The sequence below is a fragment of the Oncorhynchus clarkii genome, chromosome 11 (assembly GCF_045791955.1).
Source record: "Oncorhynchus clarkii lewisi isolate Uvic-CL-2024 chromosome 11, UVic_Ocla_1.0, whole genome shotgun sequence".
In the NCBI taxonomy this organism is placed as follows: domain Eukaryota; kingdom Metazoa; phylum Chordata; class Actinopteri; order Salmoniformes; family Salmonidae; genus Oncorhynchus; species Oncorhynchus clarkii.
The window spans coordinates 8,506,703-8,578,791 of NC_092157.1; the positions used below are offsets into that span (position 1 = coordinate 8,506,703).

The following is a 72,089-nucleotide window of genomic DNA, read 5'->3' on the forward strand; positions in this document are numbered from 1 at the left end:
TTCTGTTCCGTCACTGTACTCTGTTCCGTCACTGTATTCTGTTCCGTCACTGTACTCTGTTCCGTCACTGTATTCTGTTCCGTCACTGTATTATGTTTCATCACTGTGTTCTGTTCCATCACTGTATTATGTTTCATCACTGTATTCTGTTCCATCACTGTATTATGTTTCATCACTGTATTCTGTTGCATCACTGTACTCTGTTCCGTCACTGTATTCTGTTCCATCACTGTATTATGTTCCATCACTGTATTCTGTTCCGTCACTGTACTCTGTTCCGTCACTGTATTCTGTTCCGTCACTGTATTATGTTCCATCACTGTATTCTGTTCCGTCACTGTACTCTGTTCCGTCACTGTATTCTGTTCCGTCACTGTACTCTGTTCCGTCACTGTATTCTGTTCCGTCACTGTACTCTGTTCCGTCACTGTATTCTGTTCCGTCACTGTATTCTGTTCCGTCACTGTACTCTGTTCCATCACTGTATTATGTTTCATCACTGTGTTCTGTTCCATCACTGCATTGAACATCTTTAAGGGTTACTAGTAATAAGAACCATCATAATTACACATGGTATTTAATAGAGAGCTTTTCAAGGACCCAAAGTAGCTTTACAAATGTATAAAAAGTGATGTAACAGCGACACTACAACAGCCCAAAAACTGCAACAAACCCTCCTGGAGCACAACATCAACCATTTCTTAAAGGAAAAGTCTGCTTTGTACAGTTTTACAGCCAAGCCACTCCACCATGTGATGTCATACAGTAGAGCCATCCCACCATGTGATGTCATACAGTAGAGCCACCCCACCATGTGATGTCATACAGTAGAGCCATCCCACCATGTGATGTCATACAGTAGAGCCACCCCACCATGTGATGTCATACAGTAGAGCCACCCCACCATGTGATGTCATACAGTAGAGCCACCACACCATGTGTTGTCATACAGTAGAGCCAAGCCATCCCACCATGTGTTGTCATACAGTAGAGCCATCCCACCATGTGATGTCATACAGTAGAGCCACCCCACCATGTGATGTCATACAGTAGAGCCACCCCACCATGTGATGTCATACAGTAGAGCCAACCCATCCACCATGTGATGTCATACAGTAGAGCCAACCCATCCACCATGTGATGTCATACAGTATAGCCAAGCCATCCCACCATGTGATGTCATACAGTAGATCCAACCCATCCACCATGTGATGTCATACAGTATAGCCAAGCCATCTCACCATGTGATGTCATACAGTAGAGCCAAGCCATCCCACCATGTGATGTCATACAGTAGAGCCAAGCCATCCCACCATGTGATGTCATACAGTAGAGCCAAGCCATCCCACCATGTGATGTCATACAGTAGAGCCAAGCCATCCCACCATGTGTTGTCATACAGTAGAGCCAAGCCATCCCACCATGTGTTGTCATACAGTAGAGCCATCCCACCATGTGATGTCAAACAGTAGAGCCACGCCATCCACAATGTGATGTCATACAGTAGAGCCATCCCACCATGTGATGTCATACAGTAGAGCTTTTCTTTCCTTTTTCCATGTTGTGTACCTTCACATTGTTTCTATTGGGTCCTTCATCATCACAGAACTACGTCGTGTCTATATATACCATCTACAATAGTCTTTAAGGACATTCCCACCATTTTAGAATGCAATGTTTGCTCATCCCGTTCTATTGACTCTTTCGCACTCTGCAAAATCACCATCCTAATGTAGACTGACTGAGTGTTTAGGTTTAGGTATAGATCTAGGGGACTAAGTAATCTATCTTAAAACATAGATACAAAATACTGTACTGTCTCCAATGTGGTAATAGACAGCTCAAACAAGGAAATGCAATCCCTCCCAGTGAAATCTGTTAACGAGGATGTGTCATGGTGGCTTAGGGTCTCACATTTTGCAACCTACACCTACACACACACCTCTCGCACCTCTCACATTTGGGCCAAGCACTTTTCAGCTCTTTTCAACTTTATAATATACTATATAAATATAATGCTGCATCATTGGCACAGGGCCTAAATGTGTAGATATTTTGAGTAGTGGGGAATCAGTTCTTGGCACTCATATAGCCAGCACTATGCAGAAAAGGAGCATTTATTTGGCATGCTTTGAAATGCATAAAACTGTAGAGGAACAAAAAAAAAAGGAGTCTGTTCAAAATGTTTAAAATAATCCTGTGAGTAAAGATAATAATGAATAATATAATAGTTCATAATATTTATAACGATAATGATGCTGATGATTATAATGATGATGGAAGCAACTTTAATATTGTGCACATTTTATTTGCATGCTGCATTGAGAATCTTTACAGGAACGAGAGGGCAGATGTGTGGCTTGCCACTGTGTAAAGTAATACACTGTATACTTCCGGGGTCACGAGAGAGTAACGTATGCTGTACTTCCGGGTTATGGGTGAAATGGACACTGAAAGTTGCTATATACTGTAACATTATGGAAGATGCATGTGCGGAGCTATGGCCAGCTCCGGCAACACTATTATTTAGACATGGAAATATAAGTAAAAATACCATTATGTCTGGACCATATTGGGGTGCATAGCCTATATCATCCTATTCGTATCAGACACTACAGCAAGCTAGAAAATAGAAGCATCACCAGGTCTTGATTGTGTACTAGCGTTATACATGGTTGACTTTATACAACATTTCAAATGTTTCTATCAATAAACCTCTTTGGAAACAAACCGGGTGTCTACCATGTGTGTTTTTCCGAGCTTTGTAGATAACATGGACAGAAGTTTTACACAGACTTCACGGGCTCTGATGAGCGATATCCTCTAACACAGGTATCAGATCAATGTTAACTCTAACGGTGACGTCAGAGCCATTTAGATAGTTTTTTTTTCTATGTAATTGAAATTATATTAAATGGAATGTATAGTAATTATGTATGAAATGTATGGAAACTATTATTTGGAATATGTGTATAGAAATCACTTTTTATTTGTCTATTGTGACACCTGGTGGTTACCTGTATTGCACCGGCAGGGGTCAATGGCAACATGGCGCCTGTCACTAATTAAAGAGATTGAATGGGATCTTTAAGGGCAATCCTGCCACTTTTCAACAGTAGCAGTGTGTGGGTAAAATCACTGGAGAGGCCAAGCCAAGCCAGGGGGAAAAAATGCCTTTTTACAACCTATGTGTTGTGATCATTTCCGTTGTTTGTTCTGTAAGCCTGTTAATTCATATGCCTTGCGACCGTGATATATAGGCCTAAAGGCCGATCCAAGAAGACACAGTGGCAGAATAAATTCAACCAGACCTTTGTTTCATCACAAAACTGGAGACTAACATCTGTCTGGTGAAGTCCACAAAACATATTGAATGTAGCAAACAGTTACATGACCTACAGCACGGTCAAGCAAGTGAATGTTTACAACTAGCTCTGACCACTAAACAACAAGTCATTTAGAACCATGGAGAGTTATCGCAAGTCGTGAAGAAAACAGGAACTGCCTCCAATATTCCAGCACCATTTTAACATCATCAAATCATCTCTGTTTAGTCTAATACAATGACAACTAAAAAACGATTTAGTCCAATCAAAATAAGCTAAATATTATGTGGCTGTCCATGGTTTTGATTCCTGTGTGTCTGTGTGTGTGTGTGTGTGTGTGTGTGTGAACATGCTGACTCACCCTATTTATACCATCCTCCTTTCTTTCCTGTTGACCAAATCGTGCTGGAGAAAATTCAAGTGATGTTGAGAAGAGGTGGAGTTGCACTTTAAGCACTTACTAATTCGTAACATCTGGTGCGAATTAGAATTTGTAACATTTCATACGAATTGCAGGATTTTTTTTATAAAAAGATTTGCAGGACAAAACACCATACCAAAGGAATGGCGTTGTACATAACAGTATTTTCAGAGACCCGTTTTGCCTCGCGAGCACTACTTTCAAAACCACTGGCTGAAATGATAAACAACCAAGTGGAGTTATGGTTTACAATCGTGTGTATCCTATTACTGTGTCTTTTTGACTTGTACCGTTTCATTGAATACTTTTTTCTAAAATGTTTGAGTTTACTTTTTCCATCATCAACATCATCATCACCTAGCTAACATTCTGAGAACCATCAATAGCACAAGAAAACGTCAGTAACGTTCAAAAAAACATTCTAAGAATGTTATTTTAAAACATATACATTCCATTCTCTCTATCCTCTATCATGGTAAGTGTGTTCAGGTGTGTTGATTGCGCCCACTAATTGATGCACCTGATCTTAATGACAGTCTAGCTCCATCCTGGTGGCACAGTGGACTAATTCCATGGATAGAGAACAGAAGGTCAAAGTTTGGAATCTCACTGATGCTGTGCCACAATAGAAAAGACGTGTTTGCATGATTAATGCCTAAGCAAACTAAATTCCATGTGTCCTGTGGTTGAAATTCAAAACAGTTAAAGTAAGCTAGCAGTGTCATTAAAACATGTATTGAAACAGGTTCTTAACGTTTTTTAATTACCTTCAAATAACCCATCAGTTCTGTTCTCAAAACATTAATAAAAGTTTTCAGAGAGTCATAGAAAAATGTTTTCAGAAGCTCCCTGCAACCTAAAAAATGATGTTCCCAGAATAGGCAACATTTCTGTTCTCAGAACGTTTAAAACACTTTCAGTTTGACCAGTTAGGAAACTTATGGCTTCGTTCCCGGGACCTATGGGAAACCCAAAACGTAAGTTCCCACACCTTCCAAGCAACCAAATGTGCTAACTGTGTTCTTCTTGATATCATTACATTGCAGTTTAATAACGGGAGTTGGAACCACCACTGATAGTTGAGCTTTTGGCCACACGATGGCGACATTGTATAATTTAATTCAAATAAATTCTTGTCCCGAAACCAGTCCTGGGTTGTCTCGGCTGTGTGCTTAGGGTTGTTGTCGTGTTGGAAGGTGAACCTTCGCCCCCAGTCTGAGGTCCTGTGCGCTCTAAAGCAAGTTTCATCAAGGATCTCTCTGTACTTTGCTCCGTTCATCTTTCCCTCAACCCTGACTAGTCTCCAGGTCCCTACCGCTGATAAACATCCCCACAGCATGATGCTTCCACCACCATGCTTCACCATAGGGATGGTGCCAGGTTCCCTCCAGACGTGATGCTTGGCATTCAGGCCAAAGAGTTCAATCTTGGTTTCATCAGACCAGAGAATCTTGTTTCTCATGGTCTGAGAGTCCTTTAAGTGCCTTTTGGCAAACTCCAAGCGGCCTGTCACGTGCCTTTTCCTGAGGAGTGGCTTCCCCCTGGCCACTCTACCATAAAGGCCTGATTAGTGAAGTGCTGCATAGATGGTTGTCCATCTCATGTTATAAAACATGATTTATACATTTTAGAATAAGGCTGTAGCATAACAAAATGTGGAAAAAGTCAAGGGGTCGGAATACTTTCCGAATGCACTGTAAATACAGTACCAGTCAAAAGTTTAGACACACCTACTCATTCAAGGGTTTTTCTTTAATTTAGCTATTTTCTACATTGTAGAATAATAGTGAAGACATCAAAACTATGAAATAACACATATCATGTAGTAACCAAAAAGATGTTAAACAAATTAAAATATATTTTAGATTCTTCAAAGTAGCCACCCTTTGCCTTGATGACAGCTTTGCACACTCTTGGCATTCTCTCAACCAGCTTCGCCTGGAATGCTTTTCCAGCATTCTTGAAGGAGTTCCCACATATGCTGAGCACTTTTTGGTTGCTTTTCCTTCACTCTGCGGCCCAACTCATCCCAAACCATCTCAATTGGGTTGAGGTCGGGTGATTGTGGAGGCCAAGTCATCTGATGCAGCACTCCATCACTCTCCTTCTTGGTCAAATAGCCCTTACGTAGCCTAGAGGTGTGTTTTGGGTCATTGTCCTGTTGAATAACAAATTATAGTCCCACTAAGCGCAAACAAGATGAGATGGCATGTAGGTGCAGAATGCTGTGGTAGCCATACTGGTTAAGTATTCCTTTAAGTAAATCACTGACAGTGTCACCAGCAAAGCACCTCCACACCATCATACCTTCTCCTCCATGCTTCACGGTGGAAACCACACATGCGGAGATCATCCGTTCACTTACTCTGCGCTTGATGATTTTTGCGACTGCACTTGAAGAAACTTTAAAAGTTATTTAAATGTTAACATTCATGTCTTAAAGTAATGATGGACTGTCATTTATCTTTGCTTATTTGAGCTGTACTTGCCATAATATGGAATTTGTCTTTTACCAAATAGGGCTATCTTCTGTATACCACCCCTACCTTGTCACAACACTGATTAGCAAAAACACATTAAGAAGGAAAGATATTCCACAAATTAACTTTTAACAAGGCACATCTGTTAACTGAAATGCATTCCACGTGACTACCTCATGAAGCTGGATGAGAAAATTCCAAGAGTGTGCAAAGCTGTTGGCAAGACACAGGGTGGCTATTTTGAAGAATCTCAAATATAAAATATATTTTGATTTGTTTAACACGTTTTTGGTTACTACATGACTCCATATGTGTTATTTTATTGTTTTAATGTATTCACCATTATTCTACAATGTAGAAAATAGTGAAAATAAAGAAAAACCCTGGAATGAGTAGGTGTGTCCAAACTTTTGACAGGTACTGTAGGTAGCTTGCCTAGCTAGCTAAGTTAGCTAAACAACTACCGGTAGCCATATCTATGACTAAAAATAGAAGAGGTTTTACAATTGCCGATCTTTTGTATGTCGATTGTAAAATCTCTTCTCTTTTTAGTCATTTCTAGTTCTCGTAGCTACAGATAATGTGATATAACCAAAGATTTTTGGTATCCATTACTGGGAGTTACAGGATAGGTACTGTTTGGTGTAGCACAGAGAATCTTCAACCAACCTTAGCAATGCTGTCTTCATCCTCGATTCGGAGAAACATGAGTCTCATAAAATGTCTGTGACCATTTGCAGGGGGTCAGTTTGAATTTAGAAAATCCACCGTTATTAAAATAAATGTAAAAAATTTGCTCAATGAAGTAATCCAACAATGTGTACACCGCCATTTTGTTTATTTCAAGTCTTCTCTCATTGATCAAGATAGGTCTCTGTTATCATGACATGCAGCGCTTTGGCTTGGACACCCACCTGTTGACAAAAATCTATGGGTAAATCACATTATCTGGTGTAACAATCTGTAGCTACAGTTCTCTGGACTTGTGTGTCTCTATACACCCGAGACACACTCGTCCGTACACACTGAACTGTACTACAATGTTCATACAAAAATGGTATATAACCATAACATTCTTGTTGAATACCCAATTGTCTTGAGTTAGCATTAAATGGTGTACACTCCCCTGTATTTAGATTATGACAAATTAACATTCTTTGGATATCTGATTGACTAGCATCTGTTTGATAGAAAATATCCATGTTTATTTTATGGGGGTTCTACAGCACACCTGTTGATATGCTGAACCAGATTAGTTACAGGTTAAGTGCCCACAATAGCAACTATAATTGAGTACTGGCAATGTCTGCTGTGGCAGGCGGGAAGGTGCAAGTTACCTGAAAAATATCTAATCTCTCAATGTTCATCTCTAAGTGTACCAAATTCATGCTGTTCAATTTCTCTTATTTTTAGGGCGGGGGAGAATGCCCCCGGACTCCCTACTGGCTTTGGGCTAAGCACCCAATGTCTTCAAATCCTAGACATTCCCCTGGTATATAGGCTAGTCTAACCCTTGGGTCTATGTAATGAATAATGCACCTCAATTAGAAACGTGCATCCTCTACACTACACGACACAAGAAATATGATCTAGCCAGGACGACTATATCCGCCGGAGACATTCTAATGATTTCTTCGGGTTGCCGTTTCAACCAGTGTTCCTTAGAATGGTTGGGTTCATACCGTCCCGTAAAAGGAGTCAAATGTACTCATTGTACGTTCCGTTTGTCTATCAAAAGTACATTACAGTAGCCTACCGAAAGAAACTGTCAAGGCGTTAGCTTGTGAAATAAGAAGCTGTGATTGGAGTTAGCTTCTGTCAAACGGATCTTTTCTCCATTATCATTGGATGGAATTCCAGTCAACTGGTATTTTATTCATTTCGATTGGAGTATACTGTCAGTGGGCGGTAACGTTACTCTGCGATCACTGAAATGCAGTTCGGGAGGCGGTATCATTGTGGTGGCAGCGACACTCGGAGACTCCCGACAAAATTGTTTTTAAAAAGTGTCAGAAAACGGTGAGTCAACTCAAAATAAACACTGCATTTTATTGGGCAAAACCTCTAGGTACCTCGGGTTGCGGTTAACATGTCGTTCTGATACGGTTTGTTGATTTATCAGTGAAGGGACATTGAATTTGGATAAGAATTACGCACAATACGCATCAATGCAAGAAGTGCATGAACGAAGTCGCAGTCACACGGAGTGTCACAGCGCAGGAGCTATGGTTGTTCGCAAAGTTCTGCAAGTTTGTGTGGCCATAATGTAGTTAAATCAGGGCTAAGCAACTGTGCACAAAGTTCATATTCGTAGGAGCCTTTAGAAAGTGCAACTGGTATATTTTCTTCTAGGGCTTCAGGCAGCTCAGTCGGGACCTTCCGTAGAATTTACGTTGTATTCCGACTGTTGACAGATGTGAAAACGTTGTAACATTTGAATCATTTCGATGTTACCGTTTTCAGTTTTGACTGTACGGCCCAAAATAATATGTCGTTTTACTATCCTGTTAGGCTAGCCTACATGTTAGGCTGTGATTTAGTGAATCTAATCTCCAAATGAACCCCACTGTAGGTCTACTGGATACCGCGTCTAAGATATTGCTTGCACTGTAATTTAGCCAGAAAGTTGTTTATCTTGAACATGTGCAGTCTGCATAGAGCAGATTGTTGTTATTACTGTATAGCTCTCCCTGCCATGTGTTTTAAAGCTCACAGTCTGTAGGCCCGCACACCATGAAAGGGAACCTGTACCCACTACCCCTCCCAATTTCCCAATGCCTCACATTAGTGTAAACACTGAGCTACTTTCTCTCTGTGTTTGGCCTATTATCAGCCCTTTAGGCCTGTCGTGATGCCATTGGAGAGTTAACCATTATCTCCTAGATATTGATGATAGGAATGATAAGAGAAGGATTATGCTTGTTATTAGAGAGGAGTGTGGATCCTGCGGGAGATTACTGGACAATCCTCCTCAGATTACTGCGGGCAGGAGGAATCGGTGGGTCCATCTAGCCCAGCGGATGCCTGCTTCATTAACGCCTACATGCGATCTGATTATCAAACGTTACTGTTTTTTTTTTTAACTATATAAACATAGAATGTGATCAGAATGATTTAGCTGGTTAAATAAAGGCTAATTAAATTGAGGGTAACACTTTTACATGAAGATGTTGTTATATTGATGAGTGATGCTGCTATTACTGTAATTATGAACAGCTTTGTTGTTGTTACTAGCTATAGTATTATTACATCGTAGAAACTTTAATGTAAAGTCTTATCTAAGTGAACATAGGTTTTCTTCAATTTCTTTGGCACCACAGTTAGTTAACCGCTGTTAGAGAAATTCCAGCATGAATCCACATGCACTCATTTCATACCAAATTGGCAAAATGAAGTGGAGGCCTGATCTAATCTGTGTGTGTGTGTGTGTGTGTGTGTGTGTGTGTGTGTGTGTGTGTGTGTGTGTGTGTGTGTGTGTGTGTGTGTGTGTGTGTGTGTGTGTGTGTGTGTGTGTGTGTGTGTGTGTGTGTGTGTTTTTGTGTGGGTTGGTGAGGCAGCTCTTTGTCTGGTGGCCCATGCTAGCTTGTAGTATGTCTGAGAGGAAAGCTAAGAGGAAAGTGTGTTAGGCTGTAGATTTATCATGCAGACATGTACTCGTTGGTGTGTTCGCATACCGAGGGAGAATTTTGAACATGCTTGTCCTGACCTGGAAGGATTCCACTGGGATTACTGTCAGATATGGTAAAGATGTAAAAAAAAAAAAAAATGAAAGTAGCCTATCTAGGGAGATGCCACCGGTAAAAGTCTGGTAACCCAGAGGCTGCATTTACACAGGCAGTAGAAATTGTGATCTTTTGCCCAATTATGGGCAAAATATATGATTTGTCAAAAGATCTGATTTGGGCTGACTGTATAAACACAGCCTTAGTGACGTTTGGTTAGGCTGTTAGAGGTTTGTATTGGCTAGTCTAGTTCTTCCTCATGTCAGCTGTAACTTCGTGCATCACCGTCATCCTAGTACAACCTCACTTAAACAGTGGGGATTTCATTATCCTCAAAAACATGGTATGGATACATTGTTTGATCTACCTGTTTAATTGTCCTATTTGGCGTCTACGTCCCAGTGCCTGTGAATGTAATGCCTCTTTCAGCTCCGAGCCATCTCAATAGGAGCAGACAAACCTGGAAGCTCCAAAACAATCCCCCGTCAAGGTTGTCCCAGGCCTCGCAATAAATAAAAAAAAGCACAGTGGAAAGAATTGCCGTTATTCAGAAATGCATCCGGCGCGTTGTGGATTGTGGAAGCATTGGTTAGGAATTCTACAAGGGGGGGACACAGACAGACAGAGGAATCCTGAGGTCAGCGCTACGTCACCACAAAGGGCAAATGTCAACAAGAAATGTCAACTTTGAGGGGGAGACCTTTTAATGCTGTCAGTCAACAGTGTCTACGCTCCCTCAATAGAGACACTTGTGCAATGGTGAGCCTCTGATCTTTAGATACAATACTGTTAGCTCCAGCTACATACATGGGACACATTGTCAGTATGCATTAAAACCCCCATTTCCATGCTTGGATTATTACACAACGCTGAATAGAACACTACTGAATGAAATGTAGGTTATCAGGAAGGGGATGAATGAAATAAATGAACAGGCATACTAGATGACAGAGACCCTCATTTATCCTACCAGTTTAGCAAGTAAAAGTCATAAGGGCAAACCAATTGAGTGCAACTAAGTACTCTCAATTCCCCTCCACTCTTCCCACTCTACTAATCTGGCCTGATCTGTGTCTCCCATCCCTGCGGCTGCTGCTCACCATGACTCTGCTAGCCTGGCCTGGATGACACTTCTGGAGTGACGGTGTGCTTTTCTACAAAACACCCGGCAAGCAGCATGTGGTGCTGCAGAGATAGGATGTCAGGTCCTGGTAACTGGAGACCTAGAGAGCCCTGGTCAACCCTAGAGAGCCCTGGTCAACCCTAGAGAGCCCTGGTCAACCCTAGAGAGCCCTGGTCAACCCTAGAGAGCCCTGGTCAACCCTAGAGAGCCCTGGTCAACCCTAAAGTGCCCTGTTCGACCCTAGAGTGCCCTGTTCGACCCTAGAGTGCCCTGTTCGACCCTAGAGTGCCCTGTTCGACCCTAGAGAGCCCTGGTCAACCCTAGAGAGCCCTGGTCAACCCTAGAGAGCCCTGGTCAACCCTAGAGAGCCCTGGTCAACCCTAGAGAGCCCTGGTCAACCCTAGAGAGCCCTGGTCAACCCTAGAGAGCCCTGGGCAACCCTTGAGAGCCCTGGTCAACCCTAGAGAGCCCTGGTCAACCCTAGAGAGCCCTGGTCAACCCTAGAGAGCCCTGGTCAACCCTAGAGAGCCCTGGTCAACCATAGAGAGCCCTGGTCAACCCTAGAGAGCCCTGGTCAACCCTAGAGAGCCCTGGTCAACCCTAGAGAGCCCTGGTCAACCCTAGAGAGCCCTGGTCAACCCTAGAGAGCCCTGGTCAACCCTAGAGAGCCATGGGCAACCCTAGAGAGCCCTGGTCAACCCTAGAGAGCCCTGATTTTCCCTAGAGAGCCTTGGTCGACCCTAAAGAGCCGTAGTCGACCCTAAAGTGCCCTGTGAGACCATAGAGAGACCTGGGTGACCCTAAAGAGCCGTAGTCAACCCTAGAGAGCACTCTGTGACCCTAGAGAGACCTCTGTGACCCTAGAGAGCCCTCTGTGACCCTAGAGAGACCTGGTTGACCCTAGAGAGTCCTGGTTGACCCTAGAGTGCCCTGTTCGACCCTAGAGTGCCCTGGTCGCCCCTAGAGTGCCCTGGTCGCCCCTGGAGAGCCCTGGTTGACCCTAGAGTGCTGGATATAACCAGACAGAGGCTGTAGTGCTTAGTGAGTTAGCTTGACTCCAGCTCCTCATCGCTAAGTCACAGTGTACCGTACTGGAGCCTCCTACCTCTCCACTGCCCCTCCACTGCCCAATCTGTAATTGATAGGATCAATTAGCCATAATGCAATTACAGCGGCCCTGCTTCCTGTCCATCCGGCCAGACTGAATATTTTATGATCTGATGAGCGTCCGTGAGCAGGGATCAATACTCAAGTAACCAGCTTTTATGGCCAATGTTTTTACATTGGCCTGGTTTTTACCTAAGTTCCACTTACTTATACAATCATGTGTGATAATAAGTAGTGATGCACCGATATTACATTTTTGTCCGATACCGATGTCCGATTTTTTTCCTTGCCAAAAAACCCAATACCGATAACTGATTTTTTAAATGTTAGTGACCTTTTAAGCATTCTTGTACAGTTAAATAGTTAACACACACACGTGGACGCAGTGGTCTAAGGCACTGCATCTTAGTGCAAGAGGCGTAACAACAGTCCCTTGTTCAAATCCAGGCTGTATCACATCCGGCCGTGATTGGGAATCCCATAGGGTGGCGCACAATTGGCCCAGCGTCGTCCGGGCTGTCATTGTAAATAAGCATTTGTTTCCTAACTGACTTGGCTAGTTAAATGAAGGTTACACACACACACCACACTGGCCAAAAAGTTATTTTGTTGGCATTTACGTATGTCCCCATTACCAGTAAAACATCATCAAAACCTATTTCTTTCACTTACTTGCTGTGCTGTTTGGTTGTTCATTTGTTCAGTCGTTTCATTCTCAAACAGAATTTCTATGGAATTCCGTTTGGGTCTTTGCGTGTCCCCCAACAAATAACACTATTGGACGTGTCAAATAAGCTTGTTGACCAATCAGGACCTGAATATGACTGCATGTCACATTATAGTTTAACGCGTTCATACATTTTTTTACATAGTTATTACACATTGATTACACTGATCACTCGTATTTCATATGTCACAACGATTCATCGATACGTATGCTATGATGTTGGTAAAGTTGTCTCGCACACCTACAGTGCTGGACATAAAAAGAGCTAGCTAGCTCATGGATGCAAACTATGTTCTTCCCCAAAAACATAGCAAAAACAACAATCTGTTTCAGTAGCTACAGTTAGCTAGCTAACTATATAGCTAGGGGTCATCTAAAATAACCCTAATTTATAAGAGTTCTTATTTGATTAATGGTCAGACCCATCTATGTGAAGCCAGCCACAATAAGGATTAGCCACACATGTGGACTTTGTGGTTAGCCTTCAAAATAAAAGTATGGCATAATTCTACTATTTGTATTCATTTGCATCACTGTCAATGACGTAATTTTATTTTGAAGGCTAACCGCAAATTCCAGTATTGTGCCTAATCCTTATTGTGGCTAGCCAGATGAAGCTAGCTGACTGCTTATAACTAGCTTTGGGCAACAGGGTTTAGTAGCTGGCTAGTTATTTATTTTCATGAACTGAAGTTCAATTTCAATAGGCGAACAACAAGTGACAACCTTGCTAATACTCACAATGTTACGGTGCGTGAATGAGGACCCAAAAGCGAATTAACTTAAACAGAGCTTCTTTAATTACCAAACATAGGTAGGCTCAGACGGACCGGCAGATTCCGACAGGACAAGACAAGGTTACAGCAAACATGACGACAGTCTGGTTTAGGCATGAAACACAACAAACAAGAATCCGACAAAGACAGGAACAAAAACAGAGAGAGATATAGGGGACTAATCAGAGGGAAAAAGGGAACAGGTGGGAAAAGGGGTGACGAGGTGGTTAGGAGGAGACAAGGCACAGCTGGGGGAAAGAGGGGGAGAAAAGGTAACCTAACAACGACCAGCAGAGGGAGACAGGGTGAAGGGAAAGGACAGAGACAAGACACAACATGACAGTACATGACAGTACCCCCCCACTCACCGAGCGCCTCCTGGCGCACTCGAGGAGGAAACCTGGCGGCAACGGAGGAAATCCTCGATCAGCGCACGGTCCAGCACGTCCCGAGAGGGAACCCAACTCCTCTCCTCAGGACCGTACCCCTCCCAATCTACGAGGTACTGGTGACCACGGCCCCGAGGACGCATGTCCAAAATTCTACGGACCCTGTAGATGGGTGCGCCCTCGACAAGGATGGGGGGGGGGGGGGGAAGACGAGCGGGGGCGCGAAGGACGGGCTTGATGCAGGAGACATGGAAGACCGGGTGGACGCGACGAAGGTATCGCGGAAGAAGAAGTCGAACTGCGACAGGATTAATGACCCGAGAAATACGGAACGGACCAATGAACCGCGGGGTCAACTTGCAAGAAGCCGTCTTAAGGGGAAGGTTCTGAGTGGAGAGCCAAACTCTCTGACCGCGACAATATCTAGGACTCTTAGTTCTACGCTTATTAGCAGCCCTCACAGTCTGCGTCCTATAACGGCAAAGTGCAGACCTGACCCTCTTCCAGGTGCGCTCGCAACGTTGGACAAAAGCCTGAGCGGAGGGGACGCTGGACTCGGCGAACTGAGATGAGAACAGCGGAGGCTGGTACCCGAGGCTACTCTGAAAAGGAGATAGCCCGGTCGCAGACGAAGGAAGCGAGTTGTGGGCGTATTCTGCCCAGGGGAGCTGTTCTGACCAAGACGCAGGGTTACGAAAAGAAAGACTGCGTAAGATGCGACCAATAGTCTGATTGGCCCGTTCTGCTTGACCGTTAGACTGGGGGTGAAAGCCGGAAGAGAGACTGACGGAAGCCCCAATCAAACGGCAAAACTCCCTCCAAAATTGAGACGTGAATTGCGGACCTCTGTCCGAAACGACGTCTGACGGAAGGCCATGAATTCTGAAAACATTCTCGATGATGATTTGTGCCGTCTCTTTAGCAGAAGGAAGCTTAGCAAGGGGAATGAAATGAGCCGCCTTAGAGAACCTATCGACAACCGTAAGAATAACAGTCTTCCCTGCTGACGAAGGCAGTCCGGTGACAAAATCTAAGGCGATGTGAGACCACGGTCGAGAGGGAATAGGAAGCGGCCTGAGACGGCCGGCAGGAGGAGAGTTACCGGACTTAGTCTGCGCGCAGACCGAACAAGCAGCCACGAAACGACGCGTGTCATGCTCCCGGGTGGGCCACCAAAAACGCTGGCGAATGGAAGCAAGCGTACCCCGAACGCCAGGGTGGCCGGCTAACTTGGCAGAGTGAGCCCACTGAAGAACGGCCAGACGAGTAGGAACGGGAACGAAAAGAAGGTTCCTAGGACAAGCGCGCGGCGACGGAGTGTGAGTGAGCGCTTGTTTTACCTGCCTCTCAATTCCCCAGACAGTCAACCCGACAACACGCCCCTCAGGGAGAATCCCCTCGGGGTCAGTGGAGGCTACTGAAGAACTGAAGAGACGAGACAAAGCATCAGGCTTGGTGTTCTTAGAGCCCGGACGATAAGAAATCACGAACTCGAAACGAGCGAAAAACAGCGCCCAACGCGCCTGACGCGCATTAAGTCGTTTGGCAGAACGGATGTACTCAAGGTTCCTATGGTCAGTCCAAACGACAAAAGGAACGGTCGCCCCCTCCAACCACTGTCGCCATTCGCCTAGGGCTAACCGGATGGCGAGCAGTTCGCGGTTACCCACATCATAGTTACGTTCCGACGGCGACAGGCGATGAGAAAAATACGCGCATGGGTGGACCTTGTCGTCAGAGAGGGAGCGCTGAGAAAGAATGGCTCCCACGCCCACCTCTGACGCGTCAACCTCGACAACGAACTGTCTAGAGACGTCAGGTGTAACAAGGATAGGAGCGGATGTAAAACGATTCTTGAGGAGATCAAAAGCTCCCTGGGCGGAAACGGACCACTTAAAGCACGTCTTGACAGAAGTAAGGGCTGTGAGAGGAGCTGCCACCTGACCGAAATTACGGATGAAACGACGATAGAAGTTCGCGAAGCCGAGAAAGCGCTGCAGCTCGACGCGTGACTTAGGGACGGGCCAATCAATGACAGCTTGGACCTTAGCGGGATCCATCTTAATGCCTTCAGCGGAAATAACAGAACCGAGAAATGTGACGGAGGAGGCATGAAAAGTGCACTTCTCAGCCTTCACAAAAAGACAATTCTCTAAAAGGCGCTGGAGGACACGTCGAACGTGCTGAACATGAATCTGGAGTGACGGTGAAAAAATCAGGATATCGTCAAGGTAAACGAAAACAAAGATGTTCAGCATGTCTCTCAGGACATCATTGACTAATGCCTGAAAGACAGCTGGAGCGTTAGCGAGGCCGAAAGGAAGAACCCGGTATTCAAAGTGCCCTAACGGAGTGTTAAACGCCGTCTTCCACTCGTCCCCCTCCCTGATGCGCACGAGATGGTAAGCGTTACGAAGGTCCAACTTAGTGAAAAACCTGGCTCCCTGCAGGATCTCGAAGGCTGAAGACATAAGAGGAAGCGGATAACGATTCTTCACTGTTATGTCATTCAGCCCTCGATAATCTATGCAGGGGCGCAGAGACCCGTCCTTCTTCTTGACAAAAAAAAACCCCGCTCCGGCGGGAGAGGAGGAGGGGACTATGGTACCGGCGTCAAGAGCTACAGACAAATAATCTTCGAGAGCCTTACGTTCGGGAGCCGACAGAGAGTATAGTCTACCCCGGGGGGGGGTGGTTCCCGGAAGGAGATCAATACTACAATCATACGACCGGTGTGGAGGAAGAGAGGTGGCCCTGGACCGACTGAACACCGTGCGCAGATCGTGATATTCCTCCGGCACCCCTGTCAAATCACCAGGCTCCTCCTGTGAAGAAGAGACAGAGGAAACAGGAGGGATAGCAGACATTAAACATTTCACATGACAAGAGACGTTCCAGGAGAGGATAGAATTACTAGACCAATTAATGGAAGGATTATGACAAACTAGCCAGGGATGGCCCAAAACAACAGGTGTAAAAGGTGAACGAAAAATTAAAAAAGAAATGGTTTCACTATGATTACCAGAAACAGTGAGGGTTAAAGGTAGCGTCTCACGCTGAATCCTGGGGAGAGGACTACCATCCAGGGCGAACAAGGCCGTGGGCTCCTTTAACTGTCTGAGAGGAATGTCATGTTCCCGAGCCCAGGTCTCGTCCATAAAACAGCCCTCCGCCCCAGAGTCTATTAAGGCACTGCAGGAAGCTGACGAACCGGTCCAGCGTAGATGGACCGACAAGGTAGTGCAGGATCTTGAAGGAGAGACAGGAGTAGTAGCGCTCACCAGTAGCCCTCCGCTTACTGACGAGCTCTGGCCTTTTACTGGACATGAAGTGACAAAATGACCAGCGGAACCGCAATAGAGACAGAGGCGGTTGGTGATTCTCCGTTCCCTCTCCTTAGTCGAGATGCGGATACCTCCCAGCTGCATGGGCTCAGCACCCGAGCCGGCAGAGGAAGATGGTAGTGATGCGGAGAGGGGGGCGACGGAGAGCGCGAGCTCCTTTCCACGAGCTCGGTGACGAAGATCAACCCGTCGCTCAATGCGAATAGCGAGTTCAATCAAGGAATCCACGCTGGAAGGAACCTCCCGGGAGAGAATCTCATCCTTTACCTCTGCGCGGAGACCCTCCAGAAGACGAGCGAGCAAGGCCGGCTCGTTCCAGCCACTGGAGACAGCAAGAGTGCGAAACTCAATAGAGTAGTCTGTTATGGATCGATTGCCTTGACATAGGGAAGACAGGGCCCTGGAAGCCTCCTCCCCAAAAACAGATCGATCAAAAACCCGTATCATCTCCTCCTTAAAGTCCTGATACTGGTTAGTACACTCAGCCCTTGCCTCCCAGATTGCCGTGCCCCACTCACGAGCCCGTCCAATAAGGAGAGATATGACGTAGGCGACACGAGCAGTGCTCCTGGAGTAAGTGTTGGGCTGGAGAGAAAACACAATATCACACTGGGTGAGGAACGAGCGGCATTCAGTGGGCTCCCCAGAGTAACACGGCGGGTTATTGATTCTGGGCTCCGGAGATTCGAAAGCCCTGGAAGTGGCCGGTGGATCGAGGCGGAGATGGTGAACCTGTTCTGTGAGGTTGGAGACTTGGGTGGCCAGGGTCTCAACGGCATGTCGAGCAGCAGACACTTCCTGCTCGTGTCTGCCTAGCATCGCTCCCTGGATCCCGACGGCTGAGTGGAGAGGATCCGAAGTCGCTGGGTCCATTCTTGGTCGGATTCTTCTGTTACGGTGCGTGAATGAGGACCCAAAAGCGAATTAACTTAAACAGAGCTTCTTTAATTACCAAACATAGGTAGGCTCAGACGGACCGGCAGATTCCGACAGGACAAGACAAGGTTACAGCAAACATGACGACAGTCTGGTTCAGGCATGAAACACAACAAACAAGAATCCGACAAAGACAGGAACAAAAACAGAGAGAGATATAGGGGACTAATCAGAGGGAAAAAGGGAACAGGTGGGAAAAGGGGTGACGAGGTGGTTAGGAGGAGACAAGGCACAGCTGGGGGAAAGAGGGGGAGAAAAGGTAACCTAACAACGACCAGCAGAGGGAGACAGGGTGAAGGGAAAGGACAGAGACAAGACACAACATGACAGTACATGACACACAAGGATTCCTAAATCATTGCTAAGAATAATGACAATGACTGCAGTTTGTACCGGTCATTGTTTTCAGGCTGGTTGTATTAGTGCTAGCTGGGTACTAAGCTAAAGCTAGCTAGCTAAGCCAGAAGTTGAGGTTGAACGAATGATGCTTTATTACCAACGCGGTATTGTAAACAGGTCTTTCTTGGCCGGTGATTGCTTGTTTGCAGCCTTTTTTGTACAGCATTGACAGTGCTACTGTATCTTTTTTGACACGCAAAGACCCAAACGGCGTTCCATAGTATGTACGTCGTGAAGCTAATAGCAGTGACGCTATTACTGTGTAACTCCGGTAGGAAAAATGAAAAATAGCACACTTGGTAGTGTGTACCGGTGCTCGACCAGTTGGCAAAAGCCAACTTCACCCACGACAGAGAACAGTTGATTGTCAAGGGCAATGAATTCCATTAGCTTGGCGTTAATGGATTTCGCCTTTGAGTTGTCTCGCTGAAATGTTCTTACTCATTCAAATGACTGCTGGACTTGTTGACTGCTCGATCCACACAGCAGACATTGTGGGCTAGGTTAGGAATGCTGTGTTGCACGCGTAGCGCCACATTTTACGTGGCATCATTAGGTCATGTACCTACGTTTTATATAGGTATGCACGGTAGCTTTGACGTCAGATTTTAACATCAACGTTAAACTAGACTCCAATATGTTCACTGATATATCGTGCATCCCTAATAACGAGTTTACTTTTTTGGGGCACATACTCAAAGTAGCCTGGGCTATATATCATAGACAGGGAGAAGATGTTGTAAGACTGATAGGACAGGACTGTCTCCCTATAAAAACATCAATCATTCGCGCGAATGGAACATCTTTTGCTTCATCTCTCCTGCCTCTGACTGTGTAGTTGGCTCATTCAGACATGTTTATGTGTTAGTTTTGGACCCGTTTCAGGCAGCCAAATGTGCTGCCAGAAGGGTTTTTCTGTATTTCCAAGGTACTCCAAAAGAGACTGAAGTTATACATTGTCTACTGGCTGATATATGGGTCTGGGACTGGAAGTGGAACAATGGCCTATCTCAATTACGCTAGGCTGTCATAATGAAGAGTGGTTGGCATTGTGTATGGCACCTTAAATATTTATTCTCACCTCAAATTAGGTCGTATTCGCTGGTGTTCATTGATTTTTGTTTCTTTTCCACACCTGAATAATGGTGGAATCAGGAGGCCATTTTACTTTGAGTTTTGTGGGATGGGCCTTAAGGTTGTCCTCAACAACAACAAAAAAGTATTGGTCGCCCGAGAGTCGTCTGTTCTTTCAACCAATCAAACTTGTATTTTTCCTTATATAGGCACATCCTATGTGTTTTAATCAAATCAACTATATGCACTGAGCTTGTCTGATGCTTTAAGAGCACTGTTTGATGAAATAATGAATGACTGGAGGGAGTCCGACCGTAATGGATTTGATTGTGCCGGACCGGGCTCAGACAGCGAGTGGCTATGTGACTAGCACCTGTTGTCTCTCTGTCCTCCCTGCTGCAGCGACCAGCACAGAACATCAACAGTGTTTACCTGCGTTGCTGAAGATGTAACATAATTACAGCCATTTTCTGACTGAAAGGTTGTGTTACCGAAATACCTCATTTGTTTAGGAAAAACAGTCCCTATTACCTCAACCCTTTGCTCTCTTTACGTGACACGTGTATGAATCGCATGCACGTGACCAATAGGGCCTGACCTATAGCATATCATAATCACATCGATAAATTGGTAATTACAAACTCTGAACACCGTAACACTTGTGACAAAAATGGATACAGAAGATGTGACAAATTAACTAAATGAATGTTAATGTAATTCATGTTTAGTGGTTGCTCAGGAGGTAAAGGGAAAGTCAGATGTGTGGAATAAATGTGACTAGTTGTGGAAAATACTGGCTATCAAGAAAAAGAAGGTAAGGAACAAGCACTGCGTGCATATTATGTGTGATGAACAGGTGCTGATAGATTACAATATATAGTGCATTCGGAAAGTATTCAGACCCCTGCCCCTTTTCCACATTTTGTTACTTTACAGCCTTATTTTAAAATGGATTAAATAAATAAAAAATCATCATCAATCTACACACAAAATCCCATAATGACAAAGTGAAAATCTTTTTTTAGAATATTTTTGCAAATTTACTAAAAACAGAAATACGTTATTTACATAAGTGTTCAGACCCTTTCCTATGATACTCAAAATTGAGCTCAGGTGCACCCCGTTTCCATTAATCATCTTTGAGATGTTTCTACCACTTGATTGAAGTCCATCTGTGTTAAATTCAATTGATTAGACATGATTTGTAAAGGGACACAACTGTCTATATAAGGTCCAACAGTTGACAGTGCATGTCAGAGCAAAAACCAAGCCATGAGGTTGAAGGAATTGTCTGTAGAGCTCTGTAGGTCCACAAGAACACAGTGGCCTCCATAGTGCTTGAATGGAAGAAGTTTGGAACCACCAAGACTCTTCTTAGAGCTGGACGCACCGGCCAAACTGACCAATCAGGGGAAAAGGGCCTTGGTCAGGGAGGTGACCAAGAACCTGATGGTCACTCTGACGGAGTTCCAGAGTTCCTCTTTGGAGATGGGAGAACCTTCCAGAAGGACAACCTTCTCTGCAGCACTCTACCAATCAGGCCTTTGTGGTAGAGTGGCCAGATGGAAGCCACTCCTCAGTAAAAGGCACACGACAGCCCGCTTCGAGTTTTGTCAAAAGGCACCTAAAGACTCTCAGACCATGAGAAACAAGTTTGTCTGGTCTGATGAAACCAAGATTGAACTTTGGCCTAAATGCCAAGCGTCACGTCTGGAGGTAACCTGTCACCATCCCTACGGTGAAGAATGGTGGTGGCAGCATCATGCTGTGGGGATGTTTTTCAGTGGCAGGGACTGGGAGACTAGTCAGGATCGAGGGAAAGATGAACGAATCAAAGTACAGAGAGATCCTTGATGAAAACCTGCTTGAGTGCTCAGGACCTCAGAATAGGGCAAAGTTTCACCTTCCCAACAGGACAACGACCCTAAGCTGAGATGATCAGCAGAGAAGAATGGGAGAAACTCCCCAAATACAGTTGTGTCAAGCTTGAAGGGTCATACCCAAGAAAAAGCAAGGCTCTGTGTAGATTGATGAGGAGAAAACAAACAATTTAATCAATTTTAGAATAAGGCTGTAATGTAACAAAATGTGGAAAAGTCAAGAGGTCTTTCCGAATGCACTGTAGTTTCTCTGACCGTTTGGAACAATGTAAACAACACTAAATAAATTGTAAGCAGAGAGTCTGTTGTAACGTTTTAGAGTTTTTTTGTAAAACCTTTATTATAGCAAATACTAAAACCAGTCGCATTCATTCTTGAATGCAATTGCCAAAGTGGAACAGTTTATTGATTCTTTACGCTAATTGGTCGAGGGTCGCTTTGTTATTTTATAACTAAAATGCTTGATTGCATTTCTAATCGTGAATGACCCTTATGCTGTGTGATGACATGAACTAATGAATGATTGATTAATACAGTAGCTTATATGAGTAATGAAATATAGGCCTAAGTAAGTTACGGTAAGATTACGGTAAGATTAAACAGGATGCGCTTTTAGGCCTACAGCTGGTGGTGGTTATACAAGGCTGCTATACTAAACCTACTAAAGATTATGACATTACTGATTATGATAATGATGATAATCATAACAATAATAGTAATAATAACAATAAGCAGATAAAAAAAGGAGGGTTGTTATTATTATTTAAATAAATATAATTGTTCTGACAATTTGGAACAGTGTGAACAACAGTAAATAATAAATAATACCTGAGAGACTGTTCTAATGAGAAACACTTTATTACACTATATTACAGCAGAGGATGAGTCTATTACAGCAGAGGATGAGTCTATTACAGCAGAGGATGAGTCTATTACAGCAGAGGATGAGTCTATTACAGCAGAGGATGAGTCTATTACAGCAGAGGATGAGTCTATTGCAGCAGAGGATGAGTCTATTACAGCAGAGGATGAGTCTATTACAGCAGAGGATGAGTCTATTACAGCAGAGGATGAGTCTATTGCAGCAGAGGATGAGTCTATTGCAGCAGAGGATGAGTCTATTACAGCAGAGGATGAGTCTTTATTACAGCAGAGGATGAGTCTATTACAGCAGAGGATGAGTCTATTACAGCAGAGGATGAGTCTTTATTACAGCAGAGGATGAGTCTTTATTACAGCAGAGGATGAGTCTTTATTACAGCAGAGGATGAGTCTATTGCAGCAGAGGATGAGTCTATTACAGCAGAGGATGAGTCTATTACAGCAGAGGATGAGTCTTTATTACAGCAGAGGATGAGTCTTTATTACAGCAGAGGATGAGTCTTTATTACAGCAGAGGATGAGTCTATTACAGCAGAGGATGAGTCTATATTACAGCAGAGGATGAGTCTATATTACAGCAGAGGATGAGTCTTTATTACAGCAGAGGATGAGTCTTTATTACAGCAGAGGATGAGTCTATTGCAGCAGAGGATGAGTCTATTACAGCAGAGGATGAGTCTATATTACAGCAGAGGATGAGTCTATATTACAGCAGAGGATGAGTCTATATTACAGCAGAGGATCAGTCTTTATTACAGCAGAGGATGAGTCTTTATTACAGCAGAGGATGAGTCTTTATTACAGCAGAGGATGAGTCTTTATTACAGCAGAGGATGAGTCTTTATTACAGCAGAGGATGAGTCTTTATTACAGCAGAGGATGAGTCTTTATTACAGCAGAGGATGAGTCTTTATTACAGCAGAGGATGAGTCTTTATTACAGCAGAGGATGAGTCTTTATTACAGCAGATGATGAGTCTATATTACAGCAGAGGATGAGTCTATATTACAGCAGAGGATGAGTCTATATTACAGCAGAGGATGAGTCTATTACAGCAGAGGATGAGTCTATATTACAGCAGAGGATGAGTCTATATTACAGCAGATTATGAGTCTTTATTACAGCAGATGATGAGTCTTTATTACAGCAGATGATGAGTCTTTACTACAGCAGAGGATGAGTCTATATTACAGCAGAGGATGAGTCTATATTACAGCAGAGGATGAGTCTTTATTACAGCAGATGATGAGTCTTTATTACAGCAGAGGATGAGTCTATATTACAGCAGAGGATGAGTCTATATTACAGCAGAGGATGAGTCTATATTACAGCAGAGGATGAGTCTTTATTACAGCAGAGGATGAGCCTATTCCAGCAGAGGATTAGTCTATTCCAGCAGACGATGGGTCTTTATTATAGCAGAGCATGAGTCTTTATTACAGCAGAGGATGAGTCTGTATTACATTAGAGGATGAGTCTGTATTACATTAGAGGATGAGTCTTTATTACAGCAGAGGATGAGTGTTTGTTATACAAGCACCAAATGATATCTCTCTCCGGTTTATCCTCCTTTTAATAATCCAAAGTACATCTCCTACTCTTCCCATCCTTAGGTTCTAACCTCACCATCATTCCATCGTTGTTCTGACCCTGGCCTTTCTCATCCATCGTATCCTTCAGATGTTTTTCACTGTTTTGATAGAGAGAGCTTGGAAAGTCAAAGCTTTGTATTTGTAAGAGATTCCAAGCCAAGCGCTGTACAGTGTAGTACTGTTTGATAATGGATTCATTGACGTGATTTAAGACCAGTGACAAGGAATGCATAATTCATGTAAACTAGAAAGGCAACCTTGAGTTGGAGGTTTCTGTTGATGCACTGACAATGCAGGAGAGGGAGCAATGAATGCATGAACAAATGAATAAATGAATGAATGAATGAATGAATGAATGAATAACAAGAAAAGGAAAGAAAGAGAAAGGGAGAGAGCAGACTTGAAACTACTTAATGTCATTCACACCTGCTATGAGTACTTAGTATTAATCACTACTACAACCTAACATAGAACTGAGCTTTGGTTCATTTGTTCCCTTGGGCTCTTTCAGACTTAGGCCCAGCTTAGTTTGTCTGCTACCTGTGTTTCAAGTGTTTGGTTTTGAGATAATGATTGTCCTTTGTGTCTGCTGCTGTGCATTCCATTGCCATGTGTCAAGCCTCTGTAACAATGGTCAGCATAGTTCCCAATCCTGCCAAACACAGACCCAGAGCTGTGTCAGGGTGTGTGAACGGTTAGGGGGAAATTGTGGAGTGTCTGAAACAGAGAGAGAGTATGTACATGTATACGTAGGAGGCATAGGGAATTCTCTGTCACTCTCCTCAAACCCTAAATCCCACACAGAGACTACACTGACTTGTCAGACGAGAGACAGAGAGACAGTTAGAGAGAGAGGGAGAGAGATAGAGAGGGAGAGAGAGTTAGTCTGGAATAGGGTGTGGCAGTGACTGAGCAGAACTATGCTCTCTCTCTCTCTCCTTCCCTCCCTCTCTCTCTCTCTCTCTCTCTCTCTCTCTCTCTCTCTCAATTCAATTCAATTCAATTCAAGGGGCTTTATTGGCATGGGAAACATGTGTTAACATTGCCAAAGCAAGTGAGGTAGACTGCTCTTTCTCTCTCTCTCTACCCCTCTCTTTCTCTCTCTCTACTAGAGGTTGACCGATTAATCAGAATGGCCGATTAATTAGGGCCGATTTCAAGTTTTCATAGCAATCGGAAATCTGTATTTTTGGGCGCCGATTTCCGATTATTATTAAAAATATAAATATATATTTTTTTATACCTTTTATTTAACTAGGCAAGTCAGTTAAGAACACATTCTTATTTTCAATGACTGCCTAGGAACTGTGGGTTAACTGCCTTGTTCTGGGGCAGAACGACAGATTTTCACCTTGTCAGCTCTGGGGATCCAATCTTGCATTTCACCATGCCAATCTTACAGTTAACTAGTCCAACGCTCTAACCATTGCACTCCACGAGTAGACTGCCTGTTACGTGAATGCAGTAGAAGACAGGGTAAATTGCTAGCTAGCATTAAACGTATCTTATAAAAAACAATCAATCATAAACACTAGTTATAACTACTAATCCAGTTTAGCAGGCAATATTAACCAGGTGAAATTCCTCTTGCGTTCATTGCACGCAGAGTCATGGTATATGCAACAGTTTGGGCTGCCTGGCTCATTGCGAAGTAATTTGCCAGAATTTTACGTAATTATGACATAACATTGAAGGTTGTGCAATGTAACAGCAATATTTAGACTTATGGATGCCACCCGTTAGATAAAATACAGAACGGTTCTGTAATTCACTGAAATAATAAACGTTTTGTTTTCGAGATGATAGTTTCCGGATTTGATCATATTAATGACCAAAGGCTCATATTTCTGTGTGTTATTATGTTATAATTAAGTCTGATTTGATAGAGCAGTCTGACTGAGCAGCAGCAGGCCCGTAATCATTCATTCAAACAGCACTTTTGTGCGTTTTGCCAGCAGCTCTTCGCAAGCACAGCGCTGTTTATGACTTCAAGCCTACCAGCCTAATGGCTGGTGTAACCAATGTGAAATGGCTAGCTAGTTTAGCTGGGTGTGCGCTAATACTGTTTCAAACGTCACTCGCTTTTAGATTTGGAGTAGTTATTCCCCTTGCGCTGCAAGGAGCGATGGGTAACGATGCTTCGAGTGTGGCTGTTGTCGATGTTTTCCTGGTTCGAGCCCAGGTAGGTGCGAGGAGGGGGACAGAAGCTATACTGTTACACTGGCAATACTATACTATAAATACAAATGGTATAGAGAGAAATAGTCCTATAAATACTATATGAACTACAACCTAAAACCTCTTACCTTGGAATTTTGAAGTCTCATGTTAAAAGGAACCACCAACTTTCATATGTTCTGAGCAAGGAACTGAAACGTTAGCTTTTTTACATGGCACATATTTTACATGGCACACATTACTTTCTTCTCCAACACTTTGTTTTTGCATTATTTAAACCAAATTGAACATGTTTCATTATTTATTTAAGGCTAAATTGATTTTATAGATGTTTTATATTAAGTTAAAATAAGTGTTAATTCAGTATTCTTGTAATTGTCATTATTACAAATAAAGAAAATCGTCCGATTAATCGGTATCAGCTTTTTTGGTCCTCCAATAATCGGTATCGGCGTTGAAAAATCATGATCGGTCGACCTCTGCTCTCTACCCCTCTCTCTCTCTCTCTCTCTCTCTCTCTAGAGTACAGCTTAATGGTCTACTGCAGGGTGAGAATGACAGAACAGCAATTCCATAGTTCTAACCCACTGTCTTCCTCTCTGCTTACTGGTTATCTCTCCCTCTCTCTTCATCTAGCTTTCTCTCTTTATCTTTCTCTCTCTCTCTCACACGCACACACGCACACACACACACACACACACACACACACACACACACACACACACACACACACACACACACACACACACACACACTAGTCCCCTTCTATTGCCCTGGACACAGGCCTACTGTGGGGTTACCAAGCCCCAGTGTCTGGAGGAGACAGCAGACCTGACTGGAGCAACAGCAACATATGATCACACTGGGTCTTGGTGAATAGGTGGACACATCAGAGAAATACACAGTCTCTTCAGAGACGACTGGTCTCCTCTATAGGACTGACGCACAAAGGGAACACACACGTATGAAAATACACTCTGTGTTGCTTACATACACACTCATACTGTACTGGATTATACTAAACTAAACTGTACTATACTGTCCTGTACTATACTGTACTGTCCTGTACTATACTGCACTGTCCTGTACTATACTGTCCTGTACTATACTGTACTGTCCTGTACTATACTGTACTGTCCTGTACTATACTGTACTGTCCTGTACTATACTGTCCTGTACTATACTGTCCTGTACTATACTGTCCTGTACTATACTGTACTATACTGTACTGTCCTGTACTGTCCTGTACTATACTGTACTGTCCTGTACTATACTGTCCTGTACTATCCTGTACTGTACTGTACTGTCCTGTACTGTACTGTCCTGTACTATACTGTACTGTCCTGTACTATACTGTCCTGTACTATACTATACTGTCCTGTACTATACTGTACTGTCCTGTACTATACTGTACTGTCCTGTACTATACTATACTGTCCTGTACTATACTGTCCTGTACTATACTGTACTGTCCTGTACTATACTGTCCTGTACTATACTGTACCGTACTGTACTGTACTGTACTGTCCTATAGTTATGTTCTTCGATCCTCAGTGGAACCTAAAATGTATTTCCATTCAAAATCCTATTTTCCCTAACCTAACCTCTTACCCTAACCTTAAACCTAACCACAAACCTCTTACACTAACCCTAAACCTAACCACTAACCTCTTACCCTACCCCTAACCACTAACCTCTTACCCTAACCTTAAACCTAACCACTAACCTCTTACCCTAACCTTAAACCTAACCACTAACCTCTTACCCTAACCTTAAACCTAACCACTAACCTCTTACCCTAACCCTAAACCTAACTACTAACCTCTTACCCTAACCTTAAACCTAACCACTAACCTCTTACCCTAACCCTAAACCTAACCACTAACCTCTTACCCTAACCCTAAACCTAACCACTAACCTCTTACCCTAACCCTAACCACTAACCTCTTACCCTAACCCTAAACCTAACCACTAACCTCTTACCCTAACCCTTAACCTAACCACTAACCTCTTACCATAACCCTAATTATGACCCTAATCCTAAACTGGGCCTTTCATGTTCTCTCACCCTCTCCAGACCGGTCTGATGCACAATATAGAAAGTTGCAATAGGCCCGTGCAACCTAAGGTTTGATACCAGCAGAAACCCTCTTAAACCTAACCCCTAAACTTAAAATAGCATTCGTCGTCATGGGGATGTGGGAAATGTCCCCACGCCTCCTCATCTCATCTCTCTCTCCTCCCCCCCCTCCTCTCATCGCTCTCCTCCCCTCCTCATCTCATCTCTCTCTCCTCCCCCCCTCCTCTCATCTCTCTCTCCTCCCCTCCTCATCTCATCTCTCTCTCCTCCCCTCCCATCTCTCTCTCCTCTCCTCCTCATCTCTCTCTCCTCTCCTCCTCATCTCATCTCTCTCCTCCCCTCCTCATCTCATCTCTCTCCTCCCCTCCTCCTCTCATCTCTCTCTCCTCCCCTCCTCCTCTCATCTCTCTCTCCTCCCCTCCTCCTCTCATCTCTCTCTCCTCCCCTCCTCCTCTCACCTCTCTCTCCTCCTCTCATCTCTCTCCTCCCCTCCTCCTCTCATTTCTCCTCCCCTCCTCATCTCATCTCTCTCCTCCCCTCCTCATCTCATCTCTCTCTCCTCCCCTCCTCCTCTCATCTCTTTCTCCTCCCCTCCTCCTCTCATCTCTTTCTCCTCCCCTCCTCCTCTTGTCTCTCTCCTCCCCTCCTCCTCTCGTCTCTCTCCTCCCCTCCTCCTCTCGTCTCTCTCCTCCCCTCCTCCTCTCGTCTCTCTCCTCCCCTCCTCCTCTCATCTCTCTCCTCCCCTCCTCCTCTCATTTCGCCTCCCCTCCTCCTCTCATTTCGCCTCCCCTCCTCCTCTCATCTCTCTCCTCCCCTCCTCATCTCACCTCTCTCTCCTCCCCTCCTCCTCTCATCTCTTTCTCCTCCCCTCCTCCTCTCATCTCTTTCTCCTCCCCTCCTCCTCTCGTCTCTCTCCTCCCCTCCTCCTCTCGTCTCTCTCCTCCCCTCCTCCTCTCGTCTCTCTCCTCCCCTCCCCTCCTCATCTCATCTCTCTCCTCCCCTCCTCCTCTCATCTCTCTCTCCTCCCCTCCTCCTCTCATCTCTCTCCTCCCCTCCTCCTCTCATTTCTCCTCCCCTCCTCATCTCATCTCTCTCCTCCCCTCCTCATCTCATCTCTCTCTCCTCCCCTCCTCCTCATCTCTTTCTCCTCCCCTCCTCCTCTCGTCTCTCTCTTCCCCTCCTCCTCTCGTCTCTCTCCTCCCCTCCTCCTCTCGTCTCTCTCCTCCCCTCCTCCTCTCATCTCTCTCCTCCCCTCCTGTTGATGGGGAAAGCAGGGCTGTGCTGTTCTTTTCACCATCGATCCACCCTGACAGGCAGGATAGGATAGCACACACACACACACACACACACACACACACACACACACACACACACACACACAGGCAGAAGAGAGCAAACAGTGTTAATTGTTTCCCTCCTGCTCACAAAGCACCAGAGGAACATACACCACTCATCTCTGATTGGGTGATGGAACATGCACCACTCATCTCTGATTGGGTGATGGAAAATGCACCACTCATCTCTGATTGGGGGATGGAACATACACCACTCATCTCTGATTGGGGGATGGAACATACACCACTCATCTCTGATTGGGTGATGGAACATGCACCACTCATCTCTGATTGGGTGATGGAACATGCACCACTCATCTCTGATTGGGTGATGGTTGTGTTGCAGCACGTAACCAGATTATGTTGGTCAATGTGACGTGCCATTCTGACATTGTTTCCCTGTACCAGAAGAGGAATGGCACCTGCGTGTGTGCGTGCGTGTGTGTGTGTGTGTGTCCATGTGACAAACCATGTTTCTTTGCAACATTCTGAGCAGCAGTGGTCAATGTGAACAGAGGAACCAAACAGGTTGAAGCAGGTGATCACAGAAACCACACAGTGACTGAGTGCTATGCCACTGTGTAATCCACAGTGTTTAATCCACAGGCTTTGTTTTGAACGGGGTCTTCCTGCCTGCTAGGACAGAGCCCTCGCAGGACTACCCCCTACACCAGAGAGCAAAACAAAGCCTGCTGGGGTTTGTAAAGCTTGCTGACCTGGGGGTTTATTCAAAGGGCTTCAATGTTCAGAATGTTGTGTACTGGAGATAGAAATGCAGAGCTGGTACGGTTGTAAATAACGAGGCCAATATACAGTAACAGGAACTCAGGTCTGCTCTACTGAATGAAGATGCATCCCCTTGGAAGCTCAAATTAACCACAATCCACATCCATCTGCAGCCCTGAGTATTGAGTCCTGAGCCCTTGTTCCCTGAGCATTCAGCCCTTGGCCCCTGAGACCTTGGCCCCTGAGCATTGAGCCCTTGGCTCCTGAGCATTGTGCCCTTGGCCCCTGAGCATTGAGCCCTGTGCACTTAGCCCCTGAGTATTGAGCCCTTGGCACCTGAGCCCTTGGCCCCTGAGAATTGAGCCCTGAGCTTTTGGCCCTGAGCCCTTGGCCCCTGAGCCCATGGCCCCTGAGCATTTAGTCCTGAGCCCTTGGCCCCTAAGCATTGAGCCCTTGGCCCCTGAGCATTAAGCCATGAGCCCGTGGCCCCTGAGCATTGAGCCCTTGGCCCCTGAGCATTGAGCCCTTGGCCCCTGAGCATTTTTCCCTTGACCCCTGAGCCCTGAGGCCTTGGCCCCTGATTATCGAGCCCCTGAGCCCTGAGCATTGAGCCATGAGGCCTTGGCCCCTGAGCATTGAGCCCTTGGCCCCTGATTATTGAGCATTGAGCCCTGAGCATTGAGCCATGAGGCCTTGGCCCCTGATTATTGAGCCCCTGAGCATTACGCCCTGAGCATTGAGCCCTGAGCATTGAGCCCTGAGCATTGAGCCCTGAGCATTGAGCCCTGAGCATTAAGCCCTGAGCATTGAACCCTGAGCATTGAGCCCTGAGCAGGAGGAGCAGGGAAGGTTGGCATACCTTATGTAAGCAAACGGTGAATGAGGAAAATGTCTGGCCTGTGGAGTTATCCCTGTCAATCACACTCTGTCTGCCTCACTCACTATACCTGCACATAGACGTAGTGAGCAACGGAAGCTCACAGATCATTAGCATAAGTTAAACACACACACACACACACACACACTCACACTCACACACAGACACCATACCTGCACAGAAATACAATTAGCGGGTGTAGATCACAATGCCTGCACCTTTAACCCACCTGAGGGGGGGGGGGGGGGCTGCTGCTACAACATCCCTGCATTCCTGAAGGAGTTTGTCTCACGCTGTCAAGTTCTGGCCTCTCCCTCTATCTCTCTCTCCCTCTCTTTCCCTCTCTCTCTCATTCTGTCTCATTAATCAACATCACACGGTAACAGCCCTGCAGGCCTCTGTGGCGAAGCTCGACTGAACACATACCTCTCCACGCCACCACGCTCTTACATAAATAACACGAGCACAAAGAATGGCCAACGCCCTGGGAAATCAGGTGCCTGTGTGTACGTGTGTTCTTGTGTGCGTGTGTAGTGTGTACGTGTGTACTTGCGTGTGTGTGTAGTGTGTACGTGTGTACTTGCGTGTGTGTGTAGTGTGTACGTGTGTACTTGCGCGTGTGTGTAGTGTGTACGTGTGTACTTGCGTGTGTGTGTAGTGTGTACGTGTGTACTTGCATGTGTGTGTAGTGTGTACGTGCGTACTTTTGTGTGTTGTGTATGTAGTGTGTATGTGTGTACTTGCGTGTGTGTGTAGTGTGTACGTGTGTTCTTGCGTGCGTGTGATTAGTGTGTGTACGTGCGTACTTGCGTGTGTGTTTAGTGTGTACTGTGTACGTGTGTTCTTGCGTGCGTGTGTGTAGTGTGTACGTGTGTTCTTGCGTGTGTGTGTAGTGTGTACGTGTGTACTGCCTCTGTCAACCTCAACCGTTGACAGAGGCAGAAGTTTCTCACTCATTTCTGGGTTAATCTGTCAACATGTGGTCTGTCCATTACTGTCTGCATTGTTGGGATTGAACAGTGAGTGAAGTGTGTGGCTTTACTATCTTATTGAAGCTAATGTTATAATATGATTATGTCTACTCCAGTGTCCTGCCTGAGGCCATGCCCCACAGTTCTCTCTGTCAAGTTGGCTGAAGTCCATCAACATACTGTAGGCTTATCAGATCTCAAGAAAAGTCACTTTCCCTCTTTTGAGTTACTAGAGGCCAAATACCTCTGTGGTACCTGGCTATGGAAGGTATGCTGTCGTGATCTGAAGTGATCTATCCCTGAGGTGATCTATCCCTGAGGTGATCTATCCCTGAGGTGATCTATCCCTGAGGTGATCTATCCCTGAGGTGATCTGTCCCTGAGGTGATCTGTCCCTGAGGTGATCTGTCCCTGAGGTGAACTGAACTGTCCCTGAGGTGAACTGAACTGTCCCTGAGGTGAACTGAACTGTCCCTGAGGTGAACTGAACTGTCCCTGAGGTGAACTGAACTGTCCCTGAGGTGAACTGTCCCTGAGGTGAACTGTCCCTGAGGTGAACTTTCCCTGAGGTGAACTGTCCCTGAGGTGATCTGTCCCTGAGGTGAGCTGTCCCTGAGGTGAACTTTCCCTTTAAGTGTAGAATGCTTGTGTGTATTGAATCCAGTGTGCTGTCACTAGGGTAGTGACAGAGTGGTGCTGTACAGTGTTGTTGATTGTGTGGCCTGGCCTGGTAGTGACAGAGTGGGACTGTACAGTGTTGTTGATTGTGTGGCCTGGCCTGATAGTGACAGAGTGGTGCTGTACAGTGTTGTTGATTGTGTGGCCTGGCCTGATAGTGACAGAGTGGTGCTGTACAGTGTTGTTGATTGTGTGGCCTGGCCTGATAGTGACAGAGTGGTGCTGTACAGTGTTGTTGATTGTGTGGCCTGGCCTGATAGTGACAGAGTGGTGCTGTACAGTGTTGTTGATTGTGTGGCCTGGCCTGATAGTGACAGAGTGGTGCTGTGCAGTGTTGTTGATTGTGTGGCCTGGCCTGATAGTGACAGAGTGGTGCTGTACAGTGTTGTTGATTGTGTGGCCTGGCCTGGTAGTGACAGAGTGGTGCTGTACAGTGTTGTTGATTGTGTGGCCTGGTAGTGACAGAGTGGTGCTGTACAGTGTTGTTGATTGTGTGACCTGGCCTGATAGTGACAGAGTGGTGCTGTACAGTGTTGTTGATTGTGTGGCCTGGCCTGGTAGTGACAGAGTGGTGCTGTACAGTGTTGTTGATTGTGTGGCCTGGCCTGATAGTGACAGAGTGGTGCTGTACAGTGTTGTTGATTGTGTGGCCTGGCCTGATAGTGACAGAGTGGTGCTGTACAGTGTTGTTGATTGTGTGGCCTGGCCTGATAGTGACAGAGTGGTGCTGTACAGTGTTGTTGATTGTGTGGCCTGGCCTGATAGTGACAGAGTGGTGCTGTACAGTGTTGTTGATTGTGTGGCCTGGCCTGATAGTGGCAGAGTGGTGCTGTGCAGTGTTGTTGATTGTGTGGCCTGGCCTGATAGTGACAGAGTGGTGCTGTGCAGTGTTGTTGATTGTGTGGCCTGGCCTGATAGTGACAGAGTGGTGCTGTACAGTGTTGTTGATTGTGTAGAGGTGGCAGGGTAGCCTAGTGGTAAGAGGGTAGAGGTGGCAGGTAGCCTAGTGGTTAGAGTGTAGAGGTGGCAGGGTAGCCTAGTGGTTAGAGTGTGGGAGTGGCAGGTAGCCTAGTGGTTAGAGTGTAGAGGTGGCAGGGTAGCCTAGTGGTTAGAGTGTAGAGGTGGCAGGGTAGCCTAGTGGTTAGAGTGTAGAGGTGGCAGGGTAGCCTGGTGGTTAGAGTGTAGAGGCAGCAGAGTAGCCTGGTGGTTAGAGTGTAGAGGCGGCAGCGTAGCCTAGTGGTTAGAGTGTAGAGGCGGCAGGGTAGCCTAGTGGTTAGAGTGTAGAGGCGGCAGGGTAGCCTAGTGGTTAGAGTGTAGAGATGGCAGGGTAGCCTAGTGGTTAGAGTGTAGAGGTGGTAGGGTAGCCTAGTGGTTAGAGTGTAGAGGTGGCAGGGTAGCCTAGTGGTTAGAGTGTAGAGGTGGCAGGGTAGCCTAGTGGTTAGAGTGTAGAGGTGGCAGGGTAGCCTAGTGGTTAGAGTGTAGGGGCGGCAGGGTAGCCTAGTGGTTAGAGTGTAGAGGTGGCAGGGTAGCCTAGTGGTTAGAGTGTAGAGGTGGCAGGGTAGCCTAGTGGTTAGAGTGTAGGGGCGGCAGGGTAGCCTAGTGGTTAGAGTGTAGGGGCGGCAGGGTAGCCTAGTGGTTAGAGTGTAGGGGCGGCAGGGTAGCCTAGTGGTTAGAGTGTAGGGGCGGCAGGGTAGCCTAGTGGTTAGAGTGTAGGGGCGGCAGGGTAGCCTAGTGGTTAGAGTGTAGGGGCGGCAGGGTAGCCTAGTGGTTAGAGTGTAGGGGCGGCAGGGTAGCCTAGTGGTTAGAGTGTAGGGGCGGCAGGGTAGCCTAGTGGTTAGAGTGTAGGGGCGGCAGGGTAGCCTAGTGGTTAGAGTGTAGGGGTGGCAGGGTAGCCTAGTGGTTAGAGTGTAGGGGTGGCAGGGTAGCCTAGTGGTTAGAGTGTAGGGGTGGCAGGGTAGCCTAGTGGTTAGAGTGTAGGGGTGGCAGGGTAGCCTAGTGGTTAGAGTGTAGAGGAGGCAGGGTAGCCTAGTGGTTAGAGTGTAGAGGTGGCAGGGTAGCCTAGTGGTTAGAGTGTAGAGGTGGCAGGGTAGCCTAGTGGTTAGAGTGTAGAGGTGGCAGGGTAGCCTAGTGGTTAGAGTGTAGAGGTGGCAGGGTAGCCTAGTGGTTAGAGTGTAGAGGTGGCAGGGTAGCCTAGTGGTTAGAGTGTAGAGGCGGCAGGGTAGCCTAGTGGTTAGAGTGTAGAGGCGGCAGGGTAGCCTAGTGGTTAGAGTGTAGAGGTGGCAGGGTAGCCTAGTGGTTAGAGTGTAGAGGCTGCAGGGTAGCCTAGTGGTTAGAGTGTAGGGGTGGCAGGGTAGCCTAGTGGTTAGAGTGTAGAGCTGGCAAGGTAGCCTAGTGGTTAGAGCGTTGGACTAGTAACCAGCAGGTAGCCTAGTGGTTAGAGTGTAGAGGCTGCAGGGTAGCCTAGTGGTTAGAGTGTAGGGGTGGCAGGGTAGCCTAGTGGTTAGAGTGCAGAGGTGGCAGGGTAGCCTAGTGGTTAGAGTGTAGAGGCGGCAGGGTAGCCTAGTGGTTAGAGCGTTGGACTAGTAACCAGCAGGTAGCCTAGTGGTTAGAGTGTAGAGGTGGCAGGGTAGCCTAGTGGTTAGAGTGTAGAGGTGGCAGGGTAGCCTAGTGGTTAGAGTGTAGAGGCGGCAGGGTAGCCTAGTGGTTAGAGCGTTGGACTAGTAACCAGCAGGTAGCCTAGTGGTTAGAGTGTAGAGGTGGCAGGGTAGCCTAGTGGTTAGAGTGTAGAGGTGGCAGGGTAGCCTAGTGGTTAGAGTGTTGGACTAGTAACCGGAAGGTTGCAAGTTCAATCCCCCGAGCTGACAAGGTACAAATCTGTCGTTCTGCACCTGAACAGGCAGTTAAACCCACTGGCCGTCATTGAAAATAAGAATTTGTTCTTAACTGACTTGCCTGGTTAAATAAAGGTAAAAAAATAAAATAAATATTCTAGGTTTGAAGAAACGAGGAAGCAGGGCACTTCTGCATGAAATCAACGCTGGGTATAAAACAAGTATAAGAAATGTACAGTATGTTATCGCGGCAATAAGCGTTTGAATTGTTGATGTTGGTCTGTCCCATTGTGTTCAAAGCAGCCCGAAGAGTTTGATTAATTTGAAACTTTCTTTCCTCGACTTTATAGGCTAGTAACAGGATGTATGAAACAATGTATACGGGCTGTATACAGATCTGCTTTACAAGACACTGTCTCTCTGGCCTTCTCTCTCTGTGTGTGAACTGTGAGTGAGATCCCGCTGACTCTTTGAAAGCTGTGTATTGATTGATAAGGCAGGGGTTAGTCCTGTTGGTATTGACTATAACTGTTGCCATAGCTAGCTCCAGGTGGAGGGCTAGGGGTTAGTCCTGTTGGCATTGACTGTAACTGTTACCGTAGCTAGCTCCAGGTGGAGGGCTAGGGGTTAGTCCTGTTGGTATTGACTGTAACTGTTGCCATAGCTAGCTCCAGGTGGAGGGCTAGGGGTTAGTCCTGTTGGCATTGACTGTAACTGTTACCGTAGCTAGCTCCAGGTGGAGGGCTAGGGGTTAGTCCTGTTGGTATTGACTATAACTGTTGCCATAGCTAGCTCCAGGTGGAGGGCTAGGGGTTAGTCCTGTTGGTATTGACTGTAACTGTTGCCATAGCTAGCACCAGGTGGAGGGCTAGGGGTTAGTCCTGTTGGTATTGACTGTAACTGTTGCCATAGCTAGCTCCAGGTGGAGGGCTAGGGGTTAGTCCTGTTGGTATTGACTGTAACTGTTACCGTAGCTAGCTCCAGGTGGAGGGCTAGGGGTTAGTCCTGTTGGTATTGACTGTAACTGTTGCCATAGCTAGCTCCAGGTGGAGGGCTAGGGGTTAGTCCTGTTGGTATTGACTGTAACTGTTGCCATAGCTAGCTCCAGGTGGAGGGCTAGGGGTTAGTCCTGTTGGTATTGACTGTAACTGTTGCCATAGCTAGCTCCAGGTGGAGGGCTAGGGGTTAGTCCTGTTGGTATTGACTGTAACTGTTGCCATAGCTAGCACCCACCCTGACCTAACCAAAACAATAAAGAAAACGAAGAAGGCTCAGGTCAGGGCGTGACAGCTCTCTTTTGGGGAGGGTGACAGAGAGGCTTCTAGTGAGTCACTGGCCTATAGCAGGAGGACTGCGATCACACCGGGGAATCCGAGGCATGGCCCGGCCCACTGATGGCACACACATAAACACACACACAGACAGACAGACAGACAGACAGACAGACAGACAGACAGACAGACAGACAGACAGACAGACAGACACCACTCGTTTGCTATTAAATGTATATGTTCGTTGTCACGAGGAAATGTCTATTGGATACATTCATTTGTGAATAATGTATTGAACTTGATGCAGCTAAAGAAAGCATTATTTCTCATCATGAATAAATACTATCGGCATCTTTAAATGCTTCCTGTCAAAACATCCAAGAGGATTATAATGTGGTCTTCCTGGACTACAGTCAGGTTCCTCCACTGAAACCCTCTGCTAGCTTGAACCACAAAATGGCTGCTCAATGTTGGACTCCAGGTGAGTGTAAATGTCTGCTCAATGTTGGACTCCAGGTGAGTGTAAATGGCTGCTCCTTGTTGGACTCCAGGTGAGCGTGAATGTCTGCTCATTGTTAGACTCCAGGTGAGTGTAAATGGCTGCTCCTTGTTGGACTCCAGGTGAGTGTAAATGTCTGCTCATTGTTGGACTCCTGGTGAGTGTAAATGTCTGCTCATTGTTGGACTCCTGGTGAGTGTAAATGGCTGCTCATTGTTGGACTCCTGGTGAGTGTAAATGGCTGCTCATTGTTGGACTCCAGGTGAGTGTAAATGGCTGCTCATTGTTGGACTCCAGGTGAGTGTAAATGTCTGCTCATTGTTGGACTCCTGGTGAGCGTGAATGTCTGCTCATTGTTGGACTCCTGGTGAGTGTAAATGGACGTGTGTTGTCCTCCAGGTGAGTGTGAATGTCTGCTCATTGTTGGACTCCTGGTGAGTGTGAATGTCTGCTCATTGTTGGACTCCTGGTGAGCGTGAATGTCTGCTCATTGTTGGACTCCTGGTGAGCGTGAATGTCTGCTCATTGTTGGACTCCTGGTGAGTGTAAATGTCTGCTCATTGTTGGACTCCTGGTGAGTGTAAATGTCTGCTCATTGTTGGACTCCTGGTGAGTGTGAATGTCTGCTCATTGTTGGACTCCTGGTGAGCGTGAATGTCTGCTCATTGTTGGACTCCTGGTGAGTGTAAATGGACGTGTGTTGTCCTCCAGGTGAGTGTGAATGTCTGCTCATTGTTGGACTCCTGGTGAGTGTAAATGGCTGCTCATTGTTGGACTCCAGGTGAGTGTGAATGTCTGCTCGTTGTTGGACTCCTGGTGAGTGTAAATGGACGTGTGTTGTCCTCCAGGTGAGTGTAAATGGGTGTGTGTTGGCCTCCAGGTGAGTGTAAATGGGTGTGTGTTGGCCTCCAGGTGAGTGTGAATGGTGTTGGAACCAGAAAGAAGGAGGGTTCTTGGTTCGCCTGCCTTCTTCCTCTGCGTCCGGACTTTAGACTTTCAAATTGAGCCCCTCAATAGAAACAGGCCCGTGTCAGCTGTCTGCAGATCAGTAGAAACAGGCCTGTGTCAGCTGTCTACAGATCAGTAGAAACAGGCCCGTGTCAGCTGTCTACAGATCAGTAGAAACAGGCCCGTGTCAGCTGTCTACAGATCAGTAGAAACAGGCCCGTGTCAGCTGTCTGCAGATCAGTAGAAACAGGCCCGTGTCAGCTGTCTACAGATCAGTAGAAACAGGCCCGTGTCAGCTGTCTACAGATCAGTAGAAACAGGCCCGTGTCAGCTGTCTACAGATCAGTAGAAACAGGCCTGTGTCAGCTGTCTACAGATCAGTAGAAACAGGCCCGTGTCAGCTGTCTGCAGATCAGTAGAAACAGGCCTGTGTCAGCTGTCTACAGATCAGTATAAACAGGCCCGTGTCAGCTGTCTACAGATCAGTAGAAACAGGCCCGTGTCAGCTGTCTACAGATCAGTAGAAACAAGCCTGTGTCAGCTGTCTACAGATCAGTAGAAACAAGCCCGTGTCAGTTGTCTACAGATCAGTAGAAACAAGCCTGTGTCAGCTGTCTACAGATCAGTATAAACAATCCCGTGTCAGCTGTCTACAGATCAGTAGAAACAAGCCTGTGTCAGCTGTCTACAGATCAGTAGAAACAAGCCCGTGTCAGCTGTCTGCAGATCAGTAGAAACAGGCCCGTGTCAGCTGTCTACAGATCAGTAGAAACAAGCCTGTGTCAGCTGTCTACAGATCAGTAGAAACAGGCCCGTGTCAGCTGTCTACAGATCAGTAGAAACAAGCCAGTGTCAGCTGTCTACAGATCAGTGGAAACAAGCCCGTGTCAGCTGTCTGCAGATCAGTAGAAACAGTCCCGTGTCAGCTGTCTGCAGATCAGTAGAAACAGGCACGTGTCAGCTGTCTACAGATCAGTAGAAACAGGCCCGTGTCAGCTGTCTGCAGATCAGTAGAAACAGGCCCGTGTCAGCTGTCTGCAGATCAGTAGAAACAGGCCCGTGTCAGCTGTCTACAGATAAGTAGAAACAGCCCGTGTCAGCTGTCTGCACACACACACACACACACACACACACACACACACACACAGTTGGCTCGGGCAGAGACCAGTCCTGTTGAAGTGAAAGTGGAAAGTGAATGAGTGCTGTTTTCAAACATTCAAAGACCACTGGGTGCCAGCCAGAGTGTGAGTCACTGCACACACACATTCATACAGCCAGTCTCACACACACACACACACACACACACGCACACACACACACACACACTCACACACACACACACACACACACACACACACACACACACACACACACACACACATACAGAGAGAGAGCGATACGGTACAGTTAGTTAGATTAAAAGCACAGATGCAGAAAGTGACATCACCTCTCGTAGAAAGTGACATGATGACATCAGAGGTCAGAGTTCCTCTCGGCTGTCTTCTATCCACTCAGTAGAGAACATGATGTCTTGTCTGGAAGGTTTGGGATTTATTTAAACATTTACAGTAATTAATTAAAGGTTTATTAAAAGTTATATTTCAGGTTTTGAACTGATCGTGGGTTGCTGCTCAGGTAAACCTGATATAAAATATGCACAAAAGATAAAGGAGTTATTTATATTTTATATGAACTAATAATCACCAATATAAAAACTAGACAGTCAGGGAGAATCGAAAATTCCATAAATGTCATCGGGCCTATTCATTTTGTTATAATGTCTGAGTCACTCAGATAGCATAAGATCAAGGCATAAGCCATGGCAAAATGTGTATAGTTCTAGGAAATTAGATTTAAAACTGCAAATATTCTCTCAGCCCCAATGGCGAAATGTGTAGAATTGCAGGAAATTAGCTTTAAAACAGCTAAACTGTCTCTGCGACCAAGAGGAGGGCCTCTGAAGCTGGCCCTGGCATTGCGCTGTGCCCAGGGTGACTGTGCGGGAAGGTGATAGGAAAACCCACACACCAGTTAGGACACAGTGCACACTAAATAGTGCACCTGCAGTATCTACCATGTCTGCCAACACGTAGGAGTGCCACTTCAAAAAATCCAAGTCCATAGATTATGATTGGCATCAGGCTTGGCCCGTTGTCTGCTATTGTGGCTGTTTTGAAATAACTTTAAAAACATTTCTTTATCTTTATTTTTTTTTCTCGCTTTTGAAGATTTTAGTTGTGAATCTCACGGGCTGTTTTATTTTGTCCTCCTTAAATGACATTTTGCCTTTTAAGACGGTTGAATGTCAGCTTTGTTGATCGTCGTTTCATATTTCTCTATGACTCACCTGTGTGAGCTCTCAGCTACTGTCTGTTTACACACTATAGTGATCTGTTGTAGCAGGTTAGAGAGAATTAACCTCATGTCAGCCAGAGAGCACACACACACACACACACACACACAATGTTTTCCGAGTGGCCACACCAACGGATTTATGTTAGAATCCAGAAACTACAGCAACACCATTTGTGTTGTTTTCTTTGAGAGAAACTCCACTGGTTTCAATTAAAGGTCAGTTTAAATGCCATGATTGTGAAAGAAGCCAAGCTAGACAGCTGCAATGAATATTGGTCCACAAGCTGGAGTTATATTTGGTCTCATCGGTGTCATCATTAGAGTTATATTGGGTCTCATCGGCCTCATCATTAGAGTTATATTGGGTCTCATCATTAGAGTTATATTGGGTCTCATCGGCCTCATCATTAGAGTTATATTGGGTCTCATCATTAGAGTTATATTTGGTCTCATCGGTCTCATCATTAGAGTTATATTGGGTCTCATCATTAGAGTTATATTTGGTCTCATCTGCCTCATCATTAGAGTTATATTGGGTCTCATCTGCCTCATCATTAGAGTTATATTGGGTCTCATCATTAGAGTTATATTGGGTCTCATCATTAGAGTTATATTGGGTCTCATCATTGGATACTTCCATTGAAGTAATGTTGGTGGGTGTGGCATGGCTTATTCTCCCCTCACAGGGCATGAGGCTGGTTTTACTAGAAACTGGGGACTGTTTTAACCACTCTGACTTTCTGGTGTTAGCCTGTTAGCCAAGGCCTTTCTGGTGTTAGCCAAGGCCTTTCTGGTGTTATCCTGTTAGCCAAGGCCTTTATGGTGTTAGCCAAGGCCTTTCTGGTGTTAGCCAAGGCCTTTCTGGTGTTAGCCTGTTAGCCAAGGCCTTTATGGTGTTAGCCAAGGCCTTTCTGGTGTTAGCCTGTTAGCCAAGGCCTTTCTGGTGTTAGCCTGTTAGCCAAGGCCTTTCTGGTGTTAGCCTGTTAGCCAAGGCCTTTATGGTGTTAGCCTGTTAGCCAAGGCCTTTCTGGTGTTAGCCAAGGCCTTTCTAGCCTGTTAGCCAAGGCCTTTCTGGTGTTAGCCAAGGCCTTTCTGGTGTTAGCCAAGGCCTGACATGCTGACCAGACCGGACACGTTGCAAAATACATTTAGAAATACTATTATTCATTTATTGTATCCAAACTGCTCCCGAGCGCCAACGAGCGTCTGCGACGCCTAAAATAGAAGTCATTCCTATTTCTGACGCAGATCACGCTGAAAGTCCTGCCTCTCCCATCTCCTCATTGGTTTATAGAAACAGGTACCCACGTGCCATCTCCTCATTGGTTATACCCACGTGGGTGATTGAAAGACAAACTGTTTTGCCGGTAGTTGTGGTAATACTATGAAAGTTTAGATGCGATCATCATATAAGTTCAAAGATGAAAAGGCCTGGAAGGAGGAGAGATGACTAGAAACGATTCTGTTGGCCGTTTTATGTGTGGATTAATTGTCGGTGTAGAGGACCTTGTGCATTTCAGGTTAAATAACAACTCAATGTTTATATCCCAGGACAAATTAGCTAGCAACAGCAAGCTAGCTAAATAGGACAAATTAGCTAGCAGGTGCAAGCTAACTAGCTAAATTGCCATACATGTTTAATGCTTTTCGACCTGTCCCCAAATTAATATCATTGGTTCAAAATTTGTTTTGATATTTTAACCTGCATGTGGTGATCGCGTTTGGTGTAGGGTGACAAAATACATTTATGCATGATGGCTCACGCGCACAGCCGGTTTGGGTTTAGTGTGAGAGAGGTACACCCTCTCCACTGGAGACCGTGTGTACTACTACAACTTACAGGAACCTGAGAGAGGTACACCCTCTCCACTGGAGACTATACTACTGCAGCTTACAGGAACCTGAGAGAGGTACACCCTCTCCACTAGAGACTATACTACTGCAACTTACAGGAACCTGAGAGAGGTACACCCTCTCCACTGGAGACAGTGTGTATACATACTCCTGCAACTTACAGGAACCTGAGAGAGGTACACCCTCTCCACTAGAGACTATACTACTGCAACTTACAGGAACCTGAGAGAGGTACACCCTCTCCACTAGAGACCGTGTGTACTACTGCAACTTACAGGAACCTGAGAGAGGTACACCCTCTCCACTAGAGACCGTGTGTACTACTGCAGCTTACAGGAACCTGAGAGAGGTACACCCTCTCCACTAGAGACCGTGTGTACTACTGCAGCTTACAGGAACCTGAGAGAGGTACACCCTCTCCACTGGAGACAGTGTGTACTACTGCAACTTACAGGAACCTGAGAGAGGTACACCCTCTCCACTAGAGACCGTGTGTACTATTGCAACTTACAGGAACCTGAGAGAGGTACACCCTCTCCACTGGAGACAGTGTGTGTACTCCTGCAACTTACAGGAACCTGAGAGAGGTACACCCTCTCCACTGGAGACAGTGTGTACTACTGCAACTTACAGGAACCTGAGAGAGGTACACCCTCTCCACTGGAGACAGTGTGTACTCCTGCAACTTACAGGAACCTGAGAGAGGTACACCCTCTCCACTGGAGACAGTGTGTACTACTGCAACTTACAGGAACCTGAGAGAGGTACACCCTCTCCACTGGAGACAGTGTGTACTACTGCAACTTACAGGAACCTGAGAGAGGTACACCCTCTCCACTGGAGACAGTGTGTACTACTGCAACTTACAGGAACCTGAGAGAGGTACACCCTCTCCACTGGAGACCGTGTGTACTACTGCAACTTACAGGAACCTGAGAGAGGTACACCCTCTCCACTAGAGACTATACTACTGCAACTTACAGGAACCTGAGAGAGGTACACCCTCTCCACTGGAGACAGTGTGTGTACTCCTGCAACTTACAGGAACCTGAGAGAGGTACACCCTCTCCACTGGAGACCGTGTGTACTCCTGTAACTTACAGGAACCTCCCATAGACTGTTTGAGTCTTACACTCTGTATTGTGAATGTTTCAGTTGATTTGCTCCAGAGGGAAATCTAGTTTGCAGTAAATACAATACAAAACATTTACAGCAGTGGAGGCTGGTGGGAGGAGCTGTAGGAGGAGGGGCTCATTGTAATGTCTGGGATGGCATCAATAGAACGGTATCAGACATATGAAACCACATGCTTGACTCCGTTCCATTGATTCCATTCCAGACATTACAATGAGCTTCTCCCTCCAGCCTCCTCTGATTTACAGACCGTGTAAAACCAGTCTCAATACTATACATTTTGTCATTGACTCAACAGTGTAACCATGGCTGGGCTATCAAACGAGAAGTACCTGAAAAGCAGTGGAGGCTGCTGAGGGGAGGACGGCTCATAATAATGTCTGGAACGGAGCAAATGGAATGGAATCAAACACATGGAAAACGTGTTGGATGTATTTGGTACCATTCCACCTGTTCTGCTCCAGTCATTACCACGAGTACGTTCTCCCCAATTAAGGTGCCACCAACCTACTGTGTTGAAAAGGCTAAAAGTCAGGCGTTGTTTCCCTTGTTCCTCAGTGCCCATATAGTCACCTACCAGACTGTCCAGCAGATGGCGCTCCTGGCGTGTTATGGTGTTATACACTGGACAAAACATTAAGAACACCTGCTCTTTCCATGACATAGACTGACCAGGTGAAAGCTACAATCCCTTATTTATGTCACCTGTTAAATTCACTTCAATCAGTGTAGATGAAGGGGAGGAGACATTTTTAAGAAGGATTTTTAAGCCTTGAAACAATTGAGACATGGATTGTGTACGTGTGCCATTCAGAGGGTGAATGAGGACAAAGACAAAATATTTAAGTACCTTTGAATGGGAAATGGTAGTAGGTGCCAGGCGCACCGTTTTGAGTGTATCAAGAACTGCAACGCTGCTGGGTTTTTCACACTGAACAGTTTCCTGTGTGTATCATGAAGGGTCCACCACCCAAAGGACATCCAGTCAACTTGACACAACTGTGGGAAGCATCGAAGTCAACATGGACCAGCATCCCTGTGGAACAGGGATTTGGAGTCCATGCCCTGAATGAATTGAGGATGTTCTGAGGGCAAAAGTACACTCAGTATATATATACACAGCTCTGTGAAAAGAGAAAGAGAGAGAAAGAGAGAGGGAGGACTCCTGTAGTACACTGGCTGGGGACTTAGGAAACTCTTTGTTTACGTACACAATGTAAAAGTGTGTACAGAGGGAAAGATGCAGAGAGGGAAGAAGTTAGATTTCAAGATTTCAAAGAGAGGGAGGAAGTTAGAATTCAAGATTTCAAAGAGAGGGAAGCAGGGAGGGAGAGAGAGAGAGAGAGGGAAGCAGGGAGGGAGAGAGGGAAGCAGGGAGGGAGAGAGAGAGAGAGGGAAGCAGGGAGGGAGAGAGAGAGAGAGGGAAGCAGGGAGGGAGAGAGAGAGAGAGGGAAGCAGGGAGGGAGAGAGAGAGAGAGGGAAGCAGGGAGAGAGAGAGAGAGAGAGGGAAGCAGGGAGGGAGTGAGAGAGAGAGGGAAGCAGGGAGAGAGAGAGAGAGAGAGGGAAGGAGGGAGGGAGAGAGAGAGAGAGGGAAGGAGGGAGGGAGGGAGAGAGAGAGAGAGAGAGAGAGGGAGGGAGAGAGAGAGAGAGAGAGAGAGAGAGAGAGGGAGGAAGAGAGAAAGGGAAGGAGGGAGGGAGGGAGGGAGGGAGAGCGAGGGAGAGAGAGAGAGAGGGAAAGAGGGAGAGAGAGGGAAGGAGAGAGAGAGAGAGAGGAAAGGAGGGAGGGAGGGAGAGAGAGAGAGAAGGAGGGAGAGAGAGAGAGGGAGGGAGGGAGAGCGAGAGAGAGGGAAGGAGGAGGGGGGTTTTGCTGAAACATGTGCTACTCTGCTCTGCTCAGCACTAACCCCAATCCATTTCTCTGATACACCATTGGCACATGCTATCCTAATCTTCTTGATTGAGGAAACCAGGGGGAGGAGGGGACAGTGTAAAAAGAGAAGAATGGGGGAGAGATTAGAGAGAGAGACAGAGGACGTTAAGGCTCAGCCTGAACCTGTCATTAGTCCTCCAACGTCGGTGAAAGATGACACCATTTGACTTGGCAGATTCTCGCATTGGTCACATGACCCTATAGCCGTGTCTATGTCGCTGGCCTATCATCAACCAGCCTTTCCCCTGCGTGTCTGTCTGTCTGTCTGTCTGTCTTTGTAGTTTACCCTAGAGCTACAGCACCATATAACCTAGCACAGAATGGGCTGTTTTCTCGTTCGGAACATCCGTGGATGTCCTCAGATTATTGTCACTCTGGGCCTAGCAGAGAGGCTGACCCCTGGTGGCCCAGAAGGACATTACATTACAGACAGTGTGTTAGATAGAGACAGATGGAACCTCTGGTGGCCCAGAAGGACATTACATTACAGACAGTGTGTTAGATAGAGACAGATGTGGCCCAGAAGGACATTACATTACAGACAGTGTGCTAGACAGAGACAGATGTGGCCCAGAAGGACATTACATTACAGACAGTGTGTTAGACCGAGACAGATGTGGCCCAGAAGGACATTACATTACAGACAGTGTGTTAGACAGAGACAGATGTGGCCCAGAAGGACATTACATTACAGACAGTGTGTTAGACAGAGACAGATGTGGCCCAGAAGGACATTACATTACAGACAGTGTGTTAGATAGAGACAGATGTAGCTCAGAAGGACATTACATTTCAGACAGTGTGTTAGATAGAGACAGATGGAACCTCTGGTGGCCCAGAAGGACATTACATTACAGACAGTGTGTTAGACAGAGACAGATGTGGCCCAGAAGGACATTACATTACAGACAGTGTGTTAGACAGAGACAGATGTGGCCCAGAAGGACATTACATTACAGACAGTGTGTTAGACAGAGACAGATGTGGCCCAGAAGGACATTACATTACAGACAGTGTGTTAGATAGAGACAGATGGAACCTCTGGTGGCCCAGAAGGACATTACATTACAGACAGTGTGTTAGACAGAGACAGATGTGGCCCAGAAGGACATTACATTACAGACAGTGTGTTAGATAGAGACAGATGTGGCCCAGAAGGACATTACATTACAGACAGTGTGTTAGATAGAGACAGATGTGGCCCAGAAGGACATTACATTACAGACAGTGTGTTAGACAGAGACAGATGTGGCCCAGAAGGACATTACATTACAGACAGTGTGTTAGATAGAGACAGATGGAACCTCTGGTGGCCCAGAAGGACATTACATTACAGACAGTGTGTTAGACAGAGACAGATGTGGCCCAGAAGGACATTACATTACAGACAGTGTGTTAGATAGAGACAGATGTAGCTCAGAAGGACATTACATTTCAGACAGTGTGTTAGATAGAGACAGATGGAACCTCTGGTGGCCCAGAAGGACATTACATTACAGACAGTGTGTTAGATAGAGACAGATGTGGCCCAGAAGGACATTACATTACAGACAGTGTGTTAGACAGAGACAGATGGAACCTCTGGTGACTTGCCTGCTGGCTCTGTGTGAGATGCTGGTCGGGAGATGTCATGAATGATGCTAAATATACTATTTGAGTTGTTGGGAAAGTGTAACATACACTGATGTTTACAGCTCTACATCATAAACTATTGTGTTATATATTATGTATGTTTTGACATTTATGAATATCATTCAAATGTTTCATCCATGCAAAACTGTCCTTCCTGCCATATCTAACCACACACCTCTGCTTGTCCCTGTCTCTGTGTCGTCGTCGTCCCCCTCTACACACACCTCCCTCCAGAACCATGGAGGAGCTGGACCTGAGTCTGAGTAATGCTCTGACAGACAGCGTCCCCCGGGAGGGTCCAGAGGGCCTGGTGGGGAGAGACTTCGTGGCCCAGCTGGAGTCCGAGGCCTTTGTTGACCAGGTGGGCGAGACGGTGGGCAAGACAGACTACATCCTCCTGATGGACAATGATGGGACCAGGGCAGGTGAGCTGGCCGGAGGGCAAGGGGTTGGGGGTAGAGGGGATGGGGAGGGGGCATGAGGGAGGTCATTGAGGTCAGTCACTATTACACTGATTGGTTTGGTTGGTTGATTGATTGATGACAATGGGACATTTGAATGAGATCCTGCCATGCTAATCAACTACTATTTTTTCATGTTGTCTGTCTGTAATTGTGTAATGACTTGGTGCTGCCTATCTTGGCCAGGGCGCTCTTGAAAAATAGATTTCAAATCTCAATGAGCCCTTCCTGGTTAAATAAAGGTTAAATAAATAGAACTATAGAAGCTAATTAGCCTACAGTGAATAACTTAGAATTTATGCTCCTACGGGCTTCCAAGTGCACATCTTTCCTAGCCAGGGGACAGTGCTCAGTGAAGGAGGGGTGGCTGAGGTCATGGTGTATTGAGGTGTAAGACTTTCCTCTCAGAATAATGCTCCCCTCTCAGGGTAATGCTCCCCTCTCAGGGTAATGCTCTCCTCTCAGGGTAATGCTCTCCTCTCAAGAGTAATGCTCCCCTCTCAGGGTAATGCTCTCCTCTCAGGGTAATGCTCCCCTCTCAGGGTAATGCTCTCCTCTCAGGGTAATGCTCCCCTCTCAGGGTAATGCTCTCCTCTCAGGGTAATGCTCTCCTCTCAGGGTAATTCTCTCCTCTCAGGGTAATTCTCTCCTCTCAGGGTAATGCTCTCCTCTCAGGGTAATGCTCTCCTCTCAGGGTAATGCTCTCCTCTCAGGGTAATGCTCTCCTCTCAGGGTAATGCTCTCCTCTCAAGAGTAATGCTCCCCTCTCAGGGTAATGCTCTCCTCTCAGGGTAATGCTCCCCTCTCAGGGTAATGCTCTCCTCTCAGGGTAATGCTCTCCTCTCAGGGTAATGCTCTCCTCTCAGAGTAATGCTCTCCTCTCAGGGTAATGCTCTCATCTGAGTAATGCTCTCCTCTCAGAGTAATGCTCTCCTCTCAGGGTAATGCTCTCCTCTCAGGGTAATGCTCCGCTCTCAGGGTAATGCTCTCCTCTCAGGGTAATGCTCTCCTCTCAGGGTAATGCTCTCCTCTCAGAGTAATGCTCTCCTCTCAGGGTAATGCTCTCCTCTCAGGGTAATGCTCTCCTCTCAGGGTAATTCTCTCCTCTCAGGATGTGTGTGTGTAATGTTACGTAACCTTACGTAAGCATCTCCAGATAAGTGACTGATAATGCCATACAGCAGGACAAGGCCTGCCGTTTTGGATCTGACAGTGTGTCAGTCCAGCGGCTGTGGCCTGATTTTATTGGAGTGTGTTTGTGTTTGTGTTTGTGTGTGTCCAGCAGACTGTGGCCTGATTTTAGTGGAGTGTGTTTGTGTTTGTGTTTGTGTGTGTCCAGCAGACTGTGCCTCAGCTTTAGGCCATGTCTATTGTCCCGACAATCTGTCCAGAGTTGCAGACTGTGTGTGTGCAGTTTTCCATGATGGTCAACTTCAGAAGTGCTGTGGGCAGTAATCATGCCATGTGTGTTAGTTCCTAGCTGACACCGGCCAGCAGCCTCCCACCCTGCATCCCACTGCTGGCTTTACCTCTGAAGCTAAGCAGGGTTTTTATTTGATTTATTTCACCTTTATTTAACCAGGTAGGCTAGTTGAGAAGAAGTTCTCATTTGCAACTGCGACCTGGCCAAGATAAAGCAAAGCAGTTCGACACATACATACAACGACACAGAGTTACACATGGAATAAACAAACATACAGTCAATAATACAGTAGAACAAAAGAACACAGTCTATATACAGTGAGTGCAAATGAGGTAAGTTAAGGAAATAAATAGGCCATGGTGGCGAGGTAATTACAATATAGCAATTAAACACTGGAATGGTAGATCGGCAGAAGATGAATGTGCAGGTAGAGATACTGGGGTGCAAAGGAGCAAAATAAATAAATAAATATATACCAGTATGGGGATGAGGTAGGTAGATAGATGGGCTGTTTACAGATGGGCTGTTTACAGATGGGCTATGTACAGGTCGGTCCTGGTCGCTCCCTAGATGGGAGACCAGATGCTGTTGGAAGTGGTGTTGGAAGGCCAGTAGGAGGCACTCTTTCCTCTGGTCTAAAGAAATATCCCAGGGCAGTGATTGGGGACATTGCCCTGTGTAGGGTGCTGTCTTTCAGATGGGACATTAGACAGGTCTCCTGACTCTCTGTGGTCACTAAAGATCCCATGGCACTCATTGTAAAAGTAGGGGTGTTAACCCCGGTGTCCTGGCTAAATTGCCAATCTGGCCCTCAAACCATCACGGTCACCTAATCATCCCCAGTTTCAATTGTCTCATTCGTCCCTCTCCCCTGTAACTATTCCCCAGGTTGTTGCTGTAAATGACAATGTTTTTTCAGTCAGTTTACCTGGTATATAAACATACTGACACGCCTTGTTGGGTGTATGTGTGTGTCCAAGTAGAAAGCTAATAGGTAGTTGGGTCTAATATGTGTGTGTGTGTGTGTATGTGTGTCTGTTTGTGGGTGCGTGTGCGTGTGTGTGTGAACAGATGCCAACCCTGTGTTGGAGAATGGCGAGCAGGACGCCCAAGGGGCACAAGAACCTGGTAAGAGTTAATTTTCAGAATTCTTCTGTCCTTGGCGACTCTGAAAGTACCACCTGACTGTGCTCACTTCCCTCCATCCTCTTTTACTTCCTGTGTCCTCGTCCTTCGCTTCTTGTATTTCACTTATTTCTCCTTGTTGAGTGTTTTGAGTGTGTGTGTAGGTTTGCTCCTTTCATTCTTTTATAGTCAACCAAGGACTTTCAGGTCAAGATGTGAAGTTAGTTATATGTTGGCTGGACTTTTTGAGGTTCATTGACATCCTGTGATGCTCACATAAGAGCACAAGGCCTTTAATTGGTCTTTAATTTCCTCTCTACTCAGATTGTTTATAGAAAAACATCTTTACCTTGTCCTGTCTCTGAGGATGAGTAGCTGTTGCCAATGTCCGCAGTAAACCAATAGAATCGTCTGGATTCTTATTGATGCTTTGTGTATAAGAACCTTGAAGTGACAGGATAAACAGTCTGTTTCTTGTGAGCATTCACATTGCACTTTCACTGCCATCCACTGCCATGAATCGCTTCAGGTTCTGTAGGGCTGCCGTGAATCGCTTCAGGTTCTGTAGGGCTGCCATGAATCGCTTCAGGTTCTGTAGGGCTGCCGTGGATCACTTCAGTTTCTGAAGGGCTGCCATGGATCGCTTCAGTTTCTGAAGGTCTGCCGTTGATCGCTTCAGGTTCTCTAGGGCTGCCGTGGATCGCTTCAGGTTCTGTAGGTTTGCCGTGGATTGCTCAGGTTCTGTAGAGCTGCCGTGGATCATTTCAGGTTCTGTAGGGCTGCCGTGGATTGATTCAGTTTCTGAACTGCTGCCGTGGATCGTTTCAGGTTCTGAAGGGCTGCCGTGGATCGTTTCAGGTTCTGTAGGGCTGCCGTGGATCGCTTCAGTTTCTGAACTGCTGCCGTGGATCGTTTCAGGTTCTGAAGGGCTGCCGTGGATCATTTCAGGTTCTGTAGGGCTGCCGTGGATTGATTCAGTTTCTGAACTGCTGCCGTGGATCGTTTCAGGTTCTGAAGGGCTGCCGTGGATCGTTTCAGGTTCTATAGGGCTGCCGTGGATCGCTTCAGTTTCTGAACTGCTGCCGTGGATCGCTTCAGTTTCTGAAGGGCTGCCGTGGATTGCTTCAGTTTCTGTAGGTCTGCCGTGGATCGATTCAGGTTCTGTAGGTTTGCCGTGGATCGCTTCAGGTTCTGTAGAGCTGCCGTGGATCATTTCAGGTTCTGTAGGGCTGCCGTGGATTGATTCAGTTTCTGAACTGCTGCCGTGGATCGTTTCAGGTTCTGTAGGGCTGCCGTGGATCGCTTCAGTTTCTGAACTGCTGCCGTGGATCGCTTCAGTTTCTGAACTGCTGCCGTGGATCGTTTCAGGTTCTGTAGAGCTGCCGTGGATCGCTTCAGTTTCTGTACGGCTGCAGTGGATCGTTTCAGGTTCTGTAGGGCTGCCGTGGATCGTTTCAGTTTCTGAAGGGCTGCCGTTGATCGTTTCAGGTTCTGTAGGTCTGCTGTGGATCGTTTCAGGTTCTGAAGGGCTGTCTCCGCTCTCTAATCCATTTGTAGTCCCAGTTGAATTCGATTGACCAGTTTTGAGCCTTCCCTCTGAAATGGGGTTCTGTGTGAATAGATCGGTACTAGTGTGTTCTTATAATCTGATGAAAGCTTCATTAGTGTCTGATCCTCTTCCTCCTCTGAGGTAATTAACTAACTGGAGGGAGACTAATGCTGCCTCTGTGAGCAGCCCTTCTAATTACCCATTAACCATCGCTGTAGGAGGTCTGCAGATATTTCATACATTTCAACAGTGTAAGGGGAATTCCACTTCCTGTCAATTGTTTCCCCAAATACTTTTTTTTTGTAGAGGCCACGATTAAGCAGTGACTGTGCGCCGCTACTAAATGCATATAGGGGAAACACTTGGTGTGTGTTTTGTACAAAAAAATTATAATTTTAAATCAAATGTATTTATATAGCCCTTCGTACATCAGCTGATATCTCAAAGTGCTGTACAGAAACCCAGCCTAAAACCCCAAACAGCAAGCAATGCAGGTGTAGAAGCATGGTGGCTAGGAAAAACTCCCTAGAAAGGCCAAAACCTAGGAAGAAACCTAGAGAGGAACCAGGCTATGAGGAGTGGCCAATCTCCAGGGTGGAGATAACAGAACATGGCCAAGATGTTCAAATGTTCATAAATGACCAGCATGGTCAAATAATAGGTCTGGGACAGGTAGCACGTCCGGTGAACAGGTCAGGATTCCATAGCCGCAGGCAGAACAGTTGAAACTGGAGCAGCAGCACGGCCAGGTGGACTGGGGACAGCAAGGAGTCATCATGCCAGGTAGTCCTGAGGAATGATCCTAGGGCTCAGGTCCTCCGAGAGAGAGAAAGAAAGAGAGAATTAGAGAGAGCATACTTAAATTCACACAGGACACCGGATAAGACAAGAGAAGTACTCCAGATATAACAAACTACACTCAATCATATGACCCACTGAAGAGATGAGTCTTCAGTAAAGACTTAAAAGTTGAGACCGAGTTTGCGTCTCTCACGTGGGTAGGCAGACCATTCCATAAAAATTGAGCTCTATAGGAGAAGGCCCTGCCTCCAGCTGTTTGCTTAGAAATTCTAGAGACAATTAGGAGGCCTGCGTCTTGTGACCGTAGCGTACGTGTAGGTATGTACGGCAGGACCAAATCAGAGAGATAGGTAGGAGCAAGCCCATGTAATGCTTTGTAGGTTAGCAGTAAAACCTTGAAATCAGCCCTTGCCTTGACAAGAAGCCAGTGTAGGGAGGCTAGCACTGGAGTAATATGATCCAATTTTTTGGTTCTAGTCAGGATTCTAGCAGCCGTATTTAGCACTAACTGAAGTTTATTTAGTGCTTTATCCTGGTAGCCGGAAAGTAGAGCATTGCAGTAGTCTAACCTAGAAGTAACAAAAGCATGGATATATTTTTCTGCATCATGTTTGGACAGAAAGTTTCAGATTTTTGCAATGTTACGTAGATGGAAAAAAGCTGTCCTTGAAACAGTCTTGATATGTTCGTCAAAAGAGAGATCAGGGTCCAGAGTAACGCCGAGGTCCTTCACAGTTTTATTTGAGACGACTGTACAACCATTAAGATTAATTGTCAGATTCAACAGAAGATCTCTTTGTTTCTTGGGACCTAGAACAAGCATCTCTGTTTTGTCCGAGTTTAAAAGTAGAACGTTTGCAGCTATCCACTTCCTTATGTCTGAAACACAGGCTTCTAGTGAGGGCAATTTTGGGGCTTCACCATGTTTCATTGAAATGTACAGCTGTGTGTCACCTGCTTAGCAGTGAAAGTTAACATTATGTTTTCGAATGATCATCCCCAAACGGTAAAATATATAATGAAAACAATAGTGGTCCTAAAACGGAACCTTGAGGAACACTGACATTTACAGTTGATTTGTCAGAGGACAAACCATTCACAGAGACAAACTGATATCTTTCCGACAAATAAGATCTAAACCAGGCCAGAACTTGTCCGTGTAGACCATTTTGGGTTTCCAATCTCTCCAAAAGAATGTGGTGATCGATGGTATCAAAAGCAGCACTAAGGTCTAGGAGCACGAGGACAGATGCAGAGCCTCGGTCTGATGCCATTAAAAGGTAATTTACCACCTTCACAAGTGCAGTCTCAGTGCTATGATGAGGTCTAAAGCCAGACTGAAGCATTTCGTATACATTGTTTTATTTTTTTCGTTGTCTTCAGATTTATTTTTCTTCCATTTTATCATTCTAATTCCTTTGCCATTCTGAGCATTCCAATCCACTTCACATTCCCCTTTCTTGGAAGTAATGACCAAGATGAGGAAATGCTTAGTCTGATGCACCCAAACCTTTTTGCTCTTCTACACCAACACTTACCACTGAAATACAGTACAACTCTCTCTCCCTTCAGCCCAGGTTGAGCTGTATAAGAGTAAATACAGTACAACTCTCTCTACCTTCAGCCCAGGTTGAGCTGTATAAGAGTAAATACAGTACAACTCTCTCTCCCTTCAGCCCAGGTTGAGCTGTATAAGAGTAAATACAGTACAACTCTCTCTACCTTCAGCCCAGGTTGAGCTGTATAAGAGTAAATACAGTACAACTCTCTCTCCCTTCAGCCCAGGTTGAGCTGTATAAGAGTAAATACAGTACAACTCTCTCTACCTTCAGCCCAGGTTGAGCTGTATAAGAGTAAATACAGTACAACTCTCTCTCCCTTCAGCCCAGGTTGAGCTGCATAAGAGTAAATACAGTACAACTCTCTCTCCCTTCAGCCCAGGTTGAGTTGTATAAGAGTAAATACAGTACAACTCTCTCTACCTTCAGCCCAGGTTGAGTTGTATAAGAGTAAATACAGTACAACTCTCTCTACCTTCAGCCCAGGTTGAGCTGTATAAGAGTAAATACAGTACAACTCTCTCTACCTTCAGCCCAGGTTGAGCTGTATAAGAGTAAATACAGTACAACTCTCTCTACCTTCAGCCCAGGTTGAGCTGTATAAGAGTAAATACAGTACAACTCTCTCTCCCTTCAGCCCAGGTTGAGCTGTATAAGAGTAAATACAGTACAACTCTCTCTACCTTCAGCCCAGGTTGAGCTGTATAAGAGTAAATACAGTACAACTCTCTCTCCCTTCAGCCCAGGTTGAGCTGTATAAGAGTAAATACAGTACAACTCTCTCTCCCTTCAGCCCAGGTTGAGTTGTATAAGAGTAAATACAGTACAACTCTCTCTACCTTCAGCCCAGGTTGAGTTGTATAAGAGTAAATACAGTACAACTCTCTCTACCTTCAGCCCAGGTTGAGCTGTATAAGAGTAAATACAGTACAACTCTCTCTACCTTCAGCCCAGGTTGAGCTGTATAAGAGTAAATACAGTACAACTCTCTCTCCCTTCAGCTCAGGTTGAGCTGTATAAGAGTATAGAGCTTGTGGCCGGTGGAAAATCACATTTTTTACTGCACTGGGACTTTAAAGTCGCAATCAGCAGTAGAAACAATAACAAAGTGTCCTCGCCAGTGGTGTAAAGTACTGAAGTAAAAATACTTAAACTTAAGTCGGTTTTTGGGGGGTATCTGTACTTTGCTTTACTATTTATACTTCATTTCTAAAGAAAATAATGTACTTTTCACTCCATACATTTTCCCTGACACCCAAAAGTACTGCTTACATTCTGAATGCTTAGCAGGACAATAAAATGGTCTAATTCACACACTTATCAAAAGAAAATCCCTGGTCATCCCTACTGCCTCTGATCTGACAGACTCACTAAACACAAATGCTTTGTCTGTAAATGATGTCTGAGTGTTGGAGTGTTCCCCTGGCAATCCGTAAATAAATAACTTTTACTCAAGTAGTATTTTATTGCCTGACTTGAACTTTTACTTGAGTCATTTTAAGGTAACTTTACTTTTACTCAAGTATGACAATTGGGTACTTTTCCCACCACTGTGTGTGTGTCTGTACTTTTCCCACCACTGTGTGTGTGTGTACTGTGTGTGTACTGTGTGTACTGTGTTTGTGTCTGTACTTTTTCCACCACTGTGTGTCTGTACTGTGTGTCTGTACTGTGTGTCTGTACGGTGTGTCTGTACGGTGTGTCTGTACGGTGTGTCTGTACGGTGTGTCTGTACTGTGTGTCTGTACTGTGTGTCTGTACTGTGTGTCTGTACTGTGTGTCTGTACTGTGTGTCTGTACTGTGTGTCTGTACTGTGTGTCTGTACTGTGTGTGTACTGTGTGTCTGTACTGTGTGTGTGTGTACTGTGTGTGTGTGTACTGTGTGTGTGTGTGTACTGTGTGTCTGTACTGTGTGTCTGTACTGTGTGTGTAAAAAGCTGAGGGATGTAGCTGGAGAAATATAACCACTCAAATTCATAGACAGAGCTATGGATGCAAGGACTCACCATCCATGATATCAACATGATCATTTTGACCATGTTTTGAGGCTAAACAGTGTTTGTTTACATTTACTTTGTTTAAAAACATTGGAGTTAAACAAGTTTATATTTTGGGTTCTGATGAGGTATGACAGTTGAACTAAGCTCATGAGTTATATTCTTCAAGACTCGCTGGGTACTAATCATTCATTTATACATCTGGAAATGAATGTAGCAACTGCTGATTGCCCCTTTAACTATATTTAACAAGTTTATTTATATGTAGATGAGAGGAGAGGAGAGGACAGGAGAGGACAGGACAGGAGAGGACAGGAGAGGAGAGGACAGGAGAGGAGAGGAGAGGACAGGAGAGGAGAGGACAGGAGAGGAGAGGAGAGGACAGGAGAGGAGAGGAGAGGACAGGAGAGGAGAGGACAGGAGAGGAGAGGAGAGGAGAGGAGAGGACAGGAGAGGAGAGGAGAGGACAGGAGAGGAGAGGACAGGAGAGGAGAGGACAGGAGAGGAGAGGAGAGGAGAGGAGAGGACAGGAGAGGAGAGGAGAGGACAGGAGAGGAGAGGACAGGACAGGAGAGGAGAGGACAGGAGAGGACAGGAGAGGACAGGAGAGGAGAGGACAGGAGAGGAGAGGACAGGAGAGGAGAGGACAGGAGAGGACAGGAGAGGACAGGAGAGGAGAGGACAGGAGAGGAGAGGACAGGAGAGGAGAGGAGAGGAGAGGAGAGGAGAGGACAGGAGAGGAGAGGACAGGAGAGGAGAGGAGAGGAGAGGAGAGGACAGGAGAGGAGAAGAAATTAGATTTCATGTAATGGACGTACACAGAATAGTCCAAATTGGTGCAGTGAAATGAAAAAAAGAACTAAAATAAAAACAACAAAATTCTAAACAATAAAAACTGAAAAGTGGTGCACATGTATTCACCCCCTTTGCTACGAAGCCCCTAAATAAGATCTGGTGCAACCAATTACCTTCACAAGTCACATAATTAGTTAGATTGCACACAGGTGGACTTTAAGTGTCACATGATCTGTCACATGATCTCAGTATATATACACCTGTTCTGAAAGGCCCCAGAGTCTGCAACACCACTAAGCAAGCAGCACTATGAAGACCAAGACCTCTCCAAACAGGTCAGGGACAAAGATGTGGAGAAGTACAGATCAGGGTTGGGTTATAAAAAAATATCTGAAACTTTGAACATCCCACAGAGCACCATTAAATCCATTATTAAAAAATGGAAAGAATATGGCACCACAACAAACCTGCCAAGAGAGGGCCGCCCACCACAACTCATAGACCAGGCGAAGAGAGCATTAATCAGAGAGGCAACAAAGAGACCAAAAATAACCCTGAAGGAGCTGCAAAGCTCCACACCGGAGATTGGAGTATCTGTCCATAGAACCACTTTAAGCCGTACACTCCATAGAGCTGGGCTTTACAGAAGTGGCCAGAGAAAAGCCATTGCTTAAAGAAAAAAATAAGCAAACACATTTGGTGTTCGCCAAAAGGCATGTGGGAGACTCCCCAAACATATGGAAGAAAGTACTCTGGTCAGATGATACAAAAATGTAGCTTTTTGGCCATCAAGGAAAACGCTATGTCTGGCACAAACCCAACACCTCTCATCACCCCGAGAACACCATCCCCACAGTGAAGCATGGTGGGGTGTTTTTCATCGGCATGGACGGGGAAACCGGTCAGAATTGAAGGAATGATGATTGCGCTAAATACAGGGAAATTCTTTAGGGAAACCTGTTTGTCTTCCAGAGATTTGAGACTGAGACGGAGGTTCACCTTCCAGCAGGACAATGACCCTAAGCATACTGCTAAAGCAACACTCGAGTGGTTTAAGGGGAAACATTTTAAATGTCTTGGAATGGCCTAGTCAAAGCCCAGACCTCTATCCAATTGAGAATCTGTGGTATGACTTAAAGATTGCTGTACACCAGCGGAACCCATCCAACTTGAAGGAGCTGGAGCAGTTTTGCCTTGAAGAATGGGAAAAAATCCCAGTGGCTTGATGTGCCATGCTTATAGAGACATACCCCAAGAGACGTGCAGCTGTAATTGCTGTAAAAGGTGGCTCTACAAAGTATTGACTTGGGGGGGGGAATTAACCCTGCTCACGTTTTCTGTTAATTTAATCTTATTTCTTGTTTGTTAAAAAATATTTTGCATCTTCAAAGTGGTAGACATGTTGTGTAAATCAAATGATACAAACCCCCTAAAAAATATATTATAATTCCAGGTTGTAAGGCAACAAAATAGGAAAAATGCCAAGGTGGGTGAATACTTTCGCAAGGCACTGTCAGTAGTAACTAGGTCAGAGAGTTAGGAACGTAGAGACAGAGGCCCCAGGAATCCTAAGCTTGAGAGCCATGAGGAGTGTGTTTGTGTCTGTGGTTATTCATACGTATACGCCTGCGTGTATATCTGCAGCATGATGCCGCTGGCTGAGATGCATGTATGTTACTGCATAGTGAGAAGGCTGTGGAGGCCTCCCGGGTGGTGCAGTGTTCAAGGGCGCTGTACTGCAGCGCCAGCTGTGCCACCAGAGACGCACAATTGGCCCAGCGTCGTCCAGGTTAGGGAGGGTTTGACCGGTAGGGAAATCCTTGTCTCATCGCGCACCAGCGACTCCTGTGGTGGACCGGGCGCAGTGCGCGCTAACCAAGGTTACCAGGTGCACAGTGTTTCCTCCGACACATTGGTGCGGCTGGCTTCCGGGTTGGATGGCGCTGTGTTAAGAAGCAGTGCGGCTTGGTTGGGTTGTGTATCGGAGGGCGCATGACTTTCAACCTTCGTCTCTCCCGAGCCCTACGGGAGTTGTAGCGATGAGACAAGATAGTAGCTACTAACAATTGGATACCACGAAATTGGGGAGAAAAAGGGGTTAAATTCAAAAAAATAAAATAAAAAGAGAAGGCTGGGGAGGGGATGGTCTGGAGTTGACAGATCTGGTCCTGGGGAGGGGATGGTCTGGAGTTGACAGATCTGGTCCTGGGGAGGGGATGGGTTGGAGTTGACAGATTTGGTCCTGGGGAGGGGATGGTCTGGAGTTGACAGATCTGGTCCTGGGGAGGGGATGGGTTGGAGTTGACAGATCTGGTCCTGGGGAGGGGATGATCTGGAGTTGACAGATCTGGTCCTGGGGAGGGGATGGGTTGGAGTTGACAGATCTGGTCCTGGGGAGGGGATGGGTTGGAGTTGACAGATCTGGTCCTGGGGAGGGGATGGGTTGGAGTTGACAGATCTGGTCCTGGGGAGGGGATGGGTTGGAGTTGACAGATCTGGTCCTGGGGAGGGGATGGTCTGGAGTTGACAGATCTGGTCCTGGGGAGGGGATGGGTTGGAGTTGACAGATCTGGTCCTGGGGAGGGGATGATCTGGAGTTGACAGATCTGGTCCTGGGGAGGGGATGGGTTGGAGTTGACAGATCTGGTCCTGGGGAGGGGATGGGTTGGAGTTGACAGATCTGGTCCTGGGGAGGGGATGGGTTGGAGTTGACAGATCTGGTCCTGGGGAGGGGATGGTCTGGAGTTGACAGATCTGGTCCTGGAGAGGGGATGGTCTGGAGTTGACAGATATGGTCCTGGGGAGGGGATGGGTTGGAGTTGACAGATCTGGTCCTGGGGAGGGGATGGGTTGGAGTTGACAGATATGGTCCTGGGGAGGGGATGGGTTGGAGTTGACAGATCTGGTCCTGGGGAGGGGATGGGTTGGAGTTGACAGATCTGGTCCTGGGGAGGGGATGGGTTGGAGTTGACAGATCTGGTCCTGGGGAGGGGATGGGTTGGAGTTGACAGATCTGGTCCTGGGGAGGGGATGGGTTGGAGTTGACAGATCTGGTCCTGGGGAGGGGATGGGTTGGAGTTGACAGATCTGGTCCTGGGGAGGGGATGGGTTGGAGTTGACAGATCTGGTCCTGGGGAGGGGATGGGTTGGAGTTGACAGATCTGGTCCTGGGGATGGGTTGGAGTTGGCAGATCTGGTCCTGGGGAAGGGATGGGTTGGAGTTGACAGATTTGGTCCTGGGGAGGGGATGTGTTGGAGTTGACAGATCTGGTCCTGGGGAGGGGATGGGTTGGAGTTGACAGATCTGGCCTGGTTGGGATTGCTTTACTAACCAGAACTCTTGTTCTCTTCCCCATCGCCCTCACCCACCATGCACCATGTTTCCCTACTCCTAATCATACTCACTCACATCCTCCCCTTCCATTTCTTTTGGATCATCCCTCCATCTCTCTCTGTCTCATTCCATCATCCCTCCATCTCTCTGTCACTCTCTTTGTCTGACTGTCACTCTTTGTCTGTCTTTCTGTTTTTCTGTCTGTCTCTTTCGCTTTTTTTTCTTTATCCTCAACTTTTTATTCCTCTTTTCCCTCTGCTCTCATCACTCCTCTCTGCTGTGCTCTCTCCTCTCTTCTCTCTGCTCTCCTCTCTTCTCTCCTCTCCCCTCTCTGCTCTCTCCTCTCCTCTCCTCTCTCCTATCCTCTTCTCTCTCCTCTCTGTTCTCCTCTTCTCTCTCCTCTCCTCTCTGCTCTCCTCCTCTCTCCTCTCTGTTCTCCTCTTCTCTCTCCTCTCTTCTCTGCTCTCCTCTTCTCTCCCCTCTCCTCTCCTCTCCTCACTCCTCTCTGCTCTCCTCTCCTCTCTCCTCTCCTCTTCTCTCTCCTCTCTGTTCTCCTCTCCTCTTCTCTCTCCTCTCTGTTCTCCTCTTCTCTCTCCTCTCTTCTCTGCTCTCCTCTTCTCTCCCTCCTCTCCTCACTCCTCTCTGTTCTCCTCTTCTCTCTCCACTCTTCTCTTCTCCCCACTCCCCTCTCCTCTCTCCTCTCTCCTCTCTGCTCTCCTCTTCTCTCCCCTATCCTCTCCTCTCTCCTCTCTGTTCTCCTCTTCTCTCTCCTCTCTTCTCTCCTCTCTGCTCTCCTCTTCTCTCCCTTCTCCTCTCCTCTCTCATCTCTCCTCTCCACTCTCCTCTCTTCTCTTCTCCCCTCTCCTCACTCCTCTCTGCTCTCCTCTCCTCTCTCCTCACCCCTCTCTGCTCTCCTCTCCTCTTCTCTCCCCTCTCCTCTCCTCTCTCCTCTCCTCTCTCCTCTTCTCTTCTCCCCTCTCCTCACTCCTCTCTCCTCTCCCCTCTCCTCTCTCCGCACTCCTCTTCTCTCTCTCCTCTCTTCTCTCCTCTTTCCTCTCCTCTCTCCCCTCCTCTCTGCTCCCCTCTCCTCTCTGCTCTCCTTTTCTCTCCTCTCTCCTCTCTGCTCTCCTCTCCTATTTGCTCTCCTCTCTGCTCTCCTTTTCTCTCTCCTCTCTGCTCTCCTTTTCTCTCTCTGCTCCTCTCCTCTCTCTCCTCTCTTCCTCTTCTCTCTCTCCTCTCCTTTTCCCTCTCCTCTCCTCTCCTCCCCCCGCCCCCCCAGTACCATCTCTAACCACCACTACCACCGCCAAATGTCCTTCAGCCTGGAGGCCCCTGTAGGAGACCCTGTGGACTCTCTCCTGACTCCCACCACCTCTCCATCAGAATATGGGTTAGGGTGCTCCGCTATCGTCAACATAAGTCCTCTCCCTCCAGCTCTGACTGGGTTACTGAGCCTAGAGGACCAGAGGATTAGAAAGATGCCTCCAGACACACAGATGAACAGACACACAATTACTATGCAGATATATATGTGTACTGACAGAGTAACATCAGATAAATATGTGTACTGACAGAGTAACATCAGATATATATATATATATATATGTGTACTCAAAGTAGCCTCCCTCTCTCTCTCTCTGTCTCTCTCTGTCTCTCTCTCTGTCTCTCTCTGTCTCTCTCTCTGTTTCTCTCTCTGTCTCTCTCTCTGTCTCTCTCTGTTTCTCTCTCTGTCTCTCTCTTTCTCATTCCCTCTGTCTCTCTCTCTCTCTCTCTCTTTCTCATTCCCTCTGTCTCTCTCTCTCTCTCTCTCTCTCTCTCGTCTCACCAACATCCTTGGTATTATGCTTCAGTGGACAAGTTACCACTGCCAGCTTCTCTCCTCCCGTCAGCACCTTGTTTCTCACTGAGCTAACGCTGCCAGCCTGTTCTCCTAACACCAAACTCACACTGCTTCTAGCTGTCCTTGTAATAACTCTGTTTATCAAACAGTGGCATCGTTTCTAACATGCTGATTTTTAACACAAGTGACACTTTCAGACTTTCTCATGTTTCTGTCTTTTAAGTAAATACATGTTTAGGTTAAAATTCCACTTCTTGTAGTCCATTTCATAGGCCAAAGAGACTGCCCTTACGGTAATCTCAAAGAGACTGCCCTTACGGTAATCTCAAAGTGCAATATGCAGCTCGATTTTATGCCCAATTACTGATTGGATGTTAAACATAACATTTTTGCATAACAAGGAGTGGTACCTAGACTAGACTCAGACGGTCATCATCTTGATTTTGGACTACTCTTCGTGCCCTTGATATCAAGCCTCCTGTTCCTCCTCTACATAGCACATCTGTGTACTGCGCGCCGTCCGCCTGTCTGTCTGTCTGTCTGTCTGTCTAAATGCCTGTCTTAGTTTGTCTGTCTGTCTGTCTGTCTGTCTGTCCGTCTGTCTGTCTTAGTTTGTCCTTCTGTCTGTCCGTCTGTCTGTCTTAGTTTGTCCGTCTGTCTGTCTGTCTTAGTTTGTCCGTCTGTCTGTCTTAGTTTGTCCGTCTGTCTGTCAGTCGGTCTAATAAACTCTTTCAAACAGATAACCTGCATTGGATTTCTCTTTCTTGACCAATGTTCCTCAAATTAACCTCTTGTTGATTCTGTGAATGTCTGTGAATGTTTGTTGGTTTTCTCTTATCTCCTATTCAAATTATACAGTTGAAGTCAGAAGTTTACATACACTTAGGTTGCTTCTACACCCCTCAGCTGATATCTCAAAGTGCTGTACAGAAACCCAGCCTAAAACTCCAAACAGCAAGCAATGCAGGTGTAGAAGCACGGTGGCTAGGAAAAACTCCCTAGAAAGGCCAAAACCTAGGAAGAAACCTAGAGAGGAACCAGGCTATGAGGGGTGGCCAGTCCTCTTCTGGCTGTGCTGGGTGGAGATTATAACAGAACATGACCAAGATGTTCAAATGTTCATAAATGACCAGCATGAGTATGGTATCTCTACTGCTCCTGCTGTCTCTAGAGAGTTGAAAACAGCAGGTCTGGGACAGGTAGCACGTCCTGTGAACAGGTCAGGGTTCCATAGCCGCAGGCAGAACAGTTGAAACTGGAGCAGCAGCACGGCCAGGTGGACTGGGGACAGCAAGGAGTCATCATGCCAGGTAGTCCTGAGGCATGGTCCTAGCGCAACAGGGCAATGGTGTGCTTTAGGACCATGCGGACGCCTCCGAGCGGTCGGGTAGGTTGTTTGTAGTGTTTATCCGACTGGATAAAACATAAATAATAATATGTCCCCCCCCACTTCTATGACCATAGTTGAAATGTTAATTCACTCTACCTAATTCTCTTTTTGTCCTTTTATTGGAAGATGAGAGAGAGAGTGGTAGTGATAGCAACCTTTCAATCCTGAGTGTTTTTTGCTGTTGTGAAAACTAAAACTGGCAGATGACAGTGGAACATAACAGTAGAAATGCCACTCTGTTTGAGAAGCCTGGTGGTGGTGGCTGGAACTAGCAGATGACAGTGGAACATAACAGTAGAAATGCCACTCTGTTTGAGAAGCCTGGTGGTGGTGGCTGGAACTGGCAGATGACAGTGGAACATAACAGTAGAAATGCCACTCTGTTTCAGAAGCCTGGTGGTGGTGGCTGGAACTGGCAGATGACAGTGGAACATAACAGTAGAAATGCCACTCTGTTTGAGAAGCCTGGTGGTGGTGGCTGGAACTGGCAGATGACAGTGGAACATAACAGTAGAAATGCCACTCTGTTTCAGAAGCCTGGTGGTGGTGGCTGGAACTGGCAGATGACAGTGGAACATAACAGTAGAAATGCCACTCTGTTTCAGAAGCCTGGTGGTGGTGGCTGGAACTGGCAGATGACAGTGGAACATAACAGTAGAAATGCCACTCTGTTTCAGAAGCCTGGTGGTGGTGGCTGGAACTGGCAGATGACAGTGGAACATAACAGTAGAAATGCCACTCTGTTTCAGAAGCCTGGTGGTGGTGGCTGGAACTGCGTCTCTGATTACGTCACAGGCCTTTTTAGCTTTTCTTTTGTAGAGGTCAGAGACGGTGCCAACGTCTCAACCTTCCATGTCTTTTCTTTTGTAGAGGTCAGAGACGGTGCCAACGTCTCAACCTTCCATGTCTTTTCTTTTGTAGAGGTCAGAGACGGTGCCAACGTCTCAATCTTCCATGTCTTTTCTTTTGTAGAGGTCAGAGACGGTGCCAACGTCTCAACCTTCCATGTTTTGTCTCGTTCACAAACAGCACTTTGATTCAAAGCATTAGCTTATTGAAATGGGGAATCGTTTTAAACTGCAATTAAGAACTCTGCTTGAGGAATAACGTTTCTGAAGAATAATGTTTCCTCGAATTATTAATGAGGGCAGGACACTCAATCATTAATCAAGGTCCTTTAACAACACAAGAGAGACGGGAGACCGATATCCGAAAATAGTGATCACCACAAAAACTCACTTGGCTTTCCTACTGGTACAGTACAGGAAACTGTTTTACACTTAGAAGAGCTGTACCCTTCTTTTTTAAATTTAACTTTACTCACACCTCCCGAGTGGCGCAGTGGTCTAAGGCACTGCATCACAGTGCTAGCTGTGCCGCTAGAGATCCTGCAGCCGGCCGCGACCGAGAGACCCATGGGGCGGCGCACTATTTGCCCAGCGTCGTCTGGGTTAGGGGAGGGTTTGGCCAGGCAGAGATGTTCTTGTCCCATCGCACGCTAAGGACTCATGTGGTGGGCCGGGCCCAGTGCACGCTGACACGGTCACCAGGTTCATGGTGTTTCCTCTGACACATTGGTGCGGCTGGCTTCCGAGTTAAGTGGGCATTGTGTCAAGCTTGGTTGGGTTGTGTTTCGGAGGACGCACGGCTCTCGACCTTACGGGAGTCCGTACGGGAGTTGCAGCGATGGGACAATACTGTAACTACCAATTGGAAACCACAAAATTGAGGCCTGGCTAGCGCTGCTGTGTGGCCTCTTGGCCGGCTTCTCTCTGTCTCTCCTCTCCGGGGGGAGATCTCTAGTTCCAGCTATATGGGACAGGCTGCCCTACTTACAGCTGGGGGCTGCAGCAGTGGATGGATGGCCCCACAGCAGATGTGCTTAATGACGAGGGACGGTCCTCCTCTGCCTCCCTGCTCCACTATCCTCTCTGCTGCCTGCTCTGCCTCCCTACTCCACTATCCTCTCTGCTGCCTGCTCCACTATCCTCTCTGCTGCCTGCTCCACTATCCTCTCTGCTGCCTGCTCTGCCTCCCTACTCCACCATCCTCTCTGCTGCCTGCTCCACTATCCTCTCTGCTGCCTGCTCCACTATCCTCTCTGCTGCCTGCTCCACTATCCTCTCTGCTGCCTACTCCACTATCCTCTCTGCTGCCTACTCCACTATCCTCTCTGCCTCCCTGCTCCACCATCCTCTCTGCTGCCTGCTCCACCATCCTCTCTGCTGCCCGCTCCACCATCCTCTCTGCTGCCTGCTCCACCATCCTCTCTGCTGCCTGCTCCACCATCCTCTCTGCTGCCTGCTCCACCATCCTCTCTGCTGCCTGCTCCACCATCCTCTCTGCTGACAGATCTGGTCCTGGGGAGGGGATGATCTGGAGTTGACAGATCTGGTCCTGGGGAGGGGATGGGTTGGAGTTGACAGATCTGGTCCTGGGGAGGGGATGGGTTGGAGTTGACAGATCTGGTCCTGGGGAGGGGATGGGTTGGAGTTGACAGATCTGGTCCTGGGGAGGGGATGGTCTGGAGTTGACAGATCTGGTCCTGGAGAGGGGATGGTCTGGAGTTGACAGATATGGTCCTGGGGAGGGGATGGGTTGGAGTTGACAGATCTGGTCCTGGGGAGGGGATGGGTTGGAGTTGACAGATATGGTCCTGGGGAGGGGATGGGTTGGAGTTGACAGATCTGGTCCTGGGGAGGGGATGGGTTGGAGTTGACAGATCTGGTCCTGGGGAGGGGATGGGTTGGAGTTGACAGATCTGGTCCTGGGGAGGGGATGGGTTGGAGTTGACAGATCTGGTCCTGGGGAGGGGATGGGTTGGAGTTGACAGATCTGGTCCTGGGGAGGGGATGGGTTGGAGTTGACAGATCTGGTCCTGGGGAGGGGATGGGTTGGAGTTGACAGATCTGGTCCTGGGGAGGGGATGGGTTGGAGTTGACAGATCTGGTCCTGGGGATGGGTTGGAGTTGGCAGATCTGGTCCTGGGGAAGGGATGGGTTGGAGTTGACAGATTTGGTCCTGGGGAGGGGATGTGTTGGAGTTGACAGATCTGGTCCTGGGGAGGGGATGGGTTGGAGTTGACAGATCTGGCCTGGTTGGGATTGCTTTACTAACCAGAACTCTTGTTCTCTTCCCCATCGCCCTCACCCACCATGCACCATGTTTCCCTACTCCTAATCATACTCACTCACATCCTCCCCTTCCATTTCTTTTGGATCATCCCTCCATCTCTCTCTGTCTCATTCCATCATCCCTCCATCTCTCTGTCACTCTCTTTGTCTGACTGTCACTCTTTGTCTGTCTTTCTGTTTTTCTGTCTGTCTCTTTCGCTTTTTTTTCTTTATCCTCAACTTTTTATTCCTCTTTTCCCTCTGCTCTCATCACTCCTCTCTGCTGTGCTCTCTCCTCTCTTCTCTCTGCTCTCCTCTCTTCTCTCCTCTCCCCTCTCTGCTCTCTCCTCTCCTCTCCTCTCTCCTATCCTCTTCTCTCTCCTCTCTGTTCTCCTCTTCTCTCTCCTCTCCTCTCTGCTCTCCTCCTCTCTCCTCTCTGTTCTCCTCTTCTCTCTCCTCTCTTCTCTGCTCTCCTCTTCTCTCCCCTCTCCTCTCCTCTCCTCACTCCTCTCTGCTCTCCTCTCCTCTCTCCTCTCCTCTTCTCTCTCCTCTCTGTTCTCCTCTCCTCTTCTCTCTCCTCTCTGTTCTCCTCTTCTCTCTCCTCTCTTCTCTGCTCTCCTCTTCTCTCCCTCCTCTCCTCACTCCTCTCTGTTCTCCTCTTCTCTCTCCACTCTTCTCTTCTCCCCACTCCCCTCTCCTCTCTCCTCTCTCCTCTCTGCTCTCCTCTTCTCTCCCCTATCCTCTCCTCTCTCCTCTCTGTTCTCCTCTTCTCTCTCCTCTCTTCTCTCCTCTCTGCTCTCCTCTTCTCTCCCTTCTCCTCTCCTCTCTCATCTCTCCTCTCCACTCTCCTCTCTTCTCTTCTCCCCTCTCCTCACTCCTCTCTGCTCTCCTCTCCTCTCTCCTCACCCCTCTCTGCTCTCCTCTCCTCTTCTCTCCCCTCTCCTCTCCTCTCTCCTCTCCTCTCTCCTCTTCTCTTCTCCCCTCTCCTCACTCCTCTCTCCTCTCCCCTCTCCTCTCTCCGCACTCCTCTTCTCTCTCTCCTCTCTTCTCTCCTCTTTCCTCTCCTCTCTCCCCTCCTCTCTGCTCCCCTCTCCTCTCTGCTCTCCTTTTCTCTCCTCTCTCCTCTCTGCTCTCCTCTCCTATTTGCTCTCCTCTCTGCTCTCCTTTTCTCTCTCCTCTCTGCTCTCCTTTTCTCTCTCTGCTCCTCTCCTCTCTCTCCTCTCTTCCTCTTCTCTCTCTCCTCTCCTTTTCCCTCTCCTCTCCTCTCCTCCCCCCGCCCCCCCAGTACCATCTCTAACCACCACTACCACCGCCAAATGTCCTTCAGCCTGGAGGCCCCTGTAGGAGACCCTGTGGACTCTCTCCTGACTCCCACCACCTCTCCATCAGAATATGGGTTAGGGTGCTCCGCTATCGTCAACATAAGTCCTCTCCCTCCAGCTCTGACTGGGTTACTGAGCCTAGAGGACCAGAGGATTAGAAAGATGCCTCCAGACACACAGATGAACAGACACACAATTACTATGCAGATATATATGTGTACTGACAGAGTAACATCAGATAAATATGTGTACTGACAGAGTAACATCAGATATATATATATATATATATGTGTACTCAAAGTAGCCTCCCTCTCTCTCTCTCTGTCTCTCTCTGTCTCTCTCTCTGTCTCTCTCTGTCTCTCTCTCTGTTTCTCTCTCTGTCTCTCTCTCTGTCTCTCTCTGTTTCTCTCTCTGTCTCTCTCTTTCTCATTCCCTCTGTCTCTCTCTCTCTCTCTCTCTTTCTCATTCCCTCTGTCTCTCTCTCTCTCTCTCTCTCTCTCGTCTCACCAACATCCTTGGTATTATGCTTCAGTGGACAAGTTACCACTGCCAGCTTCTCTCCTCCCGTCAGCACCTTGTTTCTCACTGAGCTAACGCTGCCAGCCTGTTCTCCTAACACCAAACTCACACTGCTTCTAGCTGTCCTTGTAATAACTCTGTTTATCAAACAGTGGCATCGTTTCTAACATGCTGATTTTTAACACAAGTGACACTTTCAGACTTTCTCATGTTTCTGTCTTTTAAGTAAATACATGTTTAGGTTAAAATTCCACTTCTTGTAGTCCATTTCATAGGCCAAAGAGACTGCCCTTACGGTAATCTCAAAGAGACTGCCCTTACGGTAATCTCAAAGTGCAATATGCAGCTCGATTTTATGCCCAATTACTGATTGGATGTTAAACATAACATTTTTGCATAACAAGGAGTGGTACCTAGACTAGACTCAGACGGTCATCATCTTGATTTTGGACTACTCTTCGTGCCCTTGATATCAAGCCTCCTGTTCCTCCTCTACATAGCACATCTGTGTACTGCGCGCCGTCCGCCTGTCTGTCTGTCTGTCTGTCTGTCTAAATGCCTGTCTTAGTTTGTCTGTCTGTCTGTCTGTCTGTCTGTCCGTCTGTCTGTCTTAGTTTGTCCTTCTGTCTGTCCGTCTGTCTGTCTTAGTTTGTCCGTCTGTCTGTCTGTCTTAGTTTGTCCGTCTGTCTGTCTTAGTTTGTCCGTCTGTCTGTCAGTCGGTCTAATAAACTCTTTCAAACAGATAACCTGCATTGGATTTCTCTTTCTTGACCAATGTTCCTCAAATTAACCTCTTGTTGATTCTGTGAATGTCTGTGAATGTTTGTTGGTTTTCTCTTATCTCCTATTCAAATTATACAGTTGAAGTCAGAAGTTTACATACACTTAGGTTGCTTCTACACCCCTCAGCTGATATCTCAAAGTGCTGTACAGAAACCCAGCCTAAAACTCCAAACAGCAAGCAATGCAGGTGTAGAAGCACGGTGGCTAGGAAAAACTCCCTAGAAAGGCCAAAACCTAGGAAGAAACCTAGAGAGGAACCAGGCTATGAGGGGTGGCCAGTCCTCTTCTGGCTGTGCTGGGTGGAGATTATAACAGAACATGACCAAGATGTTCAAATGTTCATAAATGACCAGCATGAGTATGGTATCTCTACTGCTCCTGCTGTCTCTAGAGAGTTGAAAACAGCAGGTCTGGGACAGGTAGCACGTCCTGTGAACAGGTCAGGGTTCCATAGCCGCAGGCAGAACAGTTGAAACTGGAGCAGCAGCACGGCCAGGTGGACTGGGGACAGCAAGGAGTCATCATGCCAGGTAGTCCTGAGGCATGGTCCTAGCGCAACAGGGCAATGGTGTGCTTTAGGACCATGCGGACGCCTCCGAGCGGTCGGGTAGGTTGTTTGTAGTGTTTATCCGACTGGATAAAACATAAATAATAATATGTCCCCCCCCACTTCTATGACCATAGTTGAAATGTTAATTCACTCTACCTAATTCTCTTTTTGTCCTTTTATTGGAAGATGAGAGAGAGAGTGGTAGTGATAGCAACCTTTCAATCCTGAGTGTTTTTTGCTGTTGTGAAAACTAAAACTGGCAGATGACAGTGGAACATAACAGTAGAAATGCCACTCTGTTTGAGAAGCCTGGTGGTGGTGGCTGGAACTAGCAGATGACAGTGGAACATAACAGTAGAAATGCCACTCTGTTTGAGAAGCCTGGTGGTGGTGGCTGGAACTGGCAGATGACAGTGGAACATAACAGTAGAAATGCCACTCTGTTTCAGAAGCCTGGTGGTGGTGGCTGGAACTGGCAGATGACAGTGGAACATAACAGTAGAAATGCCACTCTGTTTGAGAAGCCTGGTGGTGGTGGCTGGAACTGGCAGATGACAGTGGAACATAACAGTAGAAATGCCACTCTGTTTCAGAAGCCTGGTGGTGGTGGCTGGAACTGGCAGATGACAGTGGAACATAACAGTAGAAATGCCACTCTGTTTCAGAAGCCTGGTGGTGGTGGCTGGAACTGGCAGATGACAGTGGAACATAACAGTAGAAATGCCACTCTGTTTCAGAAGCCTGGTGGTGGTGGCTGGAACTGGCAGATGACAGTGGAACATAACAGTAGAAATGCCACTCTGTTTCAGAAGCCTGGTGGTGGTGGCTGGAACTGCGTCTCTGATTACGTCACAGGCCTTTTTAGCTTTTCTTTTGTAGAGGTCAGAGACGGTGCCAACGTCTCAACCTTCCATGTCTTTTCTTTTGTAGAGGTCAGAGACGGTGCCAACGTCTCAACCTTCCATGTCTTTTCTTTTGTAGAGGTCAGAGACGGTGCCAACGTCTCAATCTTCCATGTCTTTTCTTTTGTAGAGGTCAGAGACGGTGCCAACGTCTCAACCTTCCATGTTTTGTCTCGTTCACAAACAGCACTTTGATTCAAAGCATTAGCTTATTGAAATGGGGAATCGTTTTAAACTGCAATTAAGAACTCTGCTTGAGGAATAACGTTTCTGAAGAATAATGTTTCCTCGAATTATTAATGAGGGCAGGACACTCAATCATTAATCAAGGTCCTTTAACAACACAAGAGAGACGGGAGACCGATATCCGAAAATAGTGATCACCACAAAAACTCACTTGGCTTTCCTACTGGTACAGTACAGGAAACTGTTTTACACTTAGAAGAGCTGTACCCTTCTTTTTTAAATTTAACTTTACTCACACCTCCCGAGTGGCGCAGTGGTCTAAGGCACTGCATCACAGTGCTAGCTGTGCCGCTAGAGATCCTGCAGCCGGCCGCGACCGAGAGACCCATGGGGCGGCGCACTATTTGCCCAGCGTCGTCTGGGTTAGGGGAGGGTTTGGCCAGGCAGAGATGTTCTTGTCCCATCGCACGCTAAGGACTCATGTGGTGGGCCGGGCCCAGTGCACGCTGACACGGTCACCAGGTTCATGGTGTTTCCTCTGACACATTGGTGCGGCTGGCTTCCGAGTTAAGTGGGCATTGTGTCAAGCTTGGTTGGGTTGTGTTTCGGAGGACGCACGGCTCTCGACCTTACGGGAGTCCGTACGGGAGTTGCAGCGATGGGACAATACTGTAACTACCAATTGGAAACCACAAAATTGAGGCCTGGCTAGCGCTGCTGTGTGGCCTCTTGGCCGGCTTCTCTCTGTCTCTCCTCTCCGGGGGGAGATCTCTAGTTCCAGCTATATGGGACAGGCTGCCCTACTTACAGCTGGGGGCTGCAGCAGTGGATGGATGGCCCCACAGCAGATGTGCTTAATGACGAGGGACGGTCCTCCTCTGCCTCCCTGCTCCACTATCCTCTCTGCTGCCTGCTCTGCCTCCCTACTCCACTATCCTCTCTGCTGCCTGCTCCACTATCCTC

The 72,089-nt window shown here is 46.7% G+C and overlaps 1 protein-coding gene across 1 annotated transcript; it reads left to right on the forward strand.

Moving 5' to 3' along the window:
• Positions 1 to 8,181: 8,181 nt before the first annotated feature.
• LOC139420513 (microtubule-associated protein 4-like) lies at positions 8,182 to 50,499 on the forward strand. The gene is made up of 3 exons (XM_071170719.1): positions 8,182 to 8,246; positions 47,711 to 47,901; positions 50,432 to 50,499. Exons 2-3 carry the CDS (start codon positions 47,715 to 47,717, stop codon positions 50,497 to 50,499), a joined length of 255 nt encoding a protein of 84 aa, XP_071026820.1. The 5' UTR covers positions 8,182 to 8,246; positions 47,711 to 47,714.
• Positions 50,500 to 72,089: the final 21,590 nt, after the last annotated feature.

What these genes read in the sequence shown, in the direction of transcription:
- LOC139420513 (XM_071170719.1), top strand. Translation starts at nt 47,715, where the DNA reads ATGGAGGAGCTGGACCTGAGTCTGAGTAATGCTCTGACAGACAGCGTC. An exon ending in CAATGATGGGACCAGGGCAG is followed by an intron (nt 47,902 to 50,431) that starts GTGAGCTGGCCG and finishes GTGTGTGAACAG; the next exon opens with ATGCCAACCCTGTGTTGGAG.